General features: G+C 39.5%; 1 long non-coding RNA gene across 1 annotated transcript; it reads right to left on the minus strand.

Annotated features, from left to right (window-relative positions):
• Nucleotides 1-9,512: 9,512 nt before the first annotated feature.
• Nucleotides 9,513-32,699, minus strand: LOC138921382 (uncharacterized). Its single transcript, XR_011433915.1, has 4 exons — nt 32,221-32,699; nt 25,999-26,101; nt 17,514-20,352; nt 9,513-10,332 (listed from the first exon to the last, which is right to left on the minus strand). It is a non-coding gene; the product is annotated as an uncharacterized lncRNA (long non-coding RNA).
• Nucleotides 32,700-72,089: the final 39,390 nt, after the last annotated feature.

Genomic DNA, 72,089 nt, shown 5'->3' on the forward strand with positions numbered 1-72,089 from the left:
TACTTCAGGTCACTTTTTCACTTAATATTAGCATCAGGAGAACAGAACATATAGAGAGGCTAATTTCAAACTGTGCAGTATTGTAGTCATTTAATTTGTTTGACCTACATAATGAGCAGAATGGGAAGTGTTCCAACCCCAATCCGTTAAAAGCAGGTAGTTCATGCTAGATTATGAAGCATTCTTCCTGGTTTTATTCCTAAAGAAAAGTCTTCAGTGGCAGAAATGTCTAAGTTGGTATCAATGGCACATGATTAAGTCAAATCGGCTGAGGTAGGAAGATGATGAAAACTCTACAGAATAAGTGGACTTCACTTTCAAAGACCGTGCTTCTACGGGGAACCTATGCATCACTCCATATGGAAAGCTTCCATTTGATCAAGAATAACTAAATCGTAGGTGTAAAATGAGTGTCTATCTGTAACTAATATGTTTTAAAATTTGCAAAATAACTGGTAGAATATTGACCTCAGACTTAGTCTCATAAAGACTCAAGACAGGAAATCATGTTCTTTTGGGTAAAGGACAGCCAGGCTGATAATGTAGAAACTGGACTCAGCTGTGGAGCTTGGGAGCAGCGCCCTGCTTGTCAGGTGTTACCCGTATCAGCCTGTGTCTGTCGGAAGGAAAATTTACGGTACTCAATAAACATCATAAAGCTTACTCAAAAATTTTAGAACTAGAAAAAGACAGGAAAGATATTGCTAAATCAGTCAATATCCTCCTTATATCAGCTGTAAGAGGTCAATCTGATTTTTGCATGTACTCCATATTCCAATGAATCACCCTAAAATGCCATTTATTTAAGTGACTAGAAATTCACAAATGAAATATCAACTTCAAACCACTGAGTCAAATATTTTCAAATTTATTATGAAGCTTTTAAACAGAAAATTGTGTAACAGATCTCTCTGTAGCCACTACTGATGATTAAACAAATATGAATGTTCTACTATATTTGCTTCATATTTTTAAAATTTTTAGAGTGATATAAAACCTTCCAGACAGAGTTAAGCGTCAGCTCTTTGCATCAGTCTCACTTCCTCAGAGAGAACCCGCATGCTGAAATCGGTACATATTGTCCTGAATACACTACTGCCCTTTTATTGCCTATGTACGCGCCCATAAGCAACACTTTATGCAAGTGCATACATACCTACTACTTGTTTAAATAGAATCATAATATACATATATTTTTGCAACATCATTCTCCCCCTCAATACTACGTACGTGAAGTTGATTCCTGTGTAAGTAGATGAATAGATTTGGTTAATTCTAACTTATAATGTTTGTATAAAAATATCACAATTTCTTCTATCCCCCCACTAAAGGATCATAATCTCATTTCAAATTTTTCCTATTACAAAGAAACCTAAAGTGCCATCATCACACAGTTCTCTTATGCCCATATAAAAATGTTATCTAGAAATGGAAAATTTTCCAGGAACAGCTAAGTGGATTTGCTACAACATCCCATTTTAATGGGGTTGCAGAATTGCCTCTCCGTGGCGATTTTACAAAGTCTCATCACCACCAGCAACTTTTAAGAGTTCCTTTTCCCTGTTCATTTGAGCTAACTCTCTCTCTGTCAGATATTCTTTATTGCAAATCTGATTAATAAGAAATGGAATCTCAGTTTCTTAATTTGCATTTCTTTGATTACCAGTGTGGTTTTAATTCCCACCGACTCACGGGGCCCAGCTGTACAACTGAGGGTTGTTGGAGTTCTAGCTTTCATATCTTCACAGTAAATCTGCGCATGTCACCCCAAGACTATCAGTCTTCTGCACCATTGACATTCTATGGTTACTGCTTCTAATATCAATTTTAATTCTGCTTTTGCACCTTTAGTTTTCTTATCCTTTTCTTCATAAACAGTTTGCACTGACTTGACTTGGTTCTCTATGCTATCTACCTCATTTCTGGTACAATTATCCTCTTTCAAAGTGCCGAAGGGCTGGTGGATGCCCGTAGCCACTAGCAGATGCCTGGCATCCTTCATCTAAGATTCGTAGTATGATGATGTTCTTCCCTTCAGCTTCTCTTGTCACTTCTCTAAGAGGAGAATATTACCTTCTTATTCTGAAGCCATCTGTAGTCCTTCCTTTGTCTCAAACAGGGAAGGAAAGAACGTTCTCCTAACCTAAAGAATCCCATTCTCATGCCTCTTCCTTTAGGAGCCCTATGCTCTTATTGGTTCTACATCTTAGGAGCAGAATGGGCAGATCTCCAGTAATCGGAGGAGGTCATCAAGACGACATGACCACCAGTTGACACACCAGCTGGAACCAGGCAATCAGAGGCTCTTCATGCCCTCCCTTGTCCTGGGAATGTAGGTTCTGCTCACAGTTCCCAGGTTGGGAGCTGTTTTCAGGGACACGGCCTTGAGAGAGCAATGTGTTGTGGAGAGCTTCTGACTAGCATATATGACTGAACCCAGTTAAGACCTCTATATAAACTTTAAAGAATCTGTGTAGATCTACTCATCTTGTGGCCACCCAATACAAGCCTTGTAAGTAAGTTCCTCTGCTCATTCCACCTGCCACCTACCAATCTGGAGCGGTCTGCCTCTTTCTTCATCTCTCCTTGCCCTCTGCGTACAGGGGCCAGTTTGTGAACCAACACCGGTTTAGCTAACAGTTCTAATCAATGACCTGGAACAAAAGTAGGCATTGCCTGAATGCCTCCTAACATGTGGGAGGGAAATGAAAGACACAGGGTGCCTCAAATAAACCCCTGTGGAACACAGAGATAGCTGGCAAACTTCTACGGGATGAAAGTCTAGTATTTCCACATTAGAAATATGCATTAAAGGAAAATGAATCCCTAATCTGCCTCCCCCTGCCATATTGTATCAGATCTATCTCTGCTCATTACGGTGGAATTCAGGAATATGAGCAATACCGAGCACTATGCGAGTCTAATGTGAGGCTACTAGTGCTCTTGTTAATTTTCTTTTCTTTGACTCTTCATGAGAATTGGTATTGGGGATGGAATAAAAAACAGACTCAACCAGCTAGGCTCCATCTGAACCCCAGAGCAAAAGTTTGGGCATTACTAGGAGCAATAACATCAACCTACCCTGTGAAAGATGCTAAATTATTGCTGAAAGAGATAAGCATCTGCACAAAGAGAAATCATAATATGGTGGGTAAGCACACAGATGCTGAATACGTCCTGCCTGTGTGCCAACCCCAGCCCCTCTTACCAGCCTTGTGTCACTGAGCGTGTTACTTAACCCGTCCATGACTTTGTTTCTTCTCCTAAGTAAATGGGAAAGTATTAATACTTACCTCAGGAGATTATTATGAGCATATATAAACATGATATGTTATATGTATCTCAGTAATTTTGTAAGAGGAATATCCATGTGCACTTCTGAGATGTTCCTTACAATTAAATGTGTCCCATGCATGCCATTCCTGATAAGTTTGGATCATTGACATCGTGTGCAAGTGTATTCGTTTTCTGATTCCCATTTTTTACCTTTGTTGCCTATTTTATTCCCATTCATATAGAAGAATCGGGCTTTTGACTTTCACTAAGGCCCTGAAGTCTCTGGATGCACCATGATTTGTCATGACCTAATGCGTTTACCCAAGTTAACATCTTACCCTGAGGTCTGGCACTCTCATGCTTTGCGCCTAAATAGCCCCTTTTTGCCCTTGGAGATTAGGGGTGACTCAGGAGTCACCTCCTCCAGGAAGCCTTTTCTGAAATTCAAGATTAACTTAGGTGTGTCGCCTATTTGTTTTCATAGCATATTGTTCCTCTCACCGTTATAACAGCATATGCTTTATTTTTTGTTGATACTTTGGCTGTCTCTGCAAATAGTCAATAATCTCTTACTGGGGAGATTTCACACCTTTACTCTCTTGGATTATAGTTTTCAACACAGTGTCTGGTGCATAGTAAAAGCACAACTTATGTTTGTATAAAAATTGAATAAATGGCTGACTCGCACTCAAAGAGTAACCTAAAGTTTTACTGGAACATTTATGTGTGTACTATACATATAGGAATTATCTTCAAGTTTAATAATCTAAATTCTCGTGTATATTTGTGTGTGAGGTACACTCAGGCCAGCAAATTGCTCAGTTCTTCTATAAATAGGTGGGCCTTCTGCTTCGATCAACCTTCTGCCACCTTCAAAGTATTAATACCACTATTTAAGAATAATACACTAACATAAATTTATTCTGATTTCATCTCTGCCTGATCAACCTGATGCCTATCCCAGATTCCAGCAGCCAGGTGTAACTTTATACCTAATACATACAGTTTTTCTTCTAGTCTAGGAATAACTAAAGAGAGTCCATTCCAAGAGATACACTTTGGTGCCTTTGAAAAAGGTGTCTTTTTTTAATTGGTTGAAAATGATTAAATTTAAATTTATATTCAAGTCCAGCAAAGAAGAATATTGATGATGAAAGAAAAAAAAAAAAACTGGGTGGTACGATGGAGACCAGACCCTCACCCTCCGTCTTCAAAAAGCTACTCTACGAGCACGGCAGTTCTCATGAAAGGGTTTTCTTTCCAACATCATTTGGCACAAAAATTCTGACTTGGAACCTAAGAATTGCTATGGTTTTCAATCATTGTTCATGTTTTGGTCATTGTTCGGGTGCATTCTTGGTAAGCATAGTAATTGAACTATTTATGGAATATTTCATTTCAGTCATGTCCCCTCTACTTAATTCCGAAGGGCTTTGTGCAAATTTGTATCGCAATAGATTATTCAATCCCTGGAATTACATTTAGTCTTAAATAGCCTTCAAAGATTTCACGCTAATGAGTTTTGTTATTAGCTTTGAAGACCCATATTAAGAAGTCTCACTGCAACCCTGGTTAATGGAGCAAGGTCACCTGAGACAACAGAAAAAGTTTTATGAAAAAAAAAGTTGAGGGGCTGGCCTGGTGGTCTAGTGGTTAAGTTCGGCGTGCTCCACTTCAGGGGCCTGGGTTCACAGGTTCGATTCTCAGGTGCAGACCTACACCATTTGTTACTCATGCTGTGACAGAGACCCATGTGTGAAATAGAGGAAGATTAGCACAGATGTTAGCTCAGGGTGAATCTTCTTCAGGAAAAAAAAAAAGTTGAGAGAAAATAATAAATTCTGGTCTCAGCTCTGTCATGATAAAAATGTTGGACTTAAGCCTTTTCTGCTAAGATCTCAGTTTGCCTTTTATAAAACAAAGATAATACTCAGAAAATCTTCCTACCTGGCAACCATTTGGATCAAGTGAGAAAATATGTGAGAAGACATTTCATAAGTATAAATCACTATTCAGATATGTTATAATTGTATTTCTGTTACTATTGCTTCAAGAGCCCATTGGTAACATAAAGCCCATATTTAGAACTTATCATTCGTCAAGTTTTGGACTGGGTGACTATTCTCTATCTCTTTTTTTGCCTATAGTATACCATTTTTTGGCTGAGAGGTATGAGGTATGTTTGTTTTGGTTACTATTAGTACTGCAGTTGTATTTTGTGAACAGTTATTCCTGCGAGTCTGAATTCCAGGCATTATCAATAAACCTGAAAAATCACAAAATAGGGTTTAATCAATGAACCTACAAAAAAAGGAAATAACCTCCAAAAGATGAATTAAACTGACTCACTTAAAATTATACTTAGAAAAAGTAATGAAAATATGCTTATTTAAGTGTATGGCTTATATCAGCTCTCACTTCTGTATAATGGTACTATATCCCAAGGAAAATTATGAAAGACACCATTCATAAAACAATTGTCACAGTTTTTACACACTTTGTTGAAATGCCTTTACCACCTAACACACTTATAATCAATTAAGTTTTGCATTTCATAAATTCTATTCAGTAAAAAATCATATATTAGAAAAAAATTTTTCATTTTATGTTCAATAAAAGGAGACAGAGTCATAAACTCTGCCTCACAAGAGAAAATGGTTGACCTAGATTTTCTTCTTTGTTTGTTTGTTTGCTTTTTGTCTGTGTTCCCCAACCTACCAAGTAGTGCTTATTTGCATATATATCACTCCTGTGTTAAATTTGTTAATTCAAACATTTTTAAAATTCAAATATACTTAAACCTGTGTTTGAGGAAATGAATGAATATCTTTTCATTTTGAAATTTTGAAAGTGAGAGTTTTTGCCTGATTTTAATTTATCTTTCTCCTTCCTCTCTCTTCTTACACACACACGGCTCACATTATTATTTTTTAAGATAATCTGTTTTAATTGAATAAATATATTTTTGCAGACTTCTGTGCTGTATAGACTATCCAAAGATAATGAAATTTAGAAAATATATATAAATCTTGCTGATCAGAGAAAGAAAGGAGAAAAGGAGAGAAAGAAGAAAGAACAGATACTCTCCCCTCAAGAAAAGCAGAGTGAAGGTGAGAACACAAGGTCACATGAAGGGTGAATGAGAAGGGAGGGTGAGAGAGAAAACATCACCCAGAGGGACGTACGGCAGCCGCATTAGGAGGAAAGATAAGATTCTGCAACCCCAGCTTCTTTAGTTCAATGAAAGCCATCAAGCGTGTGGTCCCTCCAGCTTAAAGGGAGTCCTGGAAGCTAGAAGACAATGGAGCAATGTCTTCAAAATGTAAGAGGGGATGATTTTCCAATTCAGATTTTTACCCGCCAAAACATCGATCAATTGCATGGGTAGACTAACTATATGTTAAGATATGATAGATCTCAAAAACGTATCTCCTGTGGACCCCTTTCTCAGGAAATGACTGAGAGCCATGTTCCAACCAGTGGGGGTGGGAGCCATAAGGAGGAGGACAGGGTCCTGGAAACTGAAAACCCAATACAGGAAAAAAGCTCTGAGGATGTCTGAGTGGCCAGCCTGGAGATTAGCCGGTCTAGACGGGAAGGGGTCTCCTGGGGGCGCAGGAAGGATGCATGGCAGCGGGAAAGGAACAGAGAGATGGACACCTGCTGTGTTTGGCTACACCTAGAAGAGAATTCAGAGGGATTTTTCTGTGGAGAGTTTGGAAGAGAGGCTGGTAGGCGGAGAGGGAAGAAAGGAACAAAATTTATTAACTCCAGGAAAAATAAAAGGTGCCCAGAAAAGGAAATGTAATCACAGCTTAGCTTGGCTAAGTGGTGAAAAAGAGTAAAATTGACCAAATCAGCTCAAATGAGTGTTGGTTTTAGCTAATGCTGTCTTACCCTGTATTAGACTGATACAGATGAGACCGGGGGAGTGAGGTGGTGTAAGGCAAATCTGTCTTTTCCACAGTAAAAATATCAGTTGAAAATGTTCATTAGTGTTTGATTGATAAATGAAATGGTACACGGAGACAAATTACAGAAAGACATGCTGAAAAAGTAAAGTGTCCTTGTCTGATGGGAGATGGACTGAGGTGCGCTGGGTACCCAGTGTGACCTTGGTGATGCTGTTCACCTCTTTAAACTACTCTGTCTTCATTCCCTAGGGCGGCCGTAACAGAGCACCGGAGGCTGGGGCTTCAACAGCAGACATTAGTTGTCCTGTTCTCTGGAGGCTGAAAGTCAGAGATCCAGGTGTGGGCAGAGCGGGTTCCTCCAGAGGCCTCTCTCCTTGGTGCGCAGACACCGTCTTCTCCCTGTGTCCTCACATGGTCATCCCTCTGCTTGTGTCCCTGTCTTGATCTCTTCCTGTTAGGACACCAGTCATATGTGATTAGGGCCCCACCCTGATGACCTCATTTTACTCTAATCACCATTTTAAAGGCCCTTCTCCAAATACAGTCACATTCTGAGGTCCCGGGACTTAGGACTCCAACATGTGAATTTTGGGAGGACACAATTCAGCCCATAACATATGCCTATGTATAACTTTAATACAAATAAAAATAAGAATACTAATTAAAGTAGGTGCACAGCAAGTGTATGTGTTTACCAAAAACACATCAAATTACACTCAAGTGCATGTGTTGCATTGTAGGCAAATCAAACCTCAATAAAACTGATTTTATTTATTTATTTATTTTTCCTTTCTCTCCCTAAAGCCCCCCAGTACATGGTTGTATATTCTTAGTTGTGGGTCCTTCCAGTCGTGGAAGTGGGACGCCGCCCCAGCATGGTTCGATGAGCAGTGCCATGTCCGCGCCCAGGACCCTGAACCAATGAAACACTGGGCTGCCTGCAGTGGAGCACGCGAACTTAACCGCTCAGCCACAGGGCCAGCCCCTCCATAAAATTGATTTTAAAAGTATGTGCCCAGGAGAATTTTATTTGAACTCAGTATTATTTAAGTAATTTTGACAATATCTCTTCTCTGGGTTGTCATTGTTTAAATTACCTAGAGTAAGAAAAGATAAATTATATATTCCCGGCTAAATAACTGAGATTCTTAGGACCCTGTTTGCCCTTTTCCTTCATGCTTATTTATCACACGCACACACGCTCACATGTATGTTCTGAGCAGGAATGAGGGAGAGAGTGATCTGGAATCTGTCAGTTGGCAGGTCCATCCCCAAGGAGGGGAGGCAGAGATGGAGAGAAGAGTGCAGGCTGCTCGGGTGGAGGAGCACAGGGTGCAGCACTGCCTCGGTGAGACCCATCAATTACGTCCCCTCATACCATCGCCATTAGTCCCTGTCAATTCTCTCCCAAATGACTTTCAGGAAAAATAAGACGTCCCGGCTTCTCCCTCTAGGTCAAGCATCAGTGATTGAGGTCACAACGGTTGTTGATTCTGTGCAGTGTCCTTTTCATATTTCCTGTTTTCTCACTTCACTCTTGGAATCATAACCTAAAGCGTAAACTCTGTGCAGTCCCCTGTGGACTGCCACCTGGATAACCCAGGACGGCCATGTGGTGTTAAAAATAGGCCAGGCTTCACTTACAAAAACGTGCCTGAGCAATGCCGATAGCCCAAAGTCAGGGAAAGGCATAAACACGGACACCAAAGATCAGCTCCAACGCCGACAGGCCCTGCAGCATCTGCACGGCTTTCTGTTTTCCACCAGAAAGTGACTAATGAAATAGTTTGGGGCTACAAGCTCTCACAGTCACAGGGAGAACAAATGTCACAGCTTTCTCGTTCTGGCTTAGTCATATTGAGTGAACTTGACCTGGCCTACCAACCTTATTAAAAAAACTATATATATGTTATAGGTAGAGTGCAAGTCACAGAGTGTGTTCACTGAGCTGCCTCTGAGGCTGGTCTTTGTGGTAATTTACTCTCCTGCCTTATTCTTTCAATGACTTTGATGGAAGTACCTACAATTTTGAGTACTTGAATCTCTGGTAAGCTTAAGAAACTTCTGTCAAAAAGCTGTGGAATGGCTGTGTTTGGTTGTAGTCATCTTACTCAATTTGTAAATGAAAATATTCATTGGCCACTTGCTGTTTGTAAAACACTATGTCAGATATTTGAGAATAAAGGGAATATTTAGGTCTCTTTCCTTGAATGTGCATTATAAGTAGCAAGGTTCTTGTAGTGCATGTAACAATACTATAAGGCAAAAAATTTGGGAAGTACCAAGATAACAATAAAGACAAAAGGCTGGAAACATCACATATTCAGTGTGACGCCTCTATTTATGTGATCAAGGAAAACAGTTTACGATGCCATGACTGAGTCCTCATCTTATGTGGACTTGGGCTCATTCAGAAAAGAGTGAAGTGTTAAGGCTGTGAATGTGCAGCCTTCCTCAGAAGGAACAGGGACGCGTCGGTCCTTGGCAGCAATCCTAGAGAGCTACTGTTTCCTTTGGAGACATCACATCAAATCTGCTAGAGGAGAAAAATTTTTTCTTTTTGTTCCAGTTAAGAAATTGGCCATCCACAGCCATGCTTCCTTTGTGAGCAGCACAGTTATGCCAGACGCTTTCCGATGTGTGTTAAACGAAGCCAGCAAATTGGCGGGTGCCCGTTTCGCATGTGGCTGGAGGCTTGCCGAGTCAGCAGTGACCCCCACTCTACTCAGGAACCCTCATCTGTGCAGCTGTCAGGGCCGTGCGTGAGTAATAAGCTCGTGCGTCCATGTGGAACGTCTCTCCCTAGGAATTGTGGCTCCATCGCAAGCAAGATGCCTGTCTAGTATGCCTCGTGCTACCTTTATATTTATGCAGTAAAGACGCAGTGAGGGGAGCATTAAATACTTCTCGTCTTGTGCACAGAGCATGCGATGGGTCATAATTGGGCAGACGGTCACATGATTCATGGCCCCTATTGCCATTTAGCAGGACCAGCCAACCGGAAATTGTGAACGAGGCTCCTCCATGTCGGTGGACTCGAAAGATACGTGATACTGGTTCCTTCTGGAGGTGACAAATAGTACAGCGAACATGTGCGGCCTTTTTCTCAGACATTTCTTGTTTGCAAGGAAAGTCTCATTTCCTGTGACACAACAGGAAAAAAAACAGTGATTACTTCAAGCAGATACTATAACAGTGCTTCTTAGATGCAAAATCTTATGTCTGTGAAATACCCAGTAACTTGCTATCAAAGACTCCTGTAACATTTTCTCTCCTATTTGTGCATCTCAGGGAAACGCAGATGTTTCCACACTTTCCTCTTTCTTCCTCTCTCTCCATTGCTCCCAAATTTTCCCTCTCTGTTCTTTCATGTTCTATCCACTTCCCAATTTCTGGAAATATGCTTTTCTCCAACTTGTAGTCTCTCTTCTCTGAACTGAGTGTAATTGATCTACTATTCTGATTTTTTCTTTCTTTATTTTATCTATCAAGAACAATATCAAAGAAGCTCAAAGGGTGAGTATACATAGACAGAGAAGGATCAGATATTTTTTTCCAAATATAATTGTAACATTTAACATTCAAATACACAATGATTGAATATTGCCTCAAATAAATGTCAAATCATTCTATGTAAATATTACTGTTCCCAATATACAGAAAGGGAAACTAAAATATAGGTATTTTAAGACCTCTATCCAAGAATAATATAATTGTAGGTGGCAGACCCAGAATATAAACTCACAGTGAGGCTTTGCTGACTCTGGCATTCTGTCAACAAACTTGCAGAGTCCATTTCTGTACGAGTAGAGTTACTATATGATCATATGCAAAACAAACATTAAGTGCCAAAATAAATGCTAATCAGCTAATTAAGGAACAAGTTATTCATAGAGGTGTAATATTTTCCAAACTTTGGGGCAATTACAATGTTTAGATATAGTAAGATTGAGTCTGCATTCTTAAACAAGCACTTTTGGAACACAGCAGATGGCGTCAAGTATTTTATAAGATTGAAGAAATGTTTTACAACTGAATCAAAACACTATATGTGTATCTTGATACTCTAGGTTATTAGGAGGGAAATAAAATATATTCGAATCTTTGTTTTATTCTGTAGTTTTTTTTAATTACAAAATGTTTTGAAATAAGCATTTTAAATTAGAAGATTTTAACATTTACAGAAAAAGTGCAAAAAGAATGCGGAGAGTTCCATATACCACACACTTGGTTTCCTCTGTTAATAATGTCTTATGTTAATATGGTGTGTTTGTTACAATGAATGGTCCAGTGTCCACACACTGTGATTAATTAAAGCCCATTCTTTATTCAGATTTCCTTAGTTGTAACTTGAGTCCTTTTTCTGTTGTAGGAGCCCACCCAGGACACCGCGTTACATTTCGTCTTATGTCTCCTGAGGTTCCTCTTCGCTGGGACAACTCTTCACACTTTTCTTGTTTTCGACTACCTTGGCAGTTTCGAGGAGAACTCATGTTGTGTAGAATGTTCCTCACTTGGGATTTCTCTGATGTTTTCTCATGATTAGACCGGGGTGAGGAGTTCCTGGGAGCGAGAATGCAGGGATAAAGTGCCATTCTCATCTCATCACGTCACATCAGGGTACATGTCATCAACATGACCTGTCACTGCTGAGCTTCATCTTGCTCACCTGGCTGAGGCTGTTAACATTAGCTCCCTCCACTGGAAAGTGACTTTTTTTCCCCTTTCATACACTTAATGAGTGGGGAGTTATGATTCATTTCGGGGCAGAGTATCCACATAAATCATTTGAAATTGTTCTGTATAGGATATCTGTCTGTTCATCTCCATGTATTTATTTAGTTAACCATTGATTTATGTTAGTATAGACTCACCAATATTTATTATATACTCTCTGTTATAATCCAATAATATTTATTTTCTTGCGCAAATTGTTCCAGTTTCGGCCATTGGCAACACTTTCAGTTGGCTCCTGTATCCCTTTGACATAATATATTTAATCATAATATTTCAAATGTTGTTTTATGTCTTCAGGGCTGCTAGAAACATTAGATGTAGAAATAATTTACGTAAGCAGAAACATTACTCTTAAAAATAACAGAAATAACAGCACATGGATAATGAACTGATTCAAATGTATTTTGGGGGAAATAAGTATTAAGAATATGAAATAAAGGCTTATAAGTTTATGAAAAGATCTGGTAATCAGCTCCAATTGCTTCCATAAAGTGATTTTGTTTTAAAATATGCTTTTATTTTGGCAAAATAAAATTAGACTGCAAGGAGACCATAAACAAGATATCATCTCAAGTGTCTTTCTAAACAATCATGCTTCAGAGTTGGTGGAATTGGGGTCCATAGCGCTTGGATTTGTCTTATCCATTTGGGTGGCATTGGCAATCGCTCTGAAAAGCCTGAAGTAGGGCAAAGCTGTGATCTACTGGAAACATCAGAAAGGAGCCTGGATGGAGAGGTAAGGAATGGAACCCAGGCAGTGGAACTTGTAAAGACAGAAGGAGACACAGAACACATTAGATAAGGGGAGTCTATACAATTAGAAATGGAATAAATCTAGCATTTTCTTCAATTCAGTACTTTGTTCATTTTTTCTTTGGTTAGTCCATTAATTTATTTGCTCTTTCTCTCAAAAATTATTTATCAAGGCCTTTCTTCCAGGCTCTGTGTCAGGCACTACGAAATCAAAGACGAATAGGACACAGTCTCAGTTTGTGGGGTTTACTGTCCACTGGGAGCTGGTGGGTGCCAAGACTTCTACAGGATAAATGGGAGAATGTCCTAATAGGTGTGTAGACTTCACCTGTGGGAGCAGAGAGGAGGAGCACCTGATCCAATGGTTCCTAGCACTGTCTTCAAGTTCCTCAGTCCTTTCTTCTGCAATATCTAACCTGCTGTTAACTCTACCCAGGATATTTCTTACCTCAGACAAATTAGTTTTCATCTATAGATGTTTGATCTGGGTCACGTTATATCTTTCATGCTGTACATGACCCATCTTTCCTCTAGGTTTTTGCAAGTGTGAATTACAGTTCTACAAAATATTTCAATGTCCTTATTTACTAATTCTATCATCCGTGTATTTTCCTGGGTTGGTTTTGAATGACTGATTATTCCTTTCATTATACGTTCTATTCCCCTGCCTTTTTGCATATCTGGTAAATTTTAGTTGCATGCCACACATTGTGAATTTTACCTCAGAGGGTGTTAGATGGGTTTGTAGTCCTACAAATACTCTCCATCTTTGTTCTGGGATGCAGCTGAGTGACTTACACACTGTTTGACTCTATCCAGTTCTGCTTTTAAGCTTTGCTGGGTGGGACCAGTATTTAGTCTACGGTTAATTTTCCCCCTTTCTTAGGCAAGATCCTTCTGAGGACTCTCCTCAATCCTCCTTGAAATGTAAGATTCTCCAGTCTCTCTGGTATAATGTGATTCCAGGCTGTGGTTCCTTATATCCTTTCAAGTACTTCTTTTCTCTCTGCAGCTGTTGCTTCCCACACACACCAATCCATCTCCAGTGAAGATTCAAAGGGGACATGCAGCAAGTTCTCGGTGCCCTCTTTCTGTGCATTCTCTTTTCCAGGACTCTGCTCTGTGAACTCTATCAGCCTCACTCTCCTTGGGCTCCTGATTCTCTCTACACAGGGTCTGTAATCTCTCTCCACGCATCAGGCTTGGGTGAGCATGGGCTCATCTCATTTCCTTTCCATCTCTCAGGGTCCACTGCCCCTTCATTGCCTGATGTCCAATAACTTGAATCCTATTGCTTCATGTATTTTGTCTATTTGTTTGTTACTAACTTCAGGCAAAAGAGTAAATCCAGTCCCTGTTGCCTCATCTTACTGGATGGACTCCCACTTGTGCATTTTTTTTCTTTTTCTTTTGGTGAGGAAGATTGTCACTGAGCTGACATCTGTTATCAATCTTCCTCTCTTTTGTATTTGGGATGCTGCCACAACATGGCTTGATGAACTGTGTGTAACTCTGCACCTGGGATCCAAACCCACAAACGCAGGCTGCCGAATAAGAGTGTGAACTTAACCACTACGCCACTGGGCCAGCTCCCCACGTACCTATTTCTGATGATAGAATATTTGAACATAAAATTCTAACTTAAGATGATCATGTAGCAGATGTTAAAATATAGAAAACATAGCTTGAGCTAGGAACCATTGATTTATTTAAAATAAAAATAGAATTTTAGATCTATTATGAGTCAAAGCTTTGACAAAGTTATTTCATTCTAACAAATACATAACCAAAAATTAAGACATATTTACATTAGAAATTAATATTGATTATCTTCTCTAGACTTTGTATATGACAGTGCTGATCTTTATTGAGTGACTCCAATGCACCCTACACAATATGAGACTTGTATTTAAAAATATATGTAATCTACACATGTATTTTTATTTGTCTTATTCAAAAGATGCAAATTTTGTTGTTATTCCAAAATAAAGGAGGAGGAAAGCATGATTTGGAGAAAGAAAATGGTTTACTAAAATGGTTATATAGTGAGTAGATAATCTGACATACAAGCCTGTCAGTGCTATCCTTGAATATACTTTTTATAACTAAAATATTATGCCCTAAAAATACTTGCATTTTTATTTTACAAGTTTCCTTTAAAATAAAAATGAGTTTAAATAAAGTATATGTTACCGTCCCCACTGATGTTTTATATTAAATCTAAGAGGGGAAGCTTGAGTTGTTTTATTTTATTATATTTCTCAAATAAAAGCATTAACAGCCTTATGATATAATTACAAATCACACCTATAAGGCCTCATTGATGGAACCACAAAGGGAACATTGAAATTAATAACCCTCGGTTAGTATTTGAAAGAGAAACTATTTAAGATTCAAGCTCGATGATAAAGCAGGCCTGTTTCAGCAAAAGTTCTAAGAGAAAATTATGAGTCCAAACTCCTAAGCAAATTTTACTGCTATAGATCGGAACATAAATGCTCAAGAAGACAGATGATGAATATCCTTTAAAGTCTGCGAATCTTTAAATGCAAGTTGGAAAAATAAGGCTGCATTGAATTTTTATGATAGCCTATGGTTGCTGGGTAAAAGAAAGCACAAAATCAATATTTTCACACAGTATTATATTCAGTTATTATTGTAATTTCTAGTTAGAACTTGATAATTAAATATAAGTGAGCTTTACTTCCAAGCAATTGGAAAATTTATTTTAAAACCCTTATGCAGATATTGATGGAGATGAACAGTAACATAGACACAATCCTTTACAGTATGCCATTAGTTCTTCCATTTAAAAAATTAATGGAGACTAAGATGAATAATAATTTGAAGATATTTGGTGGAATACAGTTCTTTCCTCCATTGGGATATGATTAATAATTATAACACTAAATGTCTAAACTCTGTCTAATGAGCCTGAAGACACTAAGTTAAACAAACATATTAACCTTATAGCATGAGATAGAGTTAGTGTTCTATGGAAGCAAGCATTTCCCCACGACATAGTCAATATTAATGGGATTTCATGACTGTACTGAGACCAAGACGACTCTTCTTTTTCTCTTTCTTTCAACAGTGGCTCCCAATCTGAATACCAATGTTCAAAATTTTTAGTTTAATACAGATTATTTTATTCTGAGAAGCAAAACATAACAGTTTATGATAAAGCATCTTATGGCTGAGGGCCATTTTGACCGTTGTCTTGTGAGGGCCATTTAGAAGGAGACTAGAAAGTGAAGGTTTTTAGAGCCCCTTTTCATCTTGGTCTAGGATTGTTTTCAGCCAAGTCTCACTCACAATCTTTTAAACAAAGTTCCCTTCTTGAAATGGTTACGTTCTTTATTAATCTCAAAGAAATGTGTAAATAATTCTATTTGGCATAAAGACACCAGTCTAGCAGGATAATCAGTTTTCATTTTCATATCTCTACCTGCACAGGGACAAACCATCTGGAGAAAAACTGGAATAAGGCCAGGCCAATCTGCTGTTACATTTAATTTAGCCAGTTTTTATATGATGTGAATTGTGTTGGAATCCCTGATCGCTCTCAAGTCACTGAGTTTTAGTTCTGAAGTGTATCATACTCTAACTACTGATGAAATGTACATGTTTATCTGTGTTTAGGATTTAAGTTGTTCATGTCATTCAATAGAAAATAAATGTGATCAGAGTAAACTCAATCCAATACCAAACATAGTCTGCATAAGCTGTATGCTATAGAGTAAAAAAATAATATTTTTTTCTGCCATTGGTCTCTTATAATCTAGTGAAGAAGATAGACATTCATACATCCAACAAAAATGCAAGACAAAATATGATTACTTGTATTTCTTGAAAATATTTTCTCCTTACCATTCTTGCTGCCACAATTATAATTTTTTGTTTATCATTCCTCACCAAGAATATTGTAAGAACCTCCGGGTTGATCTCTTTGCCTGAATCTTTGACTCCTTCAAATCATTTGCAAGAATTATCTTCTTAAAACACAAATCCCATCTTGCTTTCATCCTGATGCTAAAATTCCAATGTCTCTCCATTGCTTCAGGATAATGCATGACCCAGCAGGCATGTCACAACCTCTTTATAAATGCCCTTTGCATCTTCGTATCCTACCCCCTCGGTGAATGGACGTTTTCCAGTGACTCCAAGCTTTTCACCTTTCTCAGAAGTAGTCATAATTCAACTACACACACACACACACACACACCTTTTTGGAGCATCACTAATTTTCTAAGATTGAATCATTTAATTATTTGTTTAAACGTCTCATTTATCTTTGTAAACTTTCCAGTGTCCAGAATATTGTCTGGGGAAAAGTAAGTGTTCAGTAGTTTATTATACAAATAATTTTCCTAATAAAAATGTAAACTGTTACAGAGGTACGTAAAAAATATTTTTACTATTGAGGTTAAAGAAAAATGTGTTGATGGCGATGGTACATTAATTTTGCCTTGAAAAATGAGTAGGTTCTTTAAAGGCAAAAATAAGAGGATGGACTAAAACAAGGGTTTGCTAAAGAAAAGACACCAACGTCACATTTTCTCCCTCAGTCAGCTCTTCTTGAAGACAAGGCCATCCACCTGACATGCATAAATACAACTAATAGCCTGGGTTGCAATTCTTTTGTGTGTCTTGTAGGAGACTCCGTCAGGTGCCTACTGAAAACCCAGCCTCCACTTTTCCTTACATACAGAATCCTAATTTTGTCCATGGCAGCAAAGTGGCCAGCTGAAAAATTACACTTCCTTAATTCTTTTGAAGTTATTGATGACCTTTTAACACACCTCTAGACAAAGAGACATAAGGAGAATTTACCAGGATTTCTGAGAAAACATGGCTTCCTGGACGTAGGCATTATCTTTCTCTTTCACATCGTGCATCTTCTATCCTGTGGCTAAGATGTGAAGACTGGAGCTGTAGTGGTCATTGTCACAGCATGACAAAAGACACAGTGAATAAAAGAGGTCTCAAGTATGAGTCGATAAAATGAAATAAGCAGCAACTTATTTGCAGATTTCTTGTTGCTAAAATTGTAAAACATTACCCAACTTGCTTAGTTTACTCTTTGCTTCTCATATCCAAATCCAGTCCTTAAATGAAACAAGCCTGTAATAGATATTGCCAAAGACTACTCAAAAAAAATGTAATTCTTTATATGACAGATCTTGCTGAGAAAGCGTTTGGAGATGCATGCAGCAGCTTGTAATTTTACTAATAGTTTATGACTATTAGTAAACAGTGTTCACCCATCAGCTCTTAACATATGTGAGACACACAGAAGTACATTGACAAAACGTACCAATGCTTGATTTTGGCCCCAACATCAGACTAATAGCATGTTTAAAACAGACTGTCAACAGAGTCAATCATGAATGCCTTCTTGCCCAAATTCACAAGACGTTGTATCAGTGCAGGCTTTGACATCCCTTCCGTGAGTGGATGGATCTATACAGAATTATGATACAACTTGGGTTCACTATAAACCAACTAATCAAATCCTTCAGTTCTGTGAAGTATACTTTTTCAGGAAAATCAAAATACCACAATTATGACAATTATATACTATTTTAATAGGAAAAACAATTAAAATTATTAAAAATCTGGGAGATAGTTTGATGTTGGAAAATCCCTCTTTTCATACTTTATCCTAGATCATTAACAACTAACGTTAAGCATTACAATATGGATTTCCCAGGAATTGTAGGCAAGAGAGACGGATACATTCAGGGGGACTTTTGTTTGTTTTTCTAAGATTTAAATCAACCACACTCTTCTGTTTTACCCTGAATTCGACTGGAAAAGGGATGAAAAGAAAGGAAGTTTCATGATTGAGGCAGAATAACTTTGGCATATATGGAACTGAAAAAGATTATCAATAGAGGCCTGATGGGAATGACGGAGACTGAAATTCACAAAAATACTGACTAAAGCAAAGAGTCTAATCAATGTCATTCACAAATATGTCCAGTAAAACAGGGAGGCTGGTCTCCTTCTCTTAAAGCCACCATCTGTTTCTCCTGCCCTTCCTCGGGTCGCTTTGAGCTGCGTCCCCGCTTGAACTTTGCCCATAGTCTGTCATTCACCGTCAGGACTGGGAAAGTCTCATTTGCTTTTCCACAATAGCTGACTCAACACAGACAAGAGACCCTGTTCTATCTGCTACTCACGACCTTCTTCACGGTGAATCCCCCTTTTCCCTTGGACAAGCCACGGCTGTGTGATGACCATGTTGACATTCCAAATAATTCGAGGAGAGAAAGTAGTGTTTAAATGAACCTCCTGGTGAACCTGAGTTTGTCATATTAAAGATCAGATGTGATTCACCTGTATTTAAGTGGAGAATAATTTAGTTCAATGTAATTATTTCTCAAATCTCTACTACCCTTCAAGATCTCACGCTTTTAAATAACTGTGTGCTAAGGAATTTGGCCCCTGTCCCTGTCTCCTATCTCCTGGGAGGGTCTTCGAAACCCTTGGAATTTCCAAAGTGGTCGGTTATTTTTGCTACTCAAGGCAGGCTTCCTGGGTTGTCAGTACTCCCAGAAGTATTGTCACACGTCCCACATCATTGCTGGGAGAGGAAGGAGGGAGGGGGCCCGTCCTGAGGACAATAAGGCTTCACCTTTGAAGGTCTCCGAGACCCATTGTAGTCTGTCTTCTTTTGGCTGGCTCTAATTTGCATTTTTTTCTCTGTAATAAACGCAACATGAATACAATAGCTTTCAATGAGTTCCGACAGTCTTACTAGCAAGTCATTGAACCTGAGGGTGGTTTTGGGAAAACCCAGAACTTGCATTTGGGGCCAGGAATCTCGGGCAGACAGCACAGTCTGGAGGAATATGCCCTGAAATTCACAGTTTGGCGAACTCCAGGTAATACCTTTGTTTCACGTAAATACTTTTCACTCAACATTGTACCTATAGATCTATCAGATTAAGTCTCAAAGAGTTAATTCATCTTTATTTAATAAAACAAATACATTCATTTTGTGTATCTTCCAAACAATCCATAGAATTTTATACTCTAATCTCACCCCTCCTCTGTCCCGTGAGTACCTTAATTTATATGAATTCCATTTGGGGAGAAGTTAATTCGGCAATTATCACACGGAGAATGCTGTGTCATTTGAAAGTGAGCCCTTCTTCCCATAAACCAAATCAAAATTATGCTAATAAAGCACCTCACTTTTCATGTAAACTTCATCTCTCAGATGCTGAAAGTGTTGTATTTATTACAGTGCCTTGTTGATTTTCACAGCTGTAAAAAAAAATGCAGAAAATGAAACCACCTAGTTTTTTCCCCAGAAATGTCTGTGTTCTCATGATAGTAACATGTTTGCAAAATTGTAGCTTGTTATAATCCAGGCACTGTTGTATCTAATATTGTACAATAACTTTGCATAATAGGTATGACCCTTCTTGTATTTCAGATAGGAAATGGGATGAACCCGCTCTTCCATAACTTGTCCAAGGTCACAAAGCTGGAAAGTGGCAGAGACATATCAAGTCTGAGGGGTCTCAAACTTGTAGTAAATGTTGTGAAGTCTCAAGGACTCTAGGAGGAATGCAAGCAGTCAGTGCTCTCTCCAATTGACAATAGTGACATACCTGTGACATACCTTTCCAGTGGTTAGACAGCTAACAGCACACTCACCCTAGGCAAAAATACAGAACAGGCTTGTGAAGAGAGTAATTGCAACAGTTGAGACCTCACTTGTAACCTATACCAAGCTAAGGCCTTTATATATATTCTACTTCTTTTAATTCAAGAGGGAGTTGGGGAATAATATACAAAATTGATGTTATCTCATCTCCTGTTTAAAGAGGTTAATTCATTCACCCAGTGTCACAGGATTCAAATTCATGTCTTTTTGATTCTGGGTCCTAAGCTTGTTACATGGTGCCATACTGGAAGTTTGCTTTGAAAACTTGTCACTTTTTTAACCTCCCATCCATCTCCTTTTTGGAGCACCTTACTCCTACCTCAGTTATCGTGATTTATTTCATCATATTTTATTTATTTTTATTTTTTATTTGTGTTGCTAATTTGGGATTCTCTCTCCAGAAGAAAACCATATTTATTTTGCTACTAAAACTTAGGGCGAATTGGATTGTTACTGCTTATGGGTCCCAGCTAGAGAACAGTAGGAAATATACCCCTGAGTTAGAATCTCCATGACTCTGGCACCCATTGTAAATATATTTTTAGGCAGGAGTCCTTCCCAGTGGCCCTGAAATAATACCCCATATAATGAGGCTCTTTCTACCTGTGTGTAATCACTACTGTGGGGACCTGGAGTTGGCCACCCCAAGATATGTCTCTTTGGCATCAGGATTATTTGAGGCTGATTACTTTTGATAAACTGGGACAGGGAAGGAGGCTCTGAGGAATGGAACTTGCCCTTTGTTAGGACACATTTACATTTGTAAGGTAAATCTCTATCTGTAAAGGTGCCTCCCTCTCTGTACCAGAAAGAAGAAAGGAGATGACCTTCTCTCTAAAAACTCTTAATACCAAAGGCAAGGAGTTAAAATCTGCATTTTATTGTGCTAGTCTGGTAACCTCCTGTAACTGACTTCTCTCCCCCTCCCTACGTTGGCATCTCCTTAAAGATTAAGCATCTTTCTTTAGGCTGGGAACTGATTGCAGCGCTCATCTGTGACCTCCCCCAGCCCGAGGCAACACACCTGCCACCCCGCGGCGTTCAGTGGGACAGCAGACCTATCTGTCGTTTCCATCGAGTTCTGTGCTGACAGTGCGGCCTTGTGACTATTGTAAAAGGGACATTTCAATCACATGTGAAACACCCTGTTTGGGGGTATATAACCACTATGTGCACCCCACTTCTTCAGTGCCCTTTCTTCCTTCGGGAAGAAAGGCCCTGGGCCATGGTTCCTCATAAAGCTTTGTTTAATTTTCTCTTGCTATTCTGTCTCATGTGAATTTAATTCGTTCTCCAGCCAGACGAACCCCTATTTGGGGAGAGGAAATGTCCTCCTCCCCTACACTACCCAGCTGGCAGGTTCAGAGTATTCGGTGTGTAAGACTTCATCTTTAGAATAACAGACAGCATAACCATCTGAACTAAAAGAAAATTAAATCAATAAGCATTTTACATGGGAAACAGGCAGTTTAGTGCTTAATTTGAATGTGCAAAGCACTCGACGCAGAGGGAAAAAGTTAAGTACATTTTTAAAAAGCAGTAACGCTGTCATCCAAAGAACAGGTAATTCCCTGCTACTAAGTGCAATCCAGTCAGGCTGAAGAACACGTATCAGTCGAATCCTGAACTGAAGATGGTCTGCTCGACGCTTCTGAACGCCTCCGCTCAAATGCCAAGTGGAGCATTCCGTGCGCCTCTTCCATTTTCCTGGGAACTTTTATTTCTGAGGACCACAGTGTGTTATCTCCATTTGCAGAGGGATGCTCTCTGCCTGTGGGTGGGCTATGGCATCTGACTGTCTACGACCCGTGCAAGACCCTTTCTACGCTCTCTGCTCTGGTACAGGGTTTGAGAAATGGGAACTACTTTCTCTGCTTCCTTTGCTGGCTGAGTGTTGGTTAGAGTCCACCAATGAGAAACTTCGCTTGAGATTACCAAGATGGAAGAGAATCAGGAGGGACATTATTTCCCTTTCAAAATCATGAGCAGAGGGGCAGGCCCTGTGGCCAAGTGGTTAAGTTAGTGCACTCCGCTTCGGTGGCCCAGAGGTTCACTGGTTCATATCCTGGGCGCAGACATGGCACCGCTCATCAGGCCATGCTGAGGCGGCATCCCACATGCCACAACCAGAGGCACTCACAACTAGAATATACAGCTATGTACTGGGGGACTTTGAGGAGAAGAAGAAGAAGAAAAAAAGAAGCTTGGCAACAAATATTAGCTCAGGTGCCAATCTAGAAAAACAGAAAAAAAGCATGAGTGGAAAGTCAAGATTCAGCAGCATGAGGCTGAGGAACAAGCTTGGGTTTTTCCCTGTGGAAATTAACTCTGTTGCTGTCTTGTGTGTCTGCTATTTCCTGACTCTTCAAGTGAGTGGCCACTGTCATAAGGCAATGACTTCTATACTCTCTGATTCCCCATCTCTTCTCTTGTTTTGTGGGCACCACGTTTCATGTATTGCAGTCTCTCCTGCTCAAAATATTAGGTGATTTTCTCTCCATGACACAACCGTAAGGGATGGAGCCGTTGACCTTGAGTTCCCTTGAAGAGCCTTAGGGTAACCATTGTTTGATGGTTGATTGTTTCATTTACTCAGTGAAATTTCTTAATTTGAGTTAATCCTAAAACATTTTTACTTTTCAGTAACGTTCTCATTGCTGGATAATGGTGGTTAAATCCACAGTGTAAGTAGTGGATAAAATTAATTTCAGTATAATTGAGTACCATAGTAAAGGCAAATTACATAGATGCACTCAAAGTCATCAATTTTATCCATTGCCAACAAGGAAGTATTCCTGATATTATTTGACCCACGTATGCTTTCCTTAGGTGATCATCCATAAAGTGTGCTAATTTAGTAGTGAGAAGACACAATGAGAATCGCCTTGTACTGGCCACATGGATGGTTTCAGAGTTTGGCTCCAGTGGAGGCCCTTTCATTTTAAGGCTGTTTCGCTACCTCAGCTTCTTTATTTCGCTCTGCAGAATTTGTCTCAGAACAGGTGGCTGAGAAGCAGAGTTTGAAAGGGGGATGCTTACGTTAGTCATATATTGAGCGAGTGCCCGCGGGTAAAACCTATGAGGAGAGAGGGAGGCAAGAGAGAGCAGAAGAGAATAATCACAGTGCATTTGGACTGCCATCCAGCCTCTGCGTGAGCCTTCAGGGAGCCCTGGGGTGCACAGGGAGCACAGAACTGCCTTGGTCTGGGGCAAGGAGCATGTGTACCCTCATAGCACTTCCTTATGGGCCGTGGGATGACCCTAATTGGATGAGTACATAACCTCCCAGGAATTTCTGGGTAGGCAGCCCAAGGCAGGGTGAGGACAACGTTCTGGAGAAGGATGCAGCTATGAGCAACTAGCACCTACCCTCACTGCAGCTGAGGGTCTGTGTCAGGGGCGCCATACAAAGGGTCAAAGCAGGTCACCAATAACATCTACTATAGGATTCATTATGTGTTGTTTTTGAAGAGATAGCTCATGTATATATGGTCTACGAGTCAGAAGGATATCAGAGATGAACTGAGAAGTCTCACTTACTCCTCTTGCCCCACCCATCCTATTTATTTTTGAGTGCTTAACATATCTACATTATTGAGTTTTTTTCTCATCCCAGATTTCTTTATGTAGATATAAGGAAATGTAAATAGATATTAATTTGTATTTTGCCCTTTTCCTATATACAAAATATACAACAGTGTATGATGTAAGAATTCAATATCCACTGTTCTATACTTTGCTTTTCTCAGAAATATATACTAAATATCTGTCCATATTAGTATGTAGACATCCTTTTCATTCTTTCAATTGTATGGAAATCCATGTACTGAGGAAATAAGATTTATCCAAGCAGTCATCTCTATTAGGCACTCACAAGAGGGAGCTTGGCTGATCCATGTTAGTAGAACTCCATTCTTTGAATATGCCATTTAATTAGTGCTGCTTTATTAGAGGTGTGGTGTTAGGGAGCAGCCAGTGCAAGGCATAACCTCATAGCATATGTGAGGGCTTAACATCTTGATCGTGCTGGGTCTGTGTCATGAAAAGTCAAATGCACATGACTTAGACATACCTGTGAACATTCCCATTTTAGATTTATTTATTAATGAAACTACTAATAATGCCCATAAATGTATGCAATTCAAAAGTAGTCCAACAGATGGACTGTTCAACAAAGGAATAAAAATAACTGAAAATCATAAAATGCTTCAATGTTCTTCTTTACTATGAATAATAACGAGAATTCCGAAACACTGCAGCATGCTCATTTCATAAAAAATGTGATTCAATTTATGTCAATTTACTGCAATAGTAGTCTGATTGGCCTGCATCACATTATATTAAACTTAATTTGTATCTATTTCAGACTTCTAATAAATCAGCTCTAAGTAAAGGCCTAAAGATTAAGGGATATTTTATGATGTATCATAATAGAACACCTGATCTCATTGGTTTCTTTTTGTGCAACCATAAACCAAATTTCTACTGATGATTGGGGCAAGTGAAATTCTGCTGCATTACTCTCACCCTTATATTCCATGATGAATAAAACACCTTGACCTCTGAAAGAAACTAATACGCTTACTTTATATTTTCTATTAGAAGCTACCACATAGAATGGAAACAGCAATAATAATCATAATAAATAACATTATGTATGTATTCTCAAGTTTGTGCAAAATATATCTAGTTGAAATATGCTTGAATTAAAAATGTAAGCCAAAAGGACCACTTACTGTTAGGGGTATGACAGCGTCCAAAGGACTTCTGATAGTGGAACTTGATACTGCTCATCCTCCTTTATGACCCCAACCAAGAAACATTCTTATATGCTTGTCTCTTGCCCAAATAGATTAATGAATTCAGGATATAATAGGTCCCTGAAGTGATTTGCATGTATTGATTAAATGTCATGAATGAAACCCTGTAGGTTAAATTACTAGAGACATGGGAAATGGAGAAAGCACAATCGTAACCATTGTTTAAATAAATTACTTGGCAATCCTTCTTGACATATGATTATATTCCTTATATCTACCCCAATGGCTATGTCGGTAGTGAGAGTTGCCATACAACTGCCAGTGTTTCTGACAGACTCCAACACTTCGGGGAACTTTGGCCCTAGAAATTGCTTCATTATCTTAATAGAATCGTGTAATAAATGATCCTTGGTTGTATGATTAAAGTGCATATAATGAAAAGCAGACATTTCAAAATGGAGATGCGCCAATGTTTACAAACAGAACTGAAGTATAGTTAGAAGGCTTCGTTATAGACAGCATAGCAAGGCTGACTGAGTGTGGAGTAGAATGAACAAAAACAGACCCACACCTAGGCTGAGAGGTCAGGAGAAATGGGAAACTCGGAACACAGTTAAGTGATGCCAAGTATTTACTTAACTGAGATAAAGAGCACATTTCCACAAATTGGGGCAAAGAACAGAGTTATATTAGAGTTCACAGGGGCCCCAGTGCTTGCCTCCCTTATGCCTCTCTCAAGAGTTCTTTCGGATGATTCTTTCATGTGACCAGTATGTGGTCAGCGTGCTGCCAAATAAGGAAAGCTCTGGATCCTGCATTTATCCCAAACAATCTAGGAAGCCACACCAGTTAATTCCTAGACTCATACATGCCTTACCCAACTGTTTATCCAGCCTGTAACTGCCACCACATCCAGTCTTCACTTCTAGTTTCTTGGTCAGGTAAAAAGCATCCAGTAGACTTCTTCACATAGGAGCTTCCTATAAATAAGAGGGGAATTTTAGCTGAGGGCTTTCCAAGAATCAGACCTGATCATGGTCTAACACACCAAGACATATCATTTTATAATTTTATGAGACCGTGTGTAAAAGAGGAGACCATAAAAGCATCTAAGAGGAAAGAAACAAAGGCTTTCAAACAGACAAAAGCACATCAGCAAAGGAAGAAAGTCTGGTACAGCAATACACCAGCAGATGATACGGAAAGAGTATTCTCAAGCTGGAATTCCGTATAAGAGAGTCTCCTGAATTCTGATTAGGATAAACAAACAAAAAAACCCACATATCCACAGCTGGAGCCCAAGACCTCTGTAGTTTAATGTGTGACCGAATGGGAAATTCAGAACATATTTAACTGGTGTGAACTCAGGAACTGGGAGGGGTCCCAGATTTTGCCTTGTTTGCAACCTAACATGTTAGCCTATGATAATTTCTTAAATGATGGTAGAATGACACTGTCTCAGTCAGTTCAGGCTGCCATACAAAATGCCAGGACTTGGGGACTTACAAACAACAGAAATTTATTTCTCACAGTTCTGGAGGCTGGTTGTCTGCTGGAAGACAGCTTTCTCCAGAACCCAACCATGCTGGCACCCTGACCTCATTCCCTCCTGTGGGACCCAGGATGTGTGGAAGGGGAGAGGGAGCTCTCTGGGGTCTGTTTTATTAGGGCACTGATCCCATTCCTGAGGGTTCCACCCTCATGACCTGAGAACCTTCCAAAGGTCCTGCCTCCTAAGCCCATCATATTGGGGGTTAGGATTTCAACAAGTGAATTTGGGGAGATAAAACAGACCATAGCAGACATGAAACTCTTGGGTTGGAGACAAAGGATGTTATCATCCACAATACAGAAGGCAGCCTGAGCTTCATGTTCAAATAAGACCCCTTTGCTCCCCAGTCCACTGTGAGCAATGGGGAGAGGCCAGGTGAGTGCTGCATACACGATGGGTCTGTGGCACAGCTGGGAACCCCAAACTTAGGAAACCCATAGTCCAAAAAGGAGCAGCTAGCAAACCTCCCCAAGCTTTGCCCCTAGGAGGACATTGTCTTTATTGTGCTGGTCAGGAAAGCACCTGCGCTCTACCCTGGAGAGAGATGCTGTCTTGGTCCTATCAGGCTGTTTGCTATAGGAACATCCTTTAGAAGATATTCTGCCACAAAAGCTGTCACATGATGAGTAGAAATGCCATAGAGAGTTGTCTCCTGGCAAGTGGTATCAAGTGTTTGCTTAACATGAAGGGAGGATCCATTTCAGCCAATTCAGAGAACGACATTTAATGTCAACATGGACCAGGGTCACAGTGGATCAAGAGTGAGGCACTGCATCCATATGAGGACAGATGGACATAGTAAATGTTTCATGTGCATACATGCTTAGGAAATTAATTTTTTAAAATTGTATTCCAACAAAATGAGTTTTAAAATCAAGAAATGGATCCAGGAAACAGGTATTCCAACTCAAAAATACCAGAAAGGGAAATCCTAAGATAACAGTTACTCACAGGCTTAAAGAAAACCAGTCCTGCCTGATGTACAAGGCAGAAGGATTGTGGAAGGAAGTCAAAAATAAATTAGAGGGCTCTGCAATCATAGTATAGTTGAATGCTTGAAAGCAAAAATGAGGATATAGCAATGCACAGATGCGGCTCGTAGAAAATCTAGTACAACTTAAATAGTGTGTTCTTAAAGATCATAGTCCAACAACATGTGACATATCCAATGCAAAGGAGGAGAGGAAGCCAAGGGATTTCAACTTGAAAAGTAAAATAGTGATGGAGAGAGTGAATAAGAAATCACTGTATTTTTTCACTTTTTGCTCAGTGAGTTCAAGAGAAGGAGGAACATGGTATATGATTATTCACATAATAAGAAGATATAGATAATCGAAACTACAAGAAAAAATAATTATTTTTAAAGATTTATGACTCAAATGTGGAGCAACCTGAAATGCAGCATGGCTTTGAGAAATCAGTATTGAGCAAGAAAGGAGAGTGTGTGAGACAGATATCTTTGGGGTGGCATACAGATTGTGGCACTCAAATCTCAGGATTTTCTTCTTTTTTTGAGAAAGATTAGCCCTGAGCTAACGTCAGCCACCAATCCTCCTCTTTTTGCTGAGGAAGATGGGCCCAGAGCTAACATCTGTGCCCATCTTCCTCTACTTTATACGTGGGACAGCTGCCACTGCATGGCTTGACAAATGGTGCCTAAGTCAAGGCCCAGGATCTGAACCTGAGAACCCCAGGCCAAACTTCACCACTATGCAAGTGAGCAGGCCCCATGAAATCTCATTATCAACCACCGTTTATGTAGTACTAACAATAATGTAAATGCTGCCCATTGTTGTTTTGTTTTGTCTCCTGAAGTTATAGATGATTTCTATATACCGATAATATAGTATAGTATAATATATAGATAACTATGGATAAAATCTATGGATAAAAAGGAAAATATTTATTTTTGGTTATAAAAATAATGCAAATGTAATTAATCCTGTTAAAGGGAAAAAAAAGGCAGATAGTTGAAAGTTAGAAAGATGGGAAGTTTGGAAGGGGAAAAAGCTGATAAAATTCTCCTCTTACTACGTTAGGAATCTAGAGTTATTATGTCCAGTCCCTGACATAAGAAGTAGCGGTTAAGAATTATAAATTATGAACAAATTAAATATGAAGAACTAAAAGTAATTATATAATATTACGGAGAGCATAAAAGAAAGGGGATGAAAGGGGAGTGGTGCCGATAAACTATATTTTTACCACAGAAAGAAGTCTATACATCAGGAAGATGAATTAAAAAAATAACCAGCAAAATCTCCTCAAGTCGTGTTGTGAAAACTGGACAGCCGCATGCAAAAGCCTGGAAGTAGACCATTATCCTACACCATACACAAAAATTAACTCAAAATGAATTAACGACTTGAAGGTAAGATGTGAAACCATAAAGCTCTTAGAAGAAAATATAGGCAGACACTCTTTGACGTCAGTCGTAGCAGTATCTTTTTAAATACCATGTCTACTCAGACAAGGGAAACAAAAGAAAAGATAAACAAATGGGAAACATCCTATTAAAAAGCTTCTGCAAAGCAAAGGAAACCATGAACCAGATGAAAAGACAACCCACCAACTAGGAGAAAAAGCATTTGCAAATCATATATCTGAAAAAAAGATAATTTCCAAAATATATAAAGAACTCGTACAACTCAACAACAACAAAAATGAACAACCCTATCAAAACCAGGCAGAGGATATGAACAGACATTTTTCTAAAGAAGATATACAGATGGCCAACAGGCACATGGAAAGATGTTTAACATCACTAATTATTAGGGAAATGCAGATCAAAACTATGAGATATCACCCCACTCTCAGAATGGCTACAATTAACAAGACAAGAAATAATAAGTGTTGGAAAGGATATGGAAAAAAGAAAACCTTCATAGGCTGCTGGTGGGAATGCAAACTGGTGCAGTAACTGTGAAACACTCCACAGTATGGAGATTTCTCAAAAAATTAAAAATAGAAATACCGCATGATCCAGCTATCCCACTGCTGAGTATTTACCCAAAGAACATGAAATGAACAATTCAAAGAGACTCATGCACCCCTATGTTCATTGCAGCATTATTCACAATAACCAAGACACTCAAGCAACCCAAGTGCCCATCAACCGATGAATGGATAAAGAAGATTTGGGAATGTTTCCCAAAAGGTTTAGACTATGCAATTAATCCTCCTCCTCTGAGTGTGTGTGCTAGGGGTGTGTGTGCTGGGGTTGTGTGTGTGCTGGATGTGTGTGGCTGGGGTGTCTGTGTGCTGGGTGTGTGTATGCTGGAGTGTGGGGGGTGGGATGTGCTGGGCGTGGAGAGGGAGCTGCTTTCTCCCTGCTCTGATGTCATCTTTCTGCTCTTCTGCTTTCTGTGTCTTCCCAAGGTCAACCCTAACACTGCTGAAGTTTGCCCTCTCCAGGTAAACCTTGGTTCCCGCCCTTGGTTCTTCAGGGACTGTTGAATCCTTGCCTATTTGGAGCTTTCTGGATGATTTCCAACCTCTAACTTGATAGATAATGAGTTTTTTTGTGGTTCAAGGTACAAATCAATAAGTGGCACTTTAATTGCTCAGAGGAAAAGGGAAATGAGGGAAAAATCACAAAGAAAGCTATAGAAGGGTTGATTTCTGCCTATTTGGAAAAGAGAATGAAAAAGAGGCTCCTGGAGGGCTTCTCCTTCATCCTAGAGTGTATTGAAATGTAAGCTACAACCAACAGTCTGGTTAATAACAATTCATGCCGCTGTCAATCTTTTTGACCAGTATCATCAATATTTTACACTGCAAAATAACAACAATTAAGAATCAGGACCAGGAGAAATACTTGGGGCAAAAGTGTTTCTAACACAATAATGAAATCGACAATTTGGAGCAGCATTTCCAATAGACGTTCTAAGAAAGGTCTTGTCCTGACTTTATTTTCCAAACAGTGTGAACGAAGCACTGTTCTTATTACAAAGGAATACTGAGGCACGGGAGAGATACTGTAGTTCCAGTCTCTAAAATTCAGGTAAAAGTGCTTTCGGGTCAAGCAGTAATGCTAACACAAGTTCACGTTTACCCTGGACTGACCATGGGCTAGGCACTGTTCTAAATAGGAGATGAGTTCAAAACGAAAGAGTAACTTGAATTCAAACGAATCTTGGCAAATTTCCACCTGATATGCAAACTAGCTTGTAATGCATACCAGAAAAAAGCAAATCTGCATTTATTTCTCCCAATTCAATTTTTCTAAGTTGTAAGAAAGGTGGAAGTGGCTTTCGTTTTATTTTCTATTTCTACTTCTTAGTGAAAGTGAAAGCGGTAGGGGCCAAATTCAAAATTCCATTTCATTTATTACATGAGCTTGAGTTGAGCTTTTACATATTTTCATGTCATTTTAGGTTCATATTTTAAGCATCATTTTGGAAGTTTACCAGCCAGAGACCGCCAAAAGCGCACCTACAGTCACAGACCCAGGTAAAGATCGTTGACCTCATTGCAGCCAAAGAAAATGGTCCCTGAGGGCTGATGAGGGTCTCGGTGAGGGAAACTGGGGCCTGAGCTTCTTATAGGATGGCACTGAGGGGGAACTGGGAACGTGGGCTGTTCTGGACTGGATGCTCTCGCTGGATGGGGCAATTGGCAGTTGGGTATCTGGATGTATTTTTGTCCAGGGGGCGGGAATGGAAATGCAGGGCTAGCATTGTGTTGGTACAGAAACTCTGATCACTCCACAAAGGACATATCGATTGTTTTTGCTGTTGTGATTATCTTGTCTATGTTCTGTTAGAAGCACTGTTTCTGCTAAAAGAGGTTAAGCAGGCCCACATCTTTGTCTGGGTGCTGTTGGAACCATTGTCCGAGTTTTCTTAGGAATTCCTTACACGAAATAATTAGATACAAAATGTAAAGTTTAAGAAAAAGGCTTGAGGAGATGGTTAATTTTTGGATAGTTCATATGAACCATCATGTATTTCAAAATCATCATTTTATTAACGTGTACGTGAAATATTGCCCGACAGTGTCATGAAGGAAACCTTACCGCATGCAGTGATCCTTCTCAAATTCATGTCTATTGCTATCTCCTAGGAAAGCAGAAATGATTTTTGGGTAATTTTGGCATCTGAGAGTAAGACCCAAGTGTCTTACCTTCTATCAGGATGCACCACGCCGTTAAAAGTTTGAATTTCATAGTATGTACATGCATTCGTATTCCATTCCTAACAACATAGCAGAAATATTGCACAAACAAACTCAACTGTTTTCATTTCACTTCCTGGCACCCACACTGTACGAATACTCTCTGCCTGGGTCTCTGAGAAATAAGGAAGGACCAAAAGTCAGAGCTGCCCTAGGCTGCTGTTCTTCCCTTTGTTTCATTGCTGTCATTTTCAGCTAACACAGGGAAGTACCAGGAGCGAGAAAGGATACGGAGGCTTCCTGGTTTGTTTGTGTTTCTTAGAACGCCATCGCCTTCTTCCTGACTCAGAGCCAGATCTGTTCCAAAGGAAAGCCTGGCCTTTGGGGCAGGCTGGCATCAATCCTACTTAGTGAGAGACGTAGTGTACTTACCTCTACTCCCTTTGAGTCTTGCAGACTCCCAGACATCATGGATCCACCAGGATTCTGTACTTCTGGGGCATCATGAACACTGAGTGTGATGGGGAGGAGAGGGAGGGCAGCAGACCCTTGCAGAGCACGCATCTCCTCAGCTCACACACGTCTTCCATCATCCCACTGGACTTCATTCACTAAACACAAGTTCAAAGATAAAATTATCAAGAATTCAAGAGGGCATCAGCCGAGCATTAAACCAAGAGTGGGGCCTTTCAGCGCCAGCCCTGTGTGCACGCCCAGGAAGCTGGTCCTGCTCATTACAGCACAAACACGCTCTTATTCCTTCCATAAGGTGTAAAACAAACTAACAAGTGAGAAAATCCTTTGACTCCACCTTCCCTGCAGCTACTGCTCAGTTTCACTTCTCTTACAGCAGAATTTGAAAAAGTTCCCTCTACATCTGACCTCCAATTTCTCTCCTCCCATTTTCTGTTGAGTCCGCTGACATCAGGGTTCTGTGTACATCCCAGCCATGAAGCTGCTTCTCTCAGGGTCACTGATGAGCTTTCCATGGCCAAATCCTGGCCCTTATCTTGACACACAAGAGTGTCCCTGAAACAAGTGTGACACTTGGCTTCCTGAGGCCACACTTGGTGATTTACCCCCATCCCTCTGGCCTCTGCCTTCTGTTCTCCTGAAGCAGCCCTTTGAGCTTCAACGTGCCCATAGCACCATTTGATGTGTTCAGAAAGTCTTCTCTAAGTGAGGGGGGCAGGACACACCCTTCTTTGCCCCTCTAGCATCCTGCAGCCCCAAAGCAAATGTAATTGCTGACAATCTCTCAGTAACCTTGGCTCATGAGGACTGTGGCCACAAAATAGACATCATAAACTGAAGCTTGAGGGGACATCACTGAAGTGTCATTCTATCTGTGGCTGGTCTTCTTGACTTGTATGCAAGATTTAAAACTCTGGTCCTTTGGGTTTTCTGTAACATGCAGCTGAACCTATGACACCCTGAGAAATGACTCTTAACTGCTGTCATTCTTTAGAATATGCAGTTTATTCTGAAGATACACAAACCATTTACAAGATGAAAATACCTTAGAATGGGAAGGGTTAGTCAACCCAAGTAGGACCAGGATACAGCTGGCTTAGTCTTTCTCTCCTCTCACTGCAAGTGACTCCTATTTCTTCATTTATTGAGACAACAGGAGTTAAGTTTACATTTGAAAACAGAAAGACTGTTGCCTAGAAGTCTAATTTGCTGAGAAGAGAATAAAAGATTGAAACGTACATTTATTTACAACTTGAGTGAAAGATTCCCTGTGTCCTTTATCCATAGAGATTTGAAGTGAGAAACATTTCCCTCTATTCTGAGATTCTTGCTTCTAACAAATGAAAATAACTTTTATTTGTGTAGATAAAAACAATCTTGGGGCCGGCCCCGTGGCTGAGTGGTTAAATTCGTGCACTTTGCTGTGGTGGCCCAGGGCTTTGCTGGTTCGGATCCTGGGTGCGGACATGGCACTGCTTATCAGACCATGCTGAGGTGGCGTCCCACACGCCACAACTAGAAGGACCGACAACTAAAATATACAACTATGTACTGGGGGGATTTGGGGAGAAAAAGTAGAAAGAAAAAAAAGGAAGATTGGCAACAGTTGTTAGCTCAGGTGCCAATCTTAAAAAAAGAAAGAAAGAAAGAAAGAAAGAAAGAAAAAATGATCTCAGTTGGGTCTCACAAACGTTCTTCAAGGTTGAAATTATTACCTCCGTTAACAATGAAAAACAAGGTCAGGAAGTCTAAATCAGTTGTTGATGAACATACGGTGTTGGAGATGGGTCTTGAACATAGATAGTCTGACTCCAAATCCAGAGTTCTTTTTATATAAGATTGCCTTATTAGATAATGTATGTTTGCATCCAAACTCAAAACGAGACAAAGCATGACTCTAACATCACTTGACATCTGAATTCCAGGTTTCTTGACTTTTGTTGGTCATCGGTGTGATCTGGACCATATCCAATATTAGGAAGAACAAGTCCTACCTTTCAAGTCATTACTAAATAAATAACGTTAATGGGAAACATTTATTCTTACCCAATGGATGAATCTCTCCTATTCCTTCCAGGACAAAATTGACAGTTACATAATGATGACATCAGCTGGGCTTTGGAATTTAGTTGTCCTTCAGGAGAGAGAGTTAAATCCAATTGCAACACTTACAGTTACTTATCCATTGCCATGAATGCCTTGACTTATTGGAACCCGCTGGCAAAACCCACAGTATTCTGCTAGAATAAGATATTTTCACCACAGTTAAGCGGAATAATGCTGCTGGGGATGAGAACTGAATATATCAGAATTCCTATTTTTCATGATTGAGGCTAAGGAAAAGTCAAGGACCAAATCAATTTTCTCTCCTGGTAAAATGACTTAATATCATTTCAGAAATTGAAGACATTATAAATGTAATCCATTTTAAACTTTTTTACACTGGGCATAAAGTAGGAAATATCATTCTTTTATTGGGAGCTCTTACAAAGAATAACTATACTTTTAGTTATATTTTAGTTATTACATTAAAAATTAGCATATTTTAAAACGTAAATATTAATTTTAATAAATAAAGGTTACTGGTTACAACAATCCACTCTTTTCTAGTCATATAATCAAATTTGTTTGAACACTTACATTTATGATGCTTTTGATGAGAAATAATGTGGTGAGGAAGAGAGATGAGGAACAGGGTTTAGAATGAATACTATCATAAAGATTAGCTTCTATTTGGAGATATCGCCTGGTACTTTCATAAAAATTTAGAGCCAGGATGCCAAACACTGGGTTCTGACCTCGGGCTTTGAGATAATCACGTAAACTTTTCTGAAAAAAAATAGTGGTGCTAAGCATTATCTGTAGAATGATTTTTCCTTCTTTTTTTGCAGAGATATTGGTATTCTTACTTTAATTACTACTAAATGCAGAGATATCACATTGAATATGTATATACTCATATATATTTATGTTATATGTTTATATATGGAATGTAAAAAATCTTGACTTCAAAGAATTTTACGATTTAGAATTTACAGTTTTATTGAGAAAAAATGTCTATGATGAAATTGTCAACGTCAAACAATTTTCTCAATCAAAAGTCTCAGTTATTCACATACAGCAATCTTGCCAGAAAACATGATATTCATATCTACGATGTACTATACTTACTAGAAACTAGGTTGTGGGAAATGGCATTTGTGGGGAATTTCTTAAAGCACTTGAAGTTAATCTATTTGTCTAGATCAAGGGCTGGTCATTTGGATCACAAATTACCACAAGGTAATAAGATTCAGGTATCTGTTTTAAGCCAGAACCAGAGTTCTTGAAATGCTCTATAAATTTTGGGTGTATTGAATTGCCCTTCTCTGGGGAGACACTCCATGGCTTTCACACGTTCTCAAAGATTAGAAAACTATAGACAACATCTTTTGGCCCCATAAAATCTCTTTCGCTGAATTGCATTTTGATATTGTAGCCCATCACGAACTTTAAATGCAGAATTCTTCATGAAATGGTCATATCAGTGTAACCACTGTATTTATTGTGGGGGTTTTGTTTTTATAAACTTGGGTCCATTATGAGACTACAAAGGAGAATTGTGTTTCCCACTCAGGTACCAGAAGCATCTGTGAAGCTGTTCTTCCCCTGAACAACTGTGTCCCTGTTGTCTCACAGACACACAGTTTTTCAACATGTCCTTACTGGATGCAGATGTTGACAAAACTGCTGGAGCACGGGGGATCTTGTCCTGAGCAAAAGAGACAGAAACCTTCTCCACAGAAGTTCCATCCTAGGACCTCAGGAACTTTACATTCCAAGGACTGACATTGTAGATCTGGGATATTTTGAAATGGATAACTGGGTGCATTTCCTTCCATGCGTTGGCTGTTGGGATGTCCCTGGACCACTTATGGCCCTACCATAGAAACTGTGTAGCATTTTATGGCATGTATCTCCATGAATTCACTTTATTTGCTTATTCTATTTCCCTTCATCCTACTTTCTTCCTAGGTTCTGAAACCACTTTAAATTCCCTTGAAAATGAAGCAACAAATAAAACTTAAAAGTAAAGTAATCTTGGTTAGTTATTAAAAATGATTTAAAGTAGAGTATGTATTCTCACTTTAATCAAGAGGATTTCTACTTACATTGAAGAGAATTGAAGTAGAAGTTACACTTGCTTCGTTTTCCTTGGAATTTTGAATAACCAAGAATAAAGCCCCAAGTTAAGCAAAATATTTCCTGAAAAACCTGAGACTTTTTGAATTTTTAAAAAAATTAGCCATACAACAAGCCCACATGCTTTACCAACAAATATTTTAATGCAGGACTGGTTACATAATTTGTGACCCTCAAGTGCAAGATGTAATTTCAGGGTCCTTTTCTCAAAGCATATTAAGAATTTTAAGACAGTGACAGCAGAACATTAAACCAAGTACCAGGCTTTTATGGATGAGGTGCCATGAATCTGACCATGTTCTTACGAATGTTAAGGTCTAATTTTTGGTAGAGTTTAATTTTCCTTTTTTTAGTGCAAGTTATGGGAAGTGAATCTTGAGAGAACTATTTCAAAATGTGATTGTGAAGACAGATATGATGCTGTCAATTGGCTTAATTTCCACCATGTTGGAGATCCTTATAGGCAAGATGCTAGGTAGCACAGCTCACATCTAGGGCGTCATCATCTAGATGCAGACCAAGCCTGACTACTCTATTTCTAAAGAACTGCCAGCAGAGACACAAAGAACTCAATTATGGTGTCTTATGCCATCAAAGAAATTAGAAAAACACCCACTGAGAAAACTTGATGAAATGACATTAATTTGAACTCGAGACAGTCATTTCACCTTTCAGTGAAAATTTCATAAGTCTTTTTATTCAAATATCTTGTTCTTCTGAGGAACGTTATATGTCGGTTATATACATTTTCAGAAAATTAATGAGATCTGAAAGAATGAGCCAAAAAAACCCTCTTGGAGCTATTGAGATGTTATAGCAAGGTTGCAGGACACAAAGTTTACATACAAAAGTCAATCACTTTCTTATATATCGGCAATGAACAAATGGAATTAAATAGTAAAAATACAACACCATTTACAATAGCACCCCAAAACTGAATACTTGGGTGTAAATCTAACAAAATATTTAAAGAGCTATATGAGAAAACTACAAAATTCTGATGAATGAAATCAAATAATTAAATGAATGGAAAGATATTTATGTCTGTGGATAGGAAGACTCAATTTTGTCTAGATACTGGTTCTTCTAACTTGATTTATGGATTCCACACAATTTCCAATCAAAATCTCAACAAGTTATTGGGTGGATACTGACAAACTAATCCTAAAGTTTACATGGAGAGACAAGAGACCAGGAGTGGCCAACACAATATTGAGGGAGAAGTAAGTTAGAGGACTGACACTACCCAACTTCAAGACTTACTAGAAAACTACAGTAATCAAGACAGTGTGGTTTTGTTGAAACGACAGACAAATAGATCAATGGAACAGAATAGAGTACAGACCCACACATAGAGTAAACTAATCCACGACAAGGGAGCAAAGGCAACACAATAGAGCAAAGATAGTCTTTTCCACAAATGGTGCTGCAACAACTGGACATCCACATGCAAAAAACATGAATCTAGACCCAGATGCTACACCTTTCACAAAATGAAACCAAAATGGATTATAGGCCTAAACAGAAACTCCTAGAAGATAACATAGGAGAAAACCCACCAAAGGGATAATCCATGAAAGAAAAAACTGATAAGCTGAACTTCATTAAGATTAAAACTTCTGCTCTGCAAAAGATACTACCAAGAGCATGAGAAGACAAGCCACAGACTGAAAAAAAATTTTAGGAAAAGACACATCTGAGAAAAGACTGGCATCCAAAATATGCAAACGACTCTTAAAATTCAACAAAAGAAAATGAACAACCTGATTTAAACATGGGCAACTGATCTGAAGAGACACCTCAACAGAGAAGACATGCAGATGACAAATAAGCATAGGAAAAGATGCTTCACGTCATATATCATCAAGGAAAAGCAAATTAAAATAGCAAGGAGATCCTATTACACACCTATTAGAATGGCCAAAATCCAGAATGCTGATAACCCCAAATGCTGATGAGGGTGTGGTGCAAAAAGACGTCTCATTCAAAGCTGGTGGGAATGCAAAATGGTGCAGCCACTCTGGAAGACAGTTTGGTGGTCTCTTGCAAAACTAAACGTACTATTACCATACAGTCCAACAATCATCCTCCTTGGTTTTTACCCAAAGGAGTTGAAAACATTTACACCCAAAAATCTGCAAACAATTATTTATAGCAGCTTTATTCATAATTTGCAAAGCTTGGAAGCAACTAATATGTCCTTCGGTGGGTGAATGGATAGATAAACTGTGGTTCCTCCAGACAACAGAACATTACTCAGTGCTCAAAAGAAGTGAGCTATCAAGCCATGAAAAGACATGGACGAACCTAAAATTCATATTGCTAAGTGACAGAAGCCAATCTGCAAAGGCTCCATCCTGTGTGATTCCAACTCTACGACATTCTGGAAAAGGTAAAACTATGGAGACAGTGAAAACATCAGTGGTTGCCAGGGGTTGGAGAGAGGGAGGATGCATAGATGGAGCTCAGAGGATTTTCAGGACGGTGAAACTAGTCTGTGTGATACTGTAATGATGGATCCATGTCATCATACATTTGCCCAAACCCATAGAATGAATAACACCAGAAGTGAACTCTACTGTCAAGTATGGACTCTGGGTGATATGACACATAGATGGAGGCTCATCAGCTGTGACGAATGTCCCATCTGGTGGGGGATGTTGAGAGTGGGGGAGGCTGTGGGTATGTGGGGGCAGGGGATCTATGGGAAATCTCTGTACTTTCCATTCAATTTTGCTGTGAGCTTAAAAGTGCTCTAAAAAATAAAGTATATTAAAAATTTAAATATGATAAGTAAGAATTTAGTGACGATTATTCTTAAGAATTTGATGTCATTGAAATACTTACTTTTTATTGTAAATCTGAAATGCAAAGACAAAGAAGTCAACTTTGCCTCACCCAGAGATGCCAGTGCTAGGTAAAGCATTCTGGATGGAGGTCCTTACTAGGATGACGCTTTTGTGTCTTACTCTTTCTCTCTTTATAGATCCTAAGTCTCCAGATAAATCTATGTCCCTTTTCTTCCATCTTGGCTAAAGCATTACTTTTGGACCCAAATGGCGTTTTCTCCATTTTACAATTTACCTTCCTCTGGAAATAGATAATGTACACATAGTCTCCCAGCAGATCAAGTTTCAAGCCTAGAATGGTTACCTTCACATGAAGGACGTTTGAACCATGAGTGAATAATAATTGTAACCAAGTCTTCCACTGAGAATTGTCCAAAAGCTGAACCAAGAACAGGAGAGCCATGGCCTTCAATGCAATTTGTGCCCCTTGATTTTTCAATTTGAAAGAGCTTGTCAGATTTCTCCACATTCAGAGAGCGGGCTTCCCTGTTTCTCCTGCGGATACATTTTCATTATCCTTAATTAGCGTTAAGCAGGAGCATCTTGTCCACGATCGCCATCACTTTGCAGCTCCCATTTAAGATCATCAGGTTTCCTGTTTACACTCACTGTAAGGAAATAGGTTACAAATATTATAGGCAGTGGGCTAAAATCATTCAAAAAATATTTGCGTTGTGTCAAATTGCCAGTCTTTGCACAAGCTAACCAACTATTTTCTCCTCATAACCCTGAATGCTACAAATTTTGTGGCTCACACTGAAGTTTTGTTTAAAAGGCATTATAGCCTGCAATCTTAGTTCATTTGGTACTAGTCTAGTAAATGACCATTTTTCACATCAAAAATTTCAATCTAGGTACTGATCGGTGGGTTAACATTATAGAAAGTGTAACTTAGGGGAGCATAAAGTGATGGTAGGATTTTAGAGCCTGGTAAAATAGTTCCCTACTCCAAAATGGGAAGAGTTTAATCAAAAAAACAAAAAAGTCTTGGTGTTTCAGTTCATATGAGTGAAATTTCACCAAAATCTTACAATGTTCCACCACGTACTTCAGTTTGTTTCAGACGTCAATTTTAAAGGTTATATTGATTTTCTAGAAACATAGTTTGATATATACATCCTGCCCTGCAAATAAACAAAATGAAATAAACTGAAATATTTTTGCAAATATTTAGAAACCCCATAATAGTTTCTCGGAGTCCCCTGTGTGGTGCATTGTGGTGGACCCTGTCTTAGGATGCGGTGTTCTATGTGCTCACCCCCTCTTTTGCATGGATTACGATAGCTCCTTTAATATAACTTTGGTCAGGTAAAAGCTTTTATATCAAATGCCTGTGCGTTGTTTAGCATGTGTAGCATTTTCTCGCACGGTCATCTTTCAAACGGCCAAAGGGAGAAAGTGCTGAGCGCCCAGCACATTACACTCGTGCACCAACCCTCACTGTAGCCAGCAGGACGGGTACTTTGACGCTCACTCTACAGTCAGATGAACTCGGGCTGGAAACACTAAGTCATTTTCAAAGGGCTCTAAAGGAAGACAGTGACGGGCCATGGGATCCAACCCAGGCCTTGTGGAGCCCCATTCCATCTGGCCTTCACAGGCATCTCTCTCTTGTGATTCTCCCCTTACAACGGGGAGAGAAAAACCCTGACTTGAAAGGAAGTGTGGTCAGCCCTTCTACACTGAGGCAGCTGTACAAAACTGGCGTGGTCTGGCCCTGTCCAAGCTCTGTGATGGGTGTGGGGAAGTCGCCCATGGCCCCCAGGGCGCTCCTGCCTTGCCCTCCTTTAGTACAGAAGAGGGAGCAGACCCACCATTCTGGGGCAGCTTCCCCACTCTGCCAGGGACGACTGTAATTACTGGGACATGTGGCCAGTGTGGTGGACGGAGAAATGCAAAAACCTAAGTAAGTAATTAAAAATAAAGCATTCAGTTTATGCGAGTGAAATTTCACCAAAATCTTTGATTTCTCCAGATCAAAACAAGATCTCTGATAGTACTGGGTTAGCTATCCACTTGAGAGGTACTCAAACATTATTTTGGGCAACTCTTTTGAAATATTTAATTTTTAATATTTTGTCTGCTGAATTAAATTGCAAGCTCTTCAAGGTCAGGGCATCTAATAGTGCATAGATTTGAGATTTAATGAATAATAAGAACAATACTAAGAGGGATGATAACGAATAATGAGATTCTTAATCTCGTGCTAGAAATGAGGCACAGGGAGGGTAAGTGACCTTCTCAAGGTCACAAAGCTGCTCCACTGCAAACCAAAGTGTTAAAGAAGCCAAGAAGGCTTGCCTCAGACGGAGTGGTGTCAGCCACAACCCTAGCCCACCGCCAGGCTCCTTCTCTGCAGTAGCTGACACCTCTTACAAATGCAATGAGACTGAAAAATGAGACAGTACTAGGAATTTCCTGATTCCTCCTTGAATTAAAATATGCATAAAAGCATGATACTCCATGTGAAACTTCCTATGATGTTTTTGTTGAAAAACATTTATACTAAAGTCAAAATATAATTTAAAAGAGAAAGAGAGGAATTTTTTAGAGAACTTGAAGGATAGAGTTCCTCTTTGATTGAGACTTTGTCAAATCTACTTGAAAAATTATTTTCCAAAATGCATCAACCCCATTAACCCAGGGAACATATGTGACCCAACTAGATACACTTGCAAAAGAAGAATATTATAGAACATCCTATTAATTTATATTATTCTATTACAAATTTCTATGAAAGACCCTATCATCATTAAATACTCCAGTTAAGCTGATCCACGCTGTTACAAATATTGTTCTGGTTTGTCTTAAGCCGTTGTGTCAAGCAAAATTTTCCCAACCATGGGAGCTAATTGTTCACATTTCAAAGCTGTGCTGCAGTATTTCAAATTCTTTCAATGTGTTAATGTTAGAGATTTGAGAAGACATCCCTGAGTATCGGTTTTTAACTGAAGTCTCGAGGAGACGTCAAATATAAGGAATTAGTAAAACTCCATTTTAATCGTTAGTGTGTTATAGCTGAACCATTTTCCTCCTAAGCGGTTATTTTTTTTATCAAGTGTGATTTTCCTGGTGTCTATTGATTGGGCTGAGCAGGTTGAGGGGTAATTTAGCATCCCGTGGGCTACACCGGGCTCCAGTCTCTCCACCTGGGCCCCACTTCCTCTGCCTGAATAGCCGATTGCCTTCCTTTATTCTGAGGACTCAGCCTGACTTGAATATTTCACTGTCTCAGTCATCTGCAGCCAAGAACACCCCAGGAGGAAACCCTTCCCTTGGAATGAAATATTGGCAGGGTGGAGAAGAGCTTGCACATTATTACCAAATTAAATATCTGTCTCTGAGACTCAGGGACAAGGATTGTGCCATGTTGCATATTAAATTCAAGAGAAACTTGGGAAGAAGGAAAAGTTCACGTTACAAATTGATTTACTGTCACTAGGCCAAGTGAAAGAAGTTCTGAACAGTCCTGATTGTCTTCTCATTGTTTTCTGTCTCCTCTTGCTCCTCCTCCCTCTCTTTGGCAACAACGTCTAAGACAGGTTTAAAAATTTGAATATAAGAGCACAACGCCCTCTGCATAAACGTATACATACACAGACCTACGGAAAGGCCAGGTGGGCATTTCAACTCCACACTTGGTTGAATAAATCAATCTTTGATGCCTAATCTCTCATTGATACCTAATCTTTGATGCCTAATCTCTCACTGATGCACACTGCTCATCGAGCCATGCTGTGGTGGCATCCCACACAGAGGAATGGAATGACTTACAACTAGGGTGTACAGCTATGTACTGGGACTTTGGGGAGAAAACAAAAAAAAGAAGGTTGGCAACAGATGTTAGCTCAGGGCCAATCTTCCTCAAAAAATAATTTATAAGTTAAATGAACAAGATTGGGTGCCTATGAAAGAGGGAACAAGGACTGTGGATGGGAAGGAAGCAGTTTTAAAAAGTAGACAAAAGAGGCCTCTCATGTAATAGGCAGGTAATAAAATATATCTATAAAGCTAAAAGAATAATCAATTCTATTTTGGATGCTGGGAGGCCTTTAAATTTATAAAAAATGAAATAGTTAAAGAGGGAAAAACATAGCAGACTATTGGACATGAGGAAAAAATGACCCCAAACTGTCAGACGCCCCAGCCTGTGAGGAAGCACTTCCACCTGCCTCTGCTCTGTGGATCACACCTTCATCTCAACTCCTTTTACCTCGCATGCTGGTTCCTAATGGCCACCGATGTCATGATGGTGCCCTCAGATCACAGACTTCCTCCACGCCCCCAGAACCAGCCTCCGGGTTCCCTTCTCCACTGGGTTTAGTTGAGGCTGAGTCAGCATCAGGAAGTGTATGTTTTGGGGGTTTAGTATTTCAATAAGTTCAGGCCTATCATAGCTGGCTGTAGGTTATCTTCCAGCCTTGTTGCTTGTAATTGAGTTAAAAATAGTAATACATGCTTTTGTGTGTTTGTGTGTGTGTGTGTGAGGAAGACTGGCCCTGAGCTAACATCTGTGCCCATCCTCCTCTATTTATATGTAGGATGCCACCACAGCATGGCTTGACGAGCAGTGCTAGGTCCACACCCGGGATCCAAACCTGCAAACCCCAGGCCACCGAAGTGCAGTGCATGAACTTAACCACTACGCCACTGGGCTGGCCCAAGGAATATAAGCTTTTAAATTTGTACTTGGTCAAAGAAGTTTCCTAGGATCCATAAAAGGTGAGCCTTCATAATTTAGGCACACACAGCCCGCAACCCCTTAACTGGTTCCCGGGGTCAGGCGAAGGCGTCTTTGGTGGTAGCGTGATCCACAGTTGAGGAGCATCCTGCAGACTCCTCCAGGGGAGGTGAGATAGAATTAAATGAAACATGCAGTAATTTCAAGTAAGAGAGAATTGAATGCAACACACGGCATATTACAGTATGGCTGCTCAGTCCTTAGTGAGCAAAAAGACGTATTTGCCTTATTAATTTCATCCTTAAGATCCTAAATTTCTTGGGGTGCATAGAACTTTAGGATCTGACCCATCTACTCCCAAATACTCTGGGATCTGGGAGCAGAGCAGAGGAAAGAAAAAAATGGGATGTCTTGAGGAGAGAGGAAAACAGAGAGAAGGAAGGAAAATCTGATTCCCATGTAGGACGACTTTGATAAATGACAAATGGAGAAAAACTTTCCCCTTTCCTCAGGACTCTGTACCCACAATCCGGATGAGTAAGACTTTCTTTCTGGTAACCGAGTGACCTCCATAATACCTTCTCAGATGGTATCAGCATGGAATCGGGGGTTAAAACGGCATACATCTTATAGCCCTTCACAGTTTGCAAAGCTCTTTCAAATATAGGATCTCACTGGATCTCCACAATGTCGGCGAGGCATGTCTAAACCACAGCATGTGGTAAAGCTGAATCCAAGCGCAAGCTTCTCTTTCAAACTGTGGACACTATAAACACGCTGGAGAAGCAGTATTGTGAGGTGTAGGCAGAACTGCGCAAATTCATACCCTACAAATGCTGCCAAGAAACCCCACATTCCAAATCAGATTGGCAGCCATAGGCAAAGTCACCTTAAGAATAAAGTGTGCCCTCAGCAAAACTCAGTTGACTATAATCTAAGAGTATTAGCATATCAAAAGGAAGAATGTGCCAATAAGAATTAACAGATGTAAGCTGTGTCCATTCGAGCTGCCTGGCAAAGGAGCTCTGGGTCTGTGTAGCACATGTTTACCCATTGTGGGGAAGGACACTTCAGCCTAACAAAACTTCACCTTGTTAAAACTTCAAGCCACACAATTAACTCCCTTTGTTCCGATCACGCTTAAGAAGAAATCATCCAATAATTTGACTTCATTTGTAGCTTTTCTCCTAGGACAAGGTGTATATGTCAACAGGCTGTCCATGAGACTATTATATTCCACTTCATAAATTACCAGATAATCTCTATGATTCTTCTACTTCAGTCTCTGATCGAGTCCATCAGGATGGATCACCTACCCCAAGCCTGGCCTGGCCCACTCCTCAGAGATGAGATTTTTAAGAGATGAGCTGTGTCGCTGTAGGCCAGGAAGCTGGGCGTGGATGGTAAAGAGGGTTTGCACTGCTTCATTTTATAAGAAGGTTGGGGAGCTTCTTGGAAGTACTGCCAAAGAGAAGTGGAGCCGGACACCAGTTAGAGGCAGGTTGTATTCAGTGCTGTTGCAATAGGGAAAGAGTCTTCCATATAGAACTCAGCTCCATTCCAAATACAGCGAATACAGCTGGGATTTATAACCAGGGGACAGAGAGTCGAGTCAGTGGATGGAAAATCACTAAAAGGAGATGTCAAATGGGGGAAGGGAGGAGTCTGCGAAACTGGCCTAACAGGATTCTTGCTAAAAGCAGGCCAAGGACTTAGAGGTAAGGATGGGGATGAGGACCCTGATCAGAGAGGGAGGGTGATCAAAGGGGGAGAATTCTCCCTAAACTGACTTGGCAGGATTCTTGCTAAAACTGGACTAGGGAGGCCTGGGTCAGGGTCCAAGGATGAGGCCGAGTCCAAAAGGAGGCTCAGAGGAGGCTGACCAGCGTTCGGTCAGGGAGAGGGTCTTTGTCAACGTGAAATGTGGTGGAGGCTCTAAGAGCTGAATTTCAGGTCTTCTAGCTCCTACGGTTGTTTCAGCTATCTCCCACCACCTCACAGTCTGATTTTTATCCATTTTTTAAATTATTACAATTTACTCCAGTCTTCATAATGTTTAATTTTGTGCTTTCAAAAGATTCCACCGAGTTGATTGAATTGGCTCCAACATTTCCCTTCAAAGTATACATTACACCTCGCCAGGTTTACTGCTTTTGTAAATAAATGCAAGGACTCACTTTTACTTCTGTGACATTATTCCCTTAAGGTAAATTCCCAGGAGATGGATTAGTGCGTCCAACACATGTGTGTCTTTATGGCTGCCATAGTATCAGAGTTTTTCTTTATAAAAGGATTTGGAATGCCCTCAATACTTTATGTTTAATTCAGTACCCCCTTAACCTGTCATCTTCGTGTGTTATAATTTAAAATACTAATTTAGCGAGTACAAACATTTGCCACAAATTTACTTTCATTTGCATTTCTTTAATTACTACGATTGACTCAGTTTTCTGTAGTCTTTAAAAGTGGTCTAATTATTTATCTTATGACAATGTGGCTGAGGGACTTTACTGAAACCTTTAGTCTTTTCCTGATGGCAAACTTAAGTATTTGAAACGTCTGAAGGTAAAACTTTCATAATGTTATTGAAGACTCCTGCACTGTTTTGCAAAAATGATCCTAATTCAACGTGGACTAAGACAAATGACCAAAAAACCCAGTAATATGAAGTAAAAATGATAGTAATGACATTACATGCACTTTCATTAATATTTTATTGAGTTTATTTTTTGTACCTTCTTCGAAGTTACCCGTTTTGTTAATATCTATGTATATCTTATTAATCTAATCCATTCAACAATTACACCTCTGGAAATTAATAATAAATTGACACTACTTATTTTATAGTTAATATCTGGAGACTTCAGTCATCTTAATTTACTTTTTCTGAGTCTTGCCTAATCTGGATCATGACATGCTATATTTTCTGGAGATTCAGGAAAAGGACCACGACTTACAGAGATGGTACAATATAATTTTATAAATTGGAAAGGAAATACTTTTTTCCATCTTTTGGCTACTTTTTTCATAACTTAAATTTAAGTCAATAACTTAACCCGCTTATTTGAGTCTACTCAAATTCTTGGGGATGTGGAGAGTTGTATGTCATGGGTTCTGAACGATGACTTTCAGAGAACCACAGGATGGCTGGGCCCTCTCCTGCCTGTGCCCTCCCTGTGCTGTCTCCTGACCTCCCTCATAATTACCCACCCACCCACCCAATACAGCCTTCTCTCTTATAGGCAAGGGTTTTCTGTGTAGCACAGTGAAAAGTCTTTCTCAAGCACAGATAGATTACATCTATTGTCTCTCCTCTGTCAGAAGTCCTGACACTCCATTATGGAAGGAAATTAAATTGACTTGGCACAGTTTGTTCCTCCCAAAGCACAGCTGACGAGCCCCCACCTTATTCTCTTCCAGGTGATTGCAAATTGATTACTTGACGCCTTGTTCCAATTCCTTCTCCACTATGGAAATTTTAAGCTGACCAGTTAATGATTCTGAAGATAAAACTTTTCTTTTAATTTCAAAAATGAGCGGCCTCATCAGTTCTTGCTATGATTTCATGGACTCTCTATGGCCGCCATACGTTAGCACAAATGTCTGCTGATTACCTGAGAGTGTGCCATCAGGGTTCCGTGCCTGGCGCTCTCCCTGTCAACCCTCTCTCTTCCCTTTTCATTTCAGTTTACCCCAATCTAGCCAACGCCTCTAGACTCTTGTCTTTGTTAAATTTATTGATGTTCCTATACAGAGATGAATCATTTATTGGATACAAAAAAGAGGGGGCATTTGGGGAAATTAAAAGCTTTCATAGCTGAAATTCTTTAAGGCACTGTAATGAGTATATTCACAATAGAATATTGCATATCTTTTCCAGTGCTACATAACTTCCCAGGTGACATTCAATTGACTACATATGTTGAGATTCAAATCACCAAATAATTATTCACACATTATAAGAAAAAGACTTGCGGGGTTTTATGTAATCTGTGATGAAGAGTGATGATATGATTTTCATGGTGTGGTAATGCATTTTAAAGTAAACAAATGGGTTTCAAAGTACGTAGCCAGATATTCTTGATAAGAAAGCTCCTCTTCGATTTTTAATCAGAGACCTTGGGGAGCTGCGTTGGTTCTTGCAGTCTTTTGCCATCCAGTGGCTGTATCAATAATACTTCGCTAAATGGCACGTTGCATCCTGAGAGAAGTGAAGCAAATTACAAAAGCACGTGACATATCGCTAAGCTCCCTGGGGCAGGATGGGAACCGCTAGCACCCTCCAGAGCTAAAAGAGCACAAGTCGCTGAGTTGAATCCCAAAGCAGCATACCGACCTTCAGAATCTGTGTCCTTGCCTGGGTGGCTTCTGCCTTTAGGCAGAAAAAGAACATGAAAGCAAAAAGTAAAATCCTGCCTTATTCAATTCAGGGGCAAAATGCCTGTATCAGCTCTGAATCAAGCATCCAGGATGGTCATTGAGGCCTGGCCAGCTTCACTCAGGGCAGTCCCCTCCAAGAAAACAAAACTGTGGTCTACTTTCAAAAACCTGAATTATGACAGTGGCCTGGGTTGGTTCCCAGGCACAGAATCACACCACTCATCTGTCAGTAGCCATGCCGTGGTGGTGGCTCACATGGAAGAACTAGAAGGACTTAGAACTAGAATATGTAACTATGTACTAGGTCTTTGGGGAGGAAAAATAAAAGAGAGGAAATTTGGCAACAGATGTTAGCTCAGGGCGTATCTTTCCCAACAAAACAAAACAAAACAAAACACAAAAAATCCCTGAATTATGAGCAAGGATGGGCAGAGATGGTGGCACAGTAAACTCTGGGAGAAACCCAAAAGAGGCACAGTTGGATCGGCAATTGGACATCATGCAATGCCACTTACTTCTTTCTGTCGATGTGTTGTAATACAGGACAAAAATAAAACCAAAGTGCTCTGTTGACTTACAAGAGAGTTGAATGACCCCTGTGTTTTCCCCTTTGTGCTGCATCTAATCTGGCTTTGTGGGACCTGTCCTTTGACCACGGTCTGCCTGCCGTATTGATGGCAGTGGTGGTAAAGATTCTGCCTTCCATGGTGAGATCATGGGAGGTCTTGGCTGGTGCTGAGGTCAGGATGTCAGTGGAAGAGTGAAGGCCCAACCCTGCCTTGGGGCTTGCCCTAGCACAGCACGCAGCACGGAGGGCTCACGGAGCCTACAGTTTTCTGTGCAAAGTCAGCATGAGGAGCTGATTTGGAATAGAGGCTTATGTTTTCATTTAATAGATATGTATGGAGTGATTTCCATATGCTGGGCAGTGATCTAGGCATGAAACAAGGCAGATCAAATCCTGCTCCCTGTGGAACTGGCTTTCTAGTTAGGGTGAGGGGGCTGAGGCCCTTATGGACTGATTGTGTTCTCCCAAAATTCAGGCGTTGAAACCCAACCCCCAGGGTGATGCTTTTAGGAGGTGGGGCCTTTGGGAGGTGATCAGGTCATGAGGGTGGAGCCTTATGCTGGGATTAGTGCCCTTATGAAAGGGACCCCACTCTCACTGCCATGTGTGGATACAATGAGAAGGTGGCCATCTGCAAGCCAGGAGGAGGGTCCTCACCAGAGCCTGACCATGCTGTCACCTTGATCCTGGTCTTCCAGCCTCCACGACTGTGAGCAATAGATTTCTGTAGTTTATAAGCTACCCACTCAGTGGTATTTTCTTTTTCTTTCTTTTTTTTTTAAAGATTGGCACCTGAGCTAACATCTGTTGCCAATCTTCTTTTTTCTTTTCTTCCTTCTTCTTCTCCCCAAACTCCCCCAGTACATAGTTGTATATTCTAGTTGTAGGTCCTTCTTATTGTGATATGTGGGATGCCACCTCAGCATGGCTTGACGAGTGGTGCTAGGTCCATGCCCAGGATCCAAACCAGTAAACTCTGGGCTGCCAAAGTGGAGCACGTGAACTTAACCACTTGGCCATGGGGCTGGCCCCCTGTGGTATTTTCTTACAGCAGGCAGAACTGAGACAAGAATAAATAAGCAAACGTTTAAATGAACCAGACAAAAAACAGAGCAAGAGCTGCCATGAAAACAAACAATAAAACTAACTCACTCAGAATGGCTATTATCACAAAGACAAGAAGTAGCAAGTGTTGTAGTGGATGTGGAGAAGAGGGAACCTTAGTGCACTGTCACTGGGAATGTAAATTGGTGCAGCCACTACGGAAAACAGTATGGAGGAGCCTCAAAAAATTAAAAATAGACCTACCAAATAATCCAGCAATCCCACTTCTGGGCATTTATCCAAAGAACACACTTTCTTGATGACTGTGACTTAAATAGTTTTGAAGTAAGGTATTAAGCGTTGTTCTTGTCTTTTCAAAATTTTTATGAGTATTCTAATTCCTTTCATTGTTTCCATATACGTTTTAGGATCAGCTTCTCCACATCTGTTCAACAATCCAGCTGAGATTTTGATTGGTATTGCTTTGAATCAATAAATCAACCTGGGGGGAACTAACATGTTGAAAATGTTGAATCTTCCAATCCCTAAACATGGCATATCTCTCCATGTATTACGTCAATTCTCAACATAGAGGTCATGTGCATACTCTGTGGGATTATTACCTAAGTTTCAGGGGTTTTAGTGCTATCATCAATGGTGTTTTTATTTTAATTTTTTTTCTAATTGTTCATTGTTTGTATGTAGAAAACACATTGCTTTTTGTGTATCGACTTTGTATTCTATGAGTGGACTAACTAACTTAGTTCCATAAGAGTTCGTAGAGCTTTGGTAGGTATTATGTAGTCAATTACCCTGTTTGAAAATAGAAACAGTTTTCTTACTTCCTCTCTAAACTATTTGACTTTTACGTCTTTTTTTGCCTTATTGCACTGACTAGGGCCTCAAGAACAACACAGAGCAGGAGTGAGGAAAGCAGAAATCCCAGACTTATCTGTGACGTATTTTTCGTTTCAACCCAACACAAAACGTTTTTTAATTTTCCTGTGTCTTCTTCTTGTCCCATGGGTTATTTAGAATTATATTTTTAAATTTCCAAACATGTGTGGACTTTTCAGATACCTTCTGTTTCATTTCTTCATTTTTCCGGTGAGACAAAACACTTTGTATGATTTCAGTTATTTTAAATTTGCTGTGGCTTGTTCTGTGGCTCAGAATATGGTCTAACTTGCTGAGTGTTCCATGTGTCCATGAAAATAACATGGATTATGCTGTCTGGGGGCTGAGAGCTTAATAAATGCCAATTAGGCCACGTTGGCAGATATTCTTGGTGAGATATTCTAAATCCTTGCTGATTTTTCATCTACTATTACTTTGATCCCTGAGAGAGGAGTGTTGAGGAGTTCAAGTAAAATGGTGGATTTGTCTATTTCTCCTCTTAGTTGTGATCATTGTTTTTCTTCCTTTTAAAAATAATTTGGGAATAATCATTTATTCTGTTTCTTTGATTGTTAAACAGAAAAATCCGTCCTGACGGAGAACCTGGTTCATATCCACAATTCCTTCTATAAAACCCGGGAGTCAGATGACTTCCAAAGCTCAGAATTTTGGAGGGTTTTAGAATGATGAGACAGCACCTGAAACAGATAACGTGAACAGCCTCAAAAGGTCTGAGTGAGCAGCCGAGAATCAAACACATTACTGTCTCTGCGGGGGAATATGCAGATGTTGGCACTGGGTGGGCACAGAGAGACTTGCATAAATAGCCTCATTTAGCTCAGCCCATTAGTGTTCCCAATGAAGTACAACAAAACTTTCCGTTGTCAACGATGGTTGGATTGCGGAATTAGCTATAAGGGAGTGTAGATCTGCAGCAGCTCATATTTATAGATATTAATATTATAAATTATAATTAGAATGCTGTTTGAATTTACTAAGAGCACAGGAAAAAACACAAAAGAAAGATTGATAATAAAATGATTCGTTCAAAGTAGATAATGGGAAACGTTCATGGGCCAGTCACATACCCATCAGCATATACATATATCTCTCTCTCTATATATACGTATACACATGTACGCATATATGATATATACCATACATGTATATATCTAGGTATCTAGATACAGATATATAACATGCTCATGCCTCTTGTTTAAAATTGAGTGTCCAATAATGGAATTATTAAGTCTGGTCAATATTAAATGCTAACCAATAATTAAATCATCAGAAATCCCTTTTAAACCATTAGCTCTTGTAGGGCAAAACTTAATCATTTTTGTAATTGAGTTATTCTTATGAAAGCACTAATAAAAGCTTTTTTGAAAACAGTGTCTCAATTTGCTACTAGGAAACAACACTTTTGTAACCATATCTAATTGAGATCTACTTTCTGACATAAGAATTCTCCGCAGGGTGTGGAGAATGAGACTCAGGCCATCCCCACATGTGGCCCTCTTTAGATAGCTGAGGTTACTGATTCTGCCTTACACCCGTCCTTTGCTGTCAGCACCAAGATGTTCCTTTCTTTGCCTGGTCTGCAGATCTTATGGTTTGCTTTACAAATGCAACCTCTATTTCTTGCAACGTTTTTGTGACACTTGAGGAGTTGAAAGGAGAAGGGAGGCAAATTGATCTCGTGTAAAGATAATTAAGCATGTACAGATTCTCTGCTCTAATGAAAGGATATTGCCAAGTCACTCTCATGCTACGTTTTAACCTCAAAAGCAATATTTTCCCAAATCTATTTAATCTTCAATTAATCTACCAGAGGGCCTGATAGACTTAAGGTTTAATCCAGTCACACTCTTGTCACCTACCAAATGCCTGGTTCACATGACCTTATTGATGATATCTCATAGGTTATTAATTAATTTAAAAGTTCTTAAAAGTTAAAGAAAAATTTCCATGATCTTTGCTCATGTGGAAGCTAAACTAAATACTCAGAAGTTTAAAAAAGTATTGTTGTAACAAAATGCACACACACACCCCACAAGGACTGACTCTGTGTTTCCTTTGAAAATGGAATGATACATCAGACATTTTTCTGAAGATCCATGCAGATTTAGAAAAAAACTTAAACAGTACTTTCAAAAATAAGAATCCCTGACTGTTTAATTCTTCTGAAATCCTAAGAAATTAGTAAACACTCTTGTTGCACTTAAAACATATTAATCCTCTTTCAAAACTTTGGATTGTCGACCTCCTGACATCTCAGCAGAAGTTAACGTAAAATCGAGGTACCAAAGACTACCTGTAGGAAAATATATTTATTATTCTTTCAAGAATAATTTATTTTATATTATTTCTTCACAATATGTCCCCTTGAAGTCTCCACCAATTCTTTCTTTATAAATTATTTGTGATAATAGCGTCATCCCCATCTAAGTGCTCATTTGCCTCTGTCTTTACAATGACGACAACAAAACGAACACTTTTCTTTCTTTGGCAAGGAAGAAAGGGAAGCTCAGTAACATATGGGAGAAATAAAATATATGTGCTGATCCACGTAAATGGGCTTTTTTACATGTTGCCTCCCCTATTGAGATCATTTATTCATTTATTTATTTGTCTGCACCTTACAAATGCATTTTTATTGTGTAAATGTAGCTAAGCTTGCATGTTCTTGTTTCTCCCAGATCTTTTTCCCATGCCAGCTAGAAAGCAAGTTTCCTGATAAAACCACACCCTGACAACCTCAGGTGAGAGTGGGGGTGATGCTGTAAATTCTGAGATAGAGTCTCTCTTCCTCAGAGGCTAGGAAAGCAAAGGATGGCTCAAAGGAATTATATCTGGACCTCAAAGGGCAGAGAGACACCTGCCATATGGATTATAATCTAAGTGCATTTAACCTCTAGGCCATAATTCTCTCCTGAACTTTAGAAAAGAATGGCAATTATTTCACAGTCTCTTTAAACTAATGATTTTTAAAACTAAAAATAGCATCTCATGCTGAAGCTGAGGATTATAAAGATTAAGTAAAATAAGTGGTGGAAGTGGAAAGGCAGAAGTGAAAATTTATAGACGTTTTCAAGACTGGCAATGTTTTTTGACTCTGTCCTACAATTTTCTCTTCCTCCCTTTGGGGATTGACTCTAAGAGTTGGTAAACATAAAGATTATAACAGTATGATTACATTAATATTGCTTGACACATGACTACTTGGGAAAGTCTGACTATACTTCATGAAATCTATGCCACATGAAAGAGAAATTTCCCACAAATTGTTCAAAATCATGACTCATATTGGTATTTCTTTGATAAATGGGATTTTCGTTTCCTTTTGTTTTTTGTTCTGTCTGTGGCTCTATTATATACTTTTTAAACTATTCCTACTATCCTCCATTTCTTACCACCACTATTTCTTGGTTTTATTCCACTTTTGTTTTGAGAATGGAAGCCATTCTTCTCAGAGGACATTAACATGCTTTTCTTATGTAGATTGATTGCTGTCCGGGCTGCACATAATAAATTTTCCTTTCATTGGAATCCTATGTTATTTCTACAATTTTTGATATGTTACGTTTTTCTTTTTATTGTTTTTCTTTTTCCCCTTGCAGGATTAAATCAAGTTTTTTGTCTTTAGATTTTTTTCCAGAAAGGAAACATATGAGTTCATAGTCTGAGCCCTTACCTGACTGAACACAAGTCCATCTTTTGAACTTGATTGATAGATCTCTTCTAAGAGAAAAACCATTTGCTTTCACATAATTGAAGGTCAAATTCCTCTGTAGCCTAGAATTCATTCTTACCAATGAAAAATCTTATTCCTTTTCAACTTAAGGATATTTTTAAAAAGTCTATCTCTGCACCCCAAGAGCTTTTAGAGCACTTTAAATTTAGTATTCTTTAAAATTATAAATGATTGAGTCTAGGAATATCAACTTGCTATTACCACAAAAATGTTCTGTAGAAAATGTTCCCAAAACTTAGCTTGTATTCCAAAAACAATCATCATTATTCTCATGGCAATTCTCTGAGTAATTTTTTTGGTTTTTTCTGCATCTATCGAGATGGTCATATGATTTTTATCCTTTATTTTGTTAACGTAGTGTGTCATAATTACTGATTTGCATATGTTGAGCCATCCTTGCATCCCAGGCATGAATTCCACCTGATTATGTAGTATGATCCTCTTAATGTGCTCTTGAATTCAACTTTCTAGTGTTTTGCTCAGGATTTTTGCAGCTGTGTTCAGCAGAGCTATAATTTCCTTTTCTTGTGGCCTCCTCATCTGCCTTTTGTATCAGGGTAATGTTGGCCTCCTGAAATTAGTTTGAGAGTATTCCTTCCTCTTCTGTTTTTTGGAAGAGTTTCAGAAAAATTGATATTAATTCTTATTTAAATGTTTGTTGGAATTCACCATTGAAGCCCTCTGGTCTTGGGCTTTTCCTTATTGGGGGATTTTTTGATCACTGATTCAATCTCCTTAATTGTTATTAGTCAGTTCGGATTTTCTATTTCTTCATTATCTTCCCTTTCATCCATGAATTGAAATATTAATACTTTCCCTCTCTACTTTCAGATTTATTGTTTTATCTTGAAATATGCCTCAGTTTGAAAAGCTCTGTGAATCATTTCTCAGAATCTCCTAGAATCACAGGTGGACTTCATCACAGCTCTGTGATGTGGCCTCTGGTCTCGGTCCTGGAGGTTAATAAGGCAGTTGATTGCTCTTTCAGAATGGAGTAATGCAGAGTGTTCTTTTCTCCAGCGCACAAGTATCTCTTGTTTGTTTCTACATTAATATCATCAGCAGCATAGAAGAAAGAAAGGGGAAAAAATGAACAAGAGAGAGAGGGAGGGAGGAGGAATTCAGGGAAAAAAAGGAAGGAAGGAAAGAAATAGTGAGAGAAACAAACTTCCTGCCTTGTCTGGGCCACACTGAGGTTTTTTCCAAGATGCTGGCGATGACAGCAAGTCCCCAGGGAGTTGTGAGGTAAGTGAATGTAAAAAGTAGATTCCTACAGATAAAATTTGACTAATAAAATTAGCTCAGAGCAAAATGCTTCTTTAGGGAAACCAAAACAGATGCATAATTAGGGATGGAAAAGTACTGGAAAGGCAAAAAGAGAAAATCAACTTAAAATAACATCATCTTTAATGAGTTGTGTTGATGCTTAAAAATTGGATGTAAGCTATTTTTTTTTTATGAAAAGCACATACACACACATTGTATGACTTAGAGCAGCTAAGCACCCTAAGGAACTGAGCACACAAATGAGAACAGCTAAAGTACGAAATACCAAACACTAAAAGCCAAGTACTTTTCATTGAAAATAAACGCATTTTAAGCAGATTGTCCAACAGCACATACATTTGGTATGTCTACCTAGGCATGTGTGGGGTGCAGCTGGTCACCATGAGCATTTTAAGATTTAGGGAATAGTTTTTTTGTTCAAGTCACTTAACCGTTTTCTTTTCAACTTTTTAATGAAATGAAAGTCCAGCCTTGCAAGTCACAGAGTTTCATTAACTAAAGTGACTGACAGCCTCATTTTATTTCCCCTAGTCTTCACTTTCCACGATTCTGCTGAGTGTTATTTGGTATATTTAGAGGAAGCTTCCCACAATATTAATTACAAAAGTTTAATCACAACAGCAAGAATTTGAGAATAAAATCAAATTCCTTCTTCTGACATTTAGGAACCTCATAACATGATTCTTCTTTACTTATTGCAATTATTTCCTAATTTAAATGAGCAAGCTTTCCTGTTGCCTCGTCAATGCCATGATGATCACAGATCACATGTGCTGACTCCTCCATGGAGTAAATGATGTCCAGTCTACTCTTCAAGGCACAGCCTTCTTCACAAACTGTCTGAGCCTTCAAGACCCTAATGATTTCTGCATAGGTGTTAGAAAGATAAAGAGACAGAAAAAGGCGACCAGCACCACCAGAACAACCCACACCTAGAATACACAATATGTACTGGGGGGCTTTGGGGAGAAGAAGAAAAAAAGAAAAAAGGAAAAAAATGAAAAAGGAAACCCTGCCTTCCAGAAGTTTAAGATCTAATTAGGCGGTTGGAATATAGACACATAAAAGGAAAGTGAATATTAATGAATGTGTGATGAAAACATGTAAGAGCTATGGAATTTCAGATACATGAATTATGCACACATTCTCTAAACATTTTTTTTCTTTTTGAGGAAGATTAGCCTTGAGCTAACATCTGCCGCCCATCCTCCTCTTTTTGCTGAGAAAGACTGGCCCTGAGCTAACATCCGTGCCCATTTTCGTCTACTTTATATGTGGGATGCCTGCCACAGCATGGCTTGACATGTGTTGTGTACGTCCGCACCCTGGATCCGAACCAGGGAACCCTGGGCTGTTGAAGTGGAATGTGTGAACTTAACCGCTGAACCACTGGGCTGGCCCCTCTCTAAACATATTTTAAAATTTTAATCCAAAGAATGCAGCTATTTTAGACACCATATTTTACAAAATAAAATTATATATGGTAAGATTTTTAATCTATTGATCAGAAAGGCCTCATTACTTGTTAAAATCCAGATACACTGTCCTGGTAAATGAACCTCACGCATTGGAATGGTGGTAGTAATACTGTTATAAACCCAGGCGGGCTCTGTGGTTTCTAGCTAAGAAGAATGAACACACAAAAAATGGTCGTTTATAATCTCTTACTTCCATGAAGCAGGGTACAGATAAAATAAATAACTGATAAATGATTAAAACCCTTTCATGTTTCTTACTTCTTTTCAATTTTAACTCAAACCATTCCCTTTCCCCAAAAATGCCCAAAAAAGAAGCAAATGAAAAAAAAAAAGGAACACCATTATCAGTTTGGAATCCAAGTCCACCACGTTTGCTCTGAATTGCTTCCATTTTTTCTGCAGAGGGTTTCAGAAGCTTCAGGCACTACTGTTTGATTAAATTCAGAGAATTTTAGTAGATAATTTCTTTAGTTTACAGTGCAGAGAAAACAGCTATATGTTTACTTTACTGGAGACAACATGAAAATCGTGACTGGAAGCCATTTACACGTTCAAGTGTGCACTGTGGGAATTTAGGCTGATTTAGCATCTGGGATTAGTAAGACTCTCTGGAGGTTGAGAGGAGGCCAGCAGTGCACTCTCCTGGAGGAAGAAGAGGAGAAGACCCACCTTCAGCATCTCCGCTACAGACATATTTTTAAATAACAGTGAAAAGTTAGCACAACAACTTTTAAGCAAACGTCCAAAAAAGTACACCCAATGCTACTCCATGAACCCAACAATTACTGCACTTTCCCCCATTACTCTCCAGGCTTTGTCCACTTGCCTCCATTTATCACCTCGCTGCAATGACCCTGTGCAAATGGCTTGTGATTTCTGTGAGCTGGTTTCCCCAGAGGGGTTGGTGGATACAGACTTGTCCTTCCCACATTGGTTGATTCACTTGAACCTGATTTATGGCAGTGGTGACTCATTCCTGTTTCTTCACCTGGATTAGGCAGATTAGCACATTTTCAATTGCATTTCTTGCAAAGATACAGGTGGATTTCTGTATACAGGTTGCATCCTGGCGTCTTGGGGGTGGTACGTATTTCTTCCAGGGAGCTGGCTCCTATACATGGCCTACTGAGATCCTGGGAATTTGGACAGAGTCAGAAGTAAGCAGAGTGTGGTGGGAGCTGCTGGCCATCCAGATCCCTCTTCCTCTCTCCATGTGCACAAGGCTAGACTCAATTATGAAGCTTTGCGGGGAGCTGCTGGTGGCCATAAGATTAAGCTTCTCCCTGGGGCCTGTGAACTAAAGTGATGGATCACAACGTCCACCTTACTCACCCAGGAGGAAAACACTAGCCTAGACTTCTGCTCTTTCTCTTCCCACCCCAAGAATGGCAGTTACTAAGGCAAATTTGGAGGGCAGAGGTTAGCATGGGGATGTGACTCTCCCACTGTATCCTGGAGTGTCTGCTCGGAGAGAGCCTGCCATCAGCCTGGACGCTCACCTACAGTGGCCAGAGGAAAGGGAAATAAACTCTCTCTCTCATCACAGTGTTATTGTGCCTCTGGTTACAGAAGCTCAGCTTCTTACTAAAGCAGAGGGTGGATGGACCGGATCATTTGGTTGAGTGTTTATAGGTTATTTGTAGTTATTTCTTAGGATCTGCCTATGAATTTGTTTGAATTTTAGACGAATGTATCTATTGTCAAATTTGGTTGTGTTTTCTTCTCATCGGTGTCTTATTCTCTAACATCTGCCATGCACAATCTGAAGATACCATGATAAAGAAAGATTACAGTCGGTGACTAAGAACCACCCATGTCCCAGGTTCCATGTTAGAGACCCTCATTCACAAGCATCTAACAAGCAACAGTCTCCCCCCACATTCCTCAGTTTTGTAATGTTCCTTTACCTTATTTTGTTTTATAAATAAATCTACAAATATTCACACATGCAATTTTCATAATTGTATAGACATAATGTCAAATATGCCAAATATGAATTTTTAATTTTTTCTTTTCTAATAGGGCTTCCCCTCTTTCTTTTTCTGCCTTTTCTCTTCCACAACTTCTAATCCCCTCCCCCTGATAACTCACACTAATAATCAACTATTTGTTTTTCTATGTATTCATATATTTGTATAAAATCTTGGAACAACAACACACACACATATAGGGCTTTTGTTCTCTGTCTTGTGAAAACAGTTTCATATTTTACACACTTTTCTGCCTCTGGCTTTACTTCTTTGCCGCTCACTTGCAGGAGAATTCCAGGAAATCCTATAATTGTAATTCATTCCTTTCAGCGGCTGAAAATGATTACATCCCGTGAAGGTTACATAGTGTCTTCAGTCTCAGCACTATTGATGATGTTTACTGCATCCTCATTAGCAGGTTAACAAGCGTGGGGCAGTGGAGGACTAACTGGAGAACGTAAGGACAAACTAAATCTGACTCTGAGTTGGACTGCCTCATGTTACCACAGTGTGTCAGCAATTCCCAACAAGGCTAGTGATAAAGAACTCCTCCTGCTGGGGGTGACGGCTCCCACCGCTGAGACCCGACATTCCTCATTTATCCTTAGAATCAGAGCTGGATAATGTGCCCTCATCACACCCCCTTCCATGTGAGTGATGTCTTGCAGCAGAAGAGAGGCTGGGGCCCGGATGGCTGGGTCAAAGCTGAGTGCATTTTTACTAGATATTCCTAGAATTTCCACATGGACTAACTCAAATTTCTACCTCCAATGCCCAGAAGTGAACATTTCAGTTATCTCAACCAGCAATAGGAATTGTTCAGGTTTTAAATTTGGGCCAGATGGGCAAAAAGTAATTCCGCAATTTTGAACGCATTTAACTACCTACCAATGAATCTGTCCTTTCATATACAGGCAGTCTCCAACCTCCAATGGCTAGACCTGGGAATTTTTGACTTTACAATGGCGCAAAACTGATATGCATTCAGTACAAACTGTACCTCAGATTGTGAATTTTGATCTTCTCTGGGTCCAGCGACACGCAGTCCGATCCTCTCTCGCGATGCTGGTCATTGGCAGTGAGCTGCAGCTCCCTGTCAGCTGCACAATCACAAGGGTAAACGCCCGACACACTTACAACCATTCTGTACGTACAGCCATTCTGTTTCCACTTTCCGTATAGTATTCGATCAATTACATGAGACAGTCAACATTTCATTATAACATAGGCTTTGTGTTAGATGATTTTGCCCAACTATAGGCTAATATATGTGTTCTGAGCACATTTAAGGTAGGCAAAGCTAAGCTAGGATGATTGGTAGGTGGGTGTATTAAATGTATTTTCGACTTATGATGTTTTCAACTTATGATGGGTTTTGGGGAATGAAACCGCATCACAAGTCGAGGAGCACCTGTATTTGATAGCCATTAGAATTTGCCTCATGATCTTTTCTGCTAGATGTATTTTTTAAAATTGTTATTTATTTACTTATTAATGGCTTAATTGAGGTATCCTTGACATACAAAAAACTGCACATAATTAAGTACACAATTTGATGAGTTTGTACATATGCATATCTGTGAAACTATCAGGACAATCAAGGTAATAATCGTACCGATCACTTCCAAAAGTTTCCTCCTGTCTCTTTGGGGGGTGTGTGTGTTTGTGTGTCTGTGTGTTAGAGAACACAACATGAATTCTACCCTCTTAACAAACTTTTTAGGTGCACAATACAGTGTTATTAACTTTAGGCATGACTTAGATTCTCCCAATCTGGATTTCGTCCAGATCTGTCATGTTTCTGCTAACCTTGCTGAGGATACATTTAGCTACATCAACAGGTTACAGTTTTTCTATGGACAAATATGTCTACCTTTTCCAGTATTTTGTCTGTGCATGCAGACTTGGTGTAAAGGTTTTCCTGTGCTATGAGACTCTCTGCTCCATCCCTTATATGTTCTCATGAGAGCGTTCTTGGACTCCTGTTTATGCTTTTAGTCCTTCTGGAATGCCTGTCTTAACATAGGTCAAAATCTAAGGGACTGAGTTTCAGTTTTTCCTGATGGATAGATAGTCAGTTGCAACAGCACCTTATAATATACAATTAATCTCTCATAAATAAACCCTTTAAGGCATAACCTACGTACAATAAAACACAACTGCCTTAATTGAATGATGCGTTTTGGCGAATGTATGTACTCAGGAAACCATGGCCACAATCAAAATATAGATCATCTGCCTTGCTCCAAAGGTTCCCTTGTGACTGTTTGCAGTCAGTGACCCCTCATGCCTACCTAAGGCCTCTGGCAATTTACTGATCAGATATCTGTCACTATGGATTAGAATTGTCTCTTCTAGAACTATGTATAAACGAAATAAAACCATGTAAATCATAAGACCTCTACTTTGCTCAACATAGTAATTTTGAGTGTTTTTCTTCTTGCGTGTTATCAGTAATTCATCCCTTTTCCTTGCTAAATGCTTTCCCATTACATGGATCTATCCCACTTATTTTTAACCCATCCTAAACTGTTGGATGTTTGGGTTGTTTACAGTTTTGGTTATTATGATTGAATTTCTATGAGCATTAATAAAAAAGTGTTTAAGTGGAGTAATGTTTTCATTTTTCTTGGATAAATGTCTGGAAGTGCAACTGTTGGCTCATAAGGCAATTATGTATTGGACGTTATAGGAAAGTGCCACCCTGGGTTCCAAAGTATCTGATCCTTTCTGCATTCTCACCAGCGATGTGTGACAGTTCAGGGCGTGCAGTGGTATCTCACTGGCATTTTAATTTGTGATTCTATCACAAGGGAAGATGCTGAAGATGTTGAGTATCTTGTCCTATTTATTGGGCTTTTGTTTATCATTTTTGTGAATCATCTGTATGTTCTCTGTGTGTGTGCATTCTGAAAAAAGCCCTTTATCAGATACATGCTTGCAGGCATTATCTTCCCATCTGTGGCTTGCCTTTTCATTTACTTGATGGTGTCCTTCAGAAAACAGAAGTTTCATTTTGATGAAACTCAATTGATAATTTTTAAACAATGAATCATGTATCTTGTATAATGCAAAGTGAAGGCTGAAGTTCATTTTGCTTTTATATGGCTATTCAATTCTTTCTACACAATTTGTCAAAAGACCGCTTTTCCCCAATGGGTTACCTTGACATCTTTTCTTTGTGTGTGAGGAAGCTTTGCCCTGAGCTAGCATCCATTGCCAATCCTCCTCTTTTTTTTTGCTTGAGGAAGATTAGCCCTGAGCTAACACCTGTACCAACCTTCCTTTACTTTGTATGTGGGATGCCTCCACGCATGGCTGATGAGTGGAGTAGGTCTGCACCTGGGATCTGAACCCGAGAACCCGGGCTGCCGAAACGGAGCATGCTGGAACTTTAACCACTTGGCCACAGGGCCAGCCCCCCCACCTTGATATCTTTTAAGAATCAATCGACTACTTATGTTTGGATTTATTTCTGGATTCTCTATGTTGTTCTATTGATTGAAGATCTATATGCTCTTTACAACCTTCATTAATAGAGGTTTATTGTGAGTCTTGAAATCAGGCATTGAAATTCCTTCAATTTTGTTCATAGCTTTCAAAATTGTGTTAGTTATTCCAGGTTTTTTTACAGTTTCATGTGAATTTATAACCAGCTTCTCAGTTTCTATCATAAAGTGTTCTGAGATATCTGTGATATTAAATTGGATTTGTAGGTCAATTTAGGGAGACTAGCTGTCTCAGTAGTATTGAGGCCTCTAATCCATGAACATGGTCTGTCTCTGATATTTTAGATTAATTTTTTTTTCAGCAAGGTTTTGTAGTTTTAGAATATGGGTCTTGCATACATTTTGTTGAATTTATCGTAAAATATTTTATCTGCATAGATACTGTTGCAAGCAGTGTTTCAAAAGGTACTTTCCAAATGTTTTCAATAGTACTTAGGAGCAATTCATTTGTGTATATTGTGTGTTTTGTCACAGTGCTGAATTCATTTTTGTTACTTTGGTACCTTTTGCTAATTACTATTAGTTTTCTGTGTACAATGATCCTATAACCTGTAAATAAAGGATGCTTTCTCTCGTCATTTCTGATCTGCATGAGTTGACTTCTTTTCCTCTTTATGTTACAGGCTAACACATCCAGAGCGGTGTCGAGTAGAAGTGACAGGAGTGGGTACAAATGCCTGGTTCCAGATCTTAGCGGGAGAGTTTGTAGTCTTTCACTCTGTAAGATGTTAGCTGTAGGTTTTTCATGCATGACATTTATCATTTTGAGGAGATTCCTTACTTTTCCTCATTTGATAAGAGTTTTTAAGAAGGAAGGGTCTTGAATCTTGTAAAATTTTTTCTTCATCTGTTGAGACGATCAAATTATTCTTATCCTTTATCCTTTTAATACAGTGTATCATACTGACTGTTTTTCAAACGTCAAAGCAAATTTACATTTCTAGCATATACCCCACTTGGTTACAATGTGTCTTTCTATTTATATATTTCTGGATTCTATTGATGAAAACTGTGTTACGGATAATGCTGTCCAGATTCACAAGGGATGTTTGTACTTTTCGTCAGTGTGATGTCTTTGCTTGCAGTCAGAGTAACATTGGGCTCATAAATTGAATTAGACAGTATTTCTTTCTCTCTAGTTTCTGAAAGAATTTTCATAGGATTGGTATGATTTCTCCCTTTTATGCGTGATACAATTCAGCAGTGAAGTCAATGAGGCTGAATTTTTTACTTGTGGGAAAATTTTAAATTACAAATCCAGTTTTGTAATGGATTTAGGGGCTGATAGTCCAAGTTTTCTATTTTTTATTGTTGTCAGTTTTATTAATTTATATCACTCAAGAAATTTGTCTGCTCCATCTAAATTGTCAAGTTTACTGAAGTAAAGATGTTTTCAGTCTCCCTTATTCTGTTCCACGTGTTTAATGTCTTTAGTGAAGTCTCGTCCATTCCTGATATTGGCAATTTGTGTTTTCTCAATTCTCTTCTCATTCAAAGGATCTAAAGGTTTATCAATTTTATGGAGTTTTTCCAAAGTCCAACTTTAGTTTTCCTTGATTTTACCTTATTGTTTTCTGTTTTCTACTTCAATATTTTCCAGTTTTATTTTTATTATTTTATTTCTTTTACTTACTGATGGTTTGATTTGATCATTCTGTAACATCTTTAGGTGAGAAGCAATCTCATTGAGTTTAGGTCTTTTTTCTTTGTGAACATAAATATTTGAAGCAAAACTTCTCAAAATGTGGTCTGAGGTTTTCTGAGACCCTCTCAGAGGTTCTGAGAGGCCAAAATTGTTGTCATAAGAATTATGAGGTTATTTGCACCATTGTGGAATTGTTGATATCTGCACCTTCCATCCAAACACAGCAGTGGGTTAGCTGTTGGTACCTTAGCAAGTGAGGGCAGCGGCACCAAACTATGCTGGTTATCATAGTGTTACTCAGCTCACTGTACCCTCATTTAAAAAAGTGATGGCGTCACTTAAGGATGTCCTTATAAAATTACTTATTTTATTAAATGCCAACCTTAATACGCATCTTTCTAAATTTTCTGTGGGATGAGAAGGGACGTATGCATAAAACATTCCTCCTGCATAACAAAGGAGAAAAAGCATTGGTGCACTTGCTTGAATTTTGAGACAAATTGGCAGATATTTTTCACAGAACTCCATCGTACTTCAAGCCTGGCAGACATCTATAGTTATTCCAACTTGGGTATTTGGCAGATACGTTCTCAAAAATAAACAATGTGGAACTGTCATTTTAAAGAAAAAATTGAGTTATTAGTGTCCAATGATGAATTTAAATTTTAAATGTTTGACACCTTCTCAATACGTAGAGCTTTTCCAATGAGAACATAAATGATATTAACAAGTCTAATTTTCTGATATTGTTAATGAAATGTGTCAACATTTGGAAAAGCTGAGCGACTCGGCGGGCTGATGTTCTTTAAATGACAAGTGCATGAAGTTACAAAACCAAGCATTGGAAAAGATCCATTGCTCAACCTAGTTTTTCTTGTGGGGATGAGGCCATTCCATATATGGACCCATAGACAACAGGTGACTTGCCTAAACTATCATATCGGATCAACGGCTAAACCAGGCTTTGTTGTAGCACCTTCTCTCCCTGACCCCACACCACCTCATCCCCACACTACCGTTGTTTCACACACTGTGCTGTGATTTAGGAAAACTCCCCGTACTCTGTGATGATCTATCCATTCATACAGTGCAGCTGAGGAGGCCTTTAAATCTGGCCTGTGTACTTTGAAGTCACCTAGAAGCCCAGAGAAAAAAAATTGCTCTGTATTATTTAAGTGAAAAAATAATAACCAGTCCCAACACTTCTAGTTCCTGAAAAAAACTTAACATTTTTACAGCTCAATAACAAAGACTTACAATCTATTTAATGAAATCTGTTAATACATTGTGTGTTGTATCAGCTTTCTGATTTTTTTTTTCTTAAGTAGACAAGCCGGTTAATTAGTTTTGTGATCAAAAAAACTATAAATGCCAAGTAAGGTCCTTGCAGAAACAAATATATTTATTATTCTGAATTGTGTAGTCAAGTTTTTTCTTTATCCTTTTAATTTAAGAAAACATAATTATTTGTAATTATAATTGTGTGTTCTCAATATGTCACCATTTCTTTTGTGAATCCCCATGTCATTAAAAGCCTGTCCAGGTTAGACTTCCCAACGAGAGCATATTTGTGTATCTTACCAATGGGACAAAGGGTTACTTTTTAGGAATATAGAAAGCGAGAACTGGGCAGTTGTATGTGATTGATCCTTCTTGTGCATATCAGTTTCTTTCTTATACAAAAACATGACAGAGAAAACATTTAAAACCTAATAAGCATTACTTATCCTTATGCCTTCACTATCTTTTATGAAAGAAATATGGAAATTGAGAACTAAAGACCAAAATCGAATTTTAAAATGTATCTCATAATTTTGTGCAAGTAATTTATCAGATATTGCCCACTCAATATGCATAACATATCTTCAGATCATATTTTATCTTATTGGAAGATAATTTACAATGCCTCTGATCGCTAAGACAGCCACCTCAATTTCTCCAAGTCACCTTTGCCTCTTCAATTATTCAGCATACACCTCTCTCCTTCCTTCTTCAGGTAGAAATTTGTTACTTTTCTTTGGTATATTCCACGTTTCATAAAATGACACTTGAGAAAGAAGAAATAATAAACTAGAAAGTTTGGGGGGAGGGGTGCTAAATGAAAAGGAGGTTTTGGAAGTGAAGTTCAATCAGAAAAAAACAAGGGTTTCAAGTGAACTCGGGAAAATGGTTAGGGCAGACTGGCGGGAGCTGGAGGCTGTCTGTGATAGAAGCTATTGTTTCTTTTTCTGCTTTACAAGAGAGTATAATGACAAACATCTGGAGGCTGTTAATATAGGATATTCCTTTCATCTAATTTTTTCTTGTCCTTTATGTCGCACAAAATTGAAGAGCCGTCACTGGTGTCAGGAACTGCACCAAGGACCAGAAGAAGTTATGACTGTGACAGACGTGGCCTTGCCCTCACAGAGTTTATAGACTTGTACATGCTAAAAACACACTGTCATCTCAATTATTCCAATTGTCATATTTTTCACGTCCTTTAAGGAAAGTCCAAACATGGTGCTTCTCTGGAATCCATGGTAAGACGGCCCCACTGTGCTCTGATAGAGTCAGACACAGTCATGTGACTTATCTCACCCTGGAAAATATGAGCGGAGTTGGAAAATGTCAGAGCCAGCACAGTTTTCCAGGCTCCCTCTTCCTCCTCTGAGGGTGACCAGCGCTGTTCCAGAACCCACCTGCGACAGACATGCAGAGAAAGTGAGAAGTGAGTCTTTGAGTTTTGAGACACTGAGATTTTGAGGTGTTTGTTGCCTGTCCTGGTGGACGCAGAATCTATAGCAGGCTTGTGGTGCGCAGACTCACAACCACTTCGGATAGGTGTCTCTTCTTACCCCGTTACTCCATACGTATGAGGAAACTGAATGACGGAGGAACTGTGTTTTTCCGTTCATTCTTCTATTTTACTTCTCGCATTTAGGACTGTAATTTGATTCCCAGCTTGCGTCCTTCTCCTGGTGACAGCTCTCCTTCTCAGTCTTTACACTCCTCTAGGAAGCGATAACCAAGGGTGGCAGGTCAGCTGCTCATCTGCTATTCCATCAGCTTTCCCATATTCCGCAGTTTTCTTGGAGCTGGGTAGGGCTGTTGCACTAGTTTTAGTCAATGACTCACAGACAGAACAACGTGTGTTTTCCTGACCCTCCAGCTTTTTTTTCCTGTGTTATGATGACCTAATTGCAGCAAAAGAGAGCAGAGCATCCCTTAGCCTGGGTCTTTGAAAGAAGATGTGGAGCAAACTGTACCACAGGCCATTGGCACATCTGTGAGTGAGGTATATGCCTTCATTTTGTCAAGCCATGGTGACTAGGTGTCACCTTATCACTGCAACTTAACCTAATCATACCTAACAGACACCTTGTGTGTGGGTGTGTAAGTTAGTCCATGTGTATCTCTGTGTGCAGGTATGTGGTGTGTTTTGGGGGTAGGGGTGGGACAAAAATCTCAAAGTTGGGGACAAAAATGGAGGAAAAGTTTTGTTCCACAGAATCAACCTCTCTACACTCCATTGAACAGACTGAGACAATTATATACAAAATGGCAAGTCCGTTGGGATGGTTTTCATTGGCATCATGTCACTTGTTACTGTGGTTTAAGTTTTAAAATTAAGATGTTTAACAACATTCCTGCTTAAGTTGCTCTTTATAAGAACAAACACAGTCTTCAACATAGCAAATGTCAGATTATTTATCAGAACAGACAATCTTGGGAACCAGAATTTTAAAATGTAGTCTAATTTCTTCAATTTCTTTTCCACTGTAACTAGCAGAATGTTGTAGGTAAGGGCAAGTGAGCCTAGGTGCAGGTCCCACCCTTGAGGACATTTTAAGTTAAGAGAAACACTTAGATTGATAGTCAACAACCTGCCAAAGTGTGTACAAACACCACTTACTGTTAGAGGAATTCAAAGGGACTCAGGGTAACATCATAGGCAAATGACATGAAGAGTTTGCAGGAAGAGTGGGCGGTGAAGATTCCCATGGCTCCACCTGACGCTGGTATGATGTGCGCCTCTATGACCAACGTAATAACAGGGAGATTTCAGAGTGTAAGCACAAACCGGTGCAAAGGAAACCCCACAGAACAGTTGTGCAATCTATATGGAAGCCTACAGTTAAAATCTGAATTTGAATTTCCCTAAATCTAGGATTTGGCAGCAATTCCACACCCCTTACATGTGATGACAGACCAGTGGTAAGTCCATTGGACTTCCTGTCCTTCGATCATCACAATGCATGAGAGTAGACTAGGTGTGGAGACCTCAAAAATACCCATTGTGAGTAACCGTTGATGGGGAGTTCCCACGTTTTATGATCTTCTGCAGACTTTTTAATTGAAAGATAACTTCTTTTTTTGCTTTCTAATTGCTTTGAGCCCACCTTGACATATTTCATTTCCAAATGTTTCACTTACATTTTTCCTAACACTTATAATTTACAAACGATTGTTTCAATTCAAAACTAGTAAAACTTAGACGATAATGTTACCATATTGGGCTAATTCCACGCCTGTGGCATGATATCATGCAATTTATTCCGATTTCGCAAATCAGTATTTACCTTTTGTTGTATTTGCAGATATACATTTGGTAGTAAATGCTAATTGGAAATGTCAGGATTTTTCAATCTAATTAGTATAATTGCTTAGACAAGAGGAGCAGAAGTATTTATTTTTTAATATAAATTCTCTTTCCATCTTTGCCAAAAAGGCCATTGTTGATTCCGTTTCCTAGGCTACTGCGAGAGTAGTGGTTGTCAACCTCTGAATCTCTTGACATGCGAAAGTGCTTGTAAAGATGAAACCCTGAGAAAAACGCCAGGCACTTGTCAAAGACCTGTTTCTTTTCTTGTATCATTTGCTCCAAAAAAATTTGTAAACTTGGACTTCAGATTTTTCCGCCCTAATTGTGAATCCAGTCATGCTTGAGTCAGTCCCTGTTTAAACTGTGCTTAAACTCTGATAGATCTTAAATTTGACAGCTCGGTGTCCGCTGAGCTCCATGTAGCACAGGGCACACATCGGTGGAAAAAACTGGCATCAGATGTAGGTTTTATTTTTGGGAGGGGTGCAGAAAATTCAGGTCAACAGGGTTAAAGTCAAGCTGTTTTTTGAGAACTTCATTTTCATTTCCAATAATGTGACAGAAATTTACTAGGAAAATTTTTCTGCAAATAATTTATTTTTAGAAACAAACGTAGAACAACGTTCAACAGTAGCTTTCTCACTGACTGCTGTGGCCTGGAGCTGCAGGTAGACAAAAGGTGCACGATAAATGTCAGGCACTTCTAACGTTTTATTTTACTAACCTGATCTGGGAAGTCACTTACGCAGGTACAGTAGGAAGACAAGTGGTTGATCCATTTCAGCCTAGAGTAGCTCTAGTTGGTGTGACTGTTTGCTCTGGCCCACCCCATGAGAGGATCCCACATCCCACTGTTGTCTTGTGACCTACAGCATCTCCCTGGAGGTGGAATGCACCTTCTCGTCCCATTGTTATGTTGGCAGTGTGACCTGTTGTGACGCTATGTGACACCGCCGTGCCTGATATCAGAACGGAAGCTCAAAATACAATTGTCCGGTTTGTCTTGAACTTCGCTTTTGCCCTTTGCCATAAGAATAATGTGTTCCAGATAAAGGATGCTTCCAACTGTTTCTAGAATGAGAAGTCCCTGGGCCTGAGCTACAGAGCCACCCTGACGCATACAGTCCATGTGGCATCAGGCGAGCCCTGCGTGCCGCTGAGATTTGGGTGGTTTCTGACCTTGGCAGAGCTGACTGCTCATGTCCAGTCCCACAGAGACCCCTCCTCCCTTTGCAGCTGTGACGCGAGGACCAGACTCCGGTCACCACTCGTTCCCAGGGCTTGCTTTTGTCTTTTAATGACTTTACAATTTTCCACTTTGGGTCGTTCCCACGATCAAACCTTAGCTCAAATCTCACTTTTCTAAGCCAAGTTCTCTGCCTGTTTATGGGTTGGAAGAAAAAGAACTTGATGGAGGTCAGAGGGTCTGGGCGGCCCCTTCTCTAGTCTTCAAGGTCTTCATCTCCACATTGTGCAGGTTGAACTGGAGCCTCAGTTGCGTCCCACATGTGGGAGTTTTCAACTCTTATGAATCTCCCTTCCTCCAACTCTTATTCACTGAACTCACTTATAACACCAGTCATCAGAGAAATGCAAACCGAATAAGACCCTTCCACTTTTTGTTATCATTCCCATGGTTTCAGGCTACTTATCCAGGAAAGAAGTAAACTCCTTAACCACGGGAATGTTTCCTGAATTATTTTTGCTCCCTTTGCAATTACAGCGCCCCTCTCGGTGTACCACTGTTGCTAGATTAATTGATTGATGAGAAGTGGGAGCTGAGGAAAGCGTGCATGCTGGATGATGGTTTTAGAGGAGACAGCTTACTCTGGTGAGTTTTCTACCAGTCCTTGCCATGGAGCTAAGAAACGAGCCATAAGCAAGCCATCCTCGAAAGCTGTGAGTTTTAACTGGAAGCCAAGAGGACAGGAGACGGAAATGATGCTCAGAGGCTGGCAGCCCCTTCAAGCAGGAGAAGCCCATTGAATATCTGAAAGGAGAGAAAATGAAGTGAAGAAGAGTAAATCTGCATTGGGAGGTGAGGTTCACAACTTTGCAAAAGACCTGTCACAAATTTGTAGTTATTGTGTTCAGCAAGATCTGGCCGTGGTTTCATTCAGCTTGTGGTCCTCAACCATAGTTCAACAGCTCTCAACATATGAAGATTAGCGGTCATGAAATAGCTTGGCTTGTCATTGTGTGAGTTTTGCTCCTCGGTGCTTGAGGTCTCTTTGCCCGTATTGACTTGGAGGATGAGAGCACAGGAGGCCCTGGCCCTGTGGTGGAGGACAGCTATTAACCAGGAGTCAACAAACCTGGGCAGAGACCTGTCACCTACAAGAGGAAAACCTCTCCCTGTGGCTGGACCAGGACAAGTGGAATCTTTACCTGGAGGTATTTCAGTGATGAGCTATTTTAAAATTTTGCAGTTTGGCCTCTAGAAACGTTTATAATGTTATCTCCTGACAACAAATTGAAGTAAAGGGATATTCTACACAAAGAATATACATACAGTCATCCCTCGGTAGCTGAGAGGCGATTGGTTCCAGGACCCTCACGGGTACCAAATTGCAAGGATGTTCAAGTCTCTTATATAAAATGGTGAAATATTTGCACATAACTGTGCACATTGCACATCCTCCCGTACACTTTAAAATTACTTATAATAGCTAACACAATGTAAATGCTATGTAAACACTTGCTATACTGTGTGTTTAGGGAATAATGACCAGAAGGAAAAAGTCTGTACATCTTCCTCACAGAAGCAGCCATCTTAGGCGTTTTGATACATGATTGGTTCACCCTACGGACACGGAGCTGGCGGCTATCGAGGGCCCCTGTACCAATCAGGTGATCCCTGTAGCTGAAATTTCTGCAGTTTGGGGAAAGTTAATTATGAGACTGAAGCAGACTTTAAATATTTAGTATTCCCAGGGTCCTGTAAGTGCTTGGGAGCCTCCAGAATAAAGGTCGTAATAAATAGCGTGTTAGGAAAGGG

Source organism: Equus caballus, chromosome 29, assembly GCF_041296265.1.
Source record: "Equus caballus isolate H_3958 breed thoroughbred chromosome 29, TB-T2T, whole genome shotgun sequence".
NCBI lineage: Eukaryota > Metazoa > Chordata > Mammalia > Perissodactyla > Equidae > Equus > Equus caballus.